The 70338-nt window shown below is 35.1% G+C and overlaps 1 pseudogene, besides 5 other annotated features; it reads left to right on the top strand.

Annotated features, from left to right (window-relative positions):
* Window positions 17944-18929: an enhancer, noted in NCBI's record as "OCT4-NANOG-H3K27ac hESC enhancer chr5:12330269-12331254 (GRCh37/hg19 assembly coordinates)". NCBI's record gives its function as "activates a minimal SCP1, AML or CMV promoter by ChIP-STARR-seq in naive H9 embryonic stem cells {active_cell/tissue: H9 hESC(naive)}" and the evidence as "EXISTENCE:reporter gene assay evidence [ECO:0000049][PMID:30033119]".
* Window positions 24481-25377: an enhancer, noted in NCBI's record as "OCT4-NANOG-H3K27ac hESC enhancer chr5:12323821-12324717 (GRCh37/hg19 assembly coordinates)". NCBI's record gives its function as "activates a minimal SCP1, AML or CMV promoter by ChIP-STARR-seq in naive and primed H9 embryonic stem cells {active_cell/tissue: H9 hESC(naive and primed)}" and the evidence as "EXISTENCE:reporter gene assay evidence [ECO:0000049][PMID:30033119]".
* Window positions 25378-26276: an enhancer, noted in NCBI's record as "OCT4-NANOG-H3K27ac hESC enhancer chr5:12322922-12323820 (GRCh37/hg19 assembly coordinates)". NCBI's record gives its function as "activates a minimal SCP1, AML or CMV promoter by ChIP-STARR-seq in primed H9 embryonic stem cells {active_cell/tissue: H9 hESC(primed)}" and the evidence as "EXISTENCE:reporter gene assay evidence [ECO:0000049][PMID:30033119]".
* Window positions 26433-27292: an enhancer, noted in NCBI's record as "OCT4-NANOG hESC enhancer chr5:12321906-12322765 (GRCh37/hg19 assembly coordinates)". NCBI's record gives its function as "activates a minimal SCP1, AML or CMV promoter by ChIP-STARR-seq in primed H9 embryonic stem cells {active_cell/tissue: H9 hESC(primed)}" and the evidence as "EXISTENCE:reporter gene assay evidence [ECO:0000049][PMID:30033119]".
* Window positions 27889-28389: an enhancer, noted in NCBI's record as "H3K27ac hESC enhancer chr5:12320809-12321309 (GRCh37/hg19 assembly coordinates)". NCBI's record gives its function as "activates a minimal SCP1, AML or CMV promoter by ChIP-STARR-seq in primed H9 embryonic stem cells {active_cell/tissue: H9 hESC(primed)}" and the evidence as "EXISTENCE:reporter gene assay evidence [ECO:0000049][PMID:30033119]".
* On the top strand, window positions 51582-51687 carry RNU6-679P (RNA, U6 small nuclear 679, pseudogene; annotated as a pseudogene).

The following is a 70338-nucleotide window of genomic DNA, read 5'->3' as shown; positions in this document are numbered from 1 at the left end:
AAAAAAGATACATTTGTTTGCAGAATTGCAGCAGCACTCTATTCATTATTAAAAATAGAAAAAAGCCACAAATAGATATATGCACTCAGAACTAAATGCAATTTCACACCAAAAGTTGTTCTTTGTGTACCTAATTATTACATTACCTTATAAAATAACACAAAAATATAATGTTGAGCATAATTACTTTTATATAGTATTTATTTCATAATTTGCATTTCGATTCTTGTAAGTATGGAAGAAGAATTTTAAAACAGTTTGGCCAAATGTTAGTATTAGAGCACTTCCACCCGTAATCCCAGCACTTTGGGAGGCTGAGGCGGGCGGATCACCTGAGGGCGGGTGTTCGAGACCAGCCTGACCAACATAGAGAAACCCTGTCTCTAACAACAACAAAAAAAATACAAAATTAGCCGGGCATGGTGGTGCATGCCGGTAACCCCAGCTACTTGGGAGGCTGAGGAAAGAGAATCACTTGAACCCAGGTGGTGGAGGTTGTGGTGAGCTGGGATTGTGCCATTGCTCTGCAGCCTGGGCAACAAGAGCGAAACTCCATCTCAAAAAAAAAAAAAAAAAAAAAACCCTTCCATAGAATACTTTGAATTCTTTTTTATTTCACATTTTTAAATATATTTGAGGTTACTTTCCAACCACTGAGTTTTTGGCCACTGTGGGTATATTGTCTGTACGTTTTATTGGAATGTAGAGTTTCTATAATAAACCAAGTATTTTATTTTAAACACAGAGTATCAAAAATGAATCAAGATACTCTTTAGTAAATTCATTAAAATTTAAGTATCAAAATGTCATCATTTTTCTTTGATTTTAAGAACAGCAGTCTCTTTCACATTTCAGAACCAATCATGACTTCCCAACACACCTCCAGAGTCTTAGCTCATTACAGTATTAACCCAAAACTCCAAGTCCAAAGTCTCATCTGAGACAAGGCAAGTCCCTTCTGCCTATGAGACTATAAAATCAGAAACAAGTTAGATACTTCCAAGATACAATGGTGGCACAGGCATTGGGTAAATGCTGCCATTCCAATGTGAGAAACTGGCCAAAACAAAGGGAAAACAGTCCTCATGCAAGTACAAAAGCCAACAGGGCAGTCATTGAATTTTAAAGTTTCAAAATAATCTCCTTTGACTCTGTGTCTCACATCCAGGACATGCTGGTGTAAGGAGAGGGCTTCCAAGGCCTTGGGCCATTCAGCCCCATGGCTTTTCAGGGTACAGACTGTGGCTGTTTTCATGAGCTGGTGTTGAGTGCCTGAGGCTTTTTCAGGCGCATGGTGCAAACTGTCAGTGGATCTACCATTCTGGGGTCTGGAGGACAGTGGCCCTCTTCTCACAGCTCTACTAGGCATTGTACAAGTGGGGACCCTGTGTAGGGGCTTCAACACCCACATTTCCTCTCTTCACTGCCCTAGTAGAGATTCTCCCCTAGAACTCCAGCACTGCAGCAGACTTCTGCCCGGACATCCAGAGGTTTCCATACATCCTCTGAAATCTAGGTGGAGGTTCCCAAAGCTGAACATTTGTCTTCTGTGCACCCATAGGCCCAATACCACTTGGAAGCTGCCAAGGCATGGGGCTTGCACCCCCTGAAGCAGTGGTCTGAGCTGTACCTTTGCCTCTTTTAGCCATGACTGGAACTGGAGCAGCTAGAACACAGGGCACCTAGTCCTGAGGCTGCACAGAGAAGCAGGGCCCAGGTCGCAGCCCGCAAAACCATTTTTCCCTCCTAGGCCTCTGGACCTGTGATAGAAGGGGCTGCCACAAAGATTTCTGATATGCCCTAGGGACATTTTCTCCATTGTCTTGACTATTAACATTTGGCTCCTTGTTGCTTATGCAAATTTCTGCAGCAGGCTTGAATTTCCCCCAGAAAATGGGTGTTTCTTTTCTACTGCATGGTCAGGCTGCAAATTTCCCAAACTTTTATGCTCTGTTTCCCTTTTAAATAAAAGTTCCATTTTCAGATAAGGTCTTTGTGATTACATATGACTGAACACTTTCAGAATCACCCAGTTCACATCTTGAATGCTTTGCTGCTTAGAAATTTCTTCTGCCAGATACCCTAAGGCATCTCTCTCAAGTTCAAATTTCCACAGATCTCTAGGGAAGGGGCAAAATGCCACCAGTCTCTTTGCTAAAGCACAGCATGAGTGACCTTTACTCAGTTCCCAATAAGTTCCTTATCTCCATCTGAGACCACCTCAGCCTGGACATCATTGTCTATATCACTATCAGCATTTTGGTCAAACCATTCAGCAAATCTCCAGGAAGTTCCAAACATTCCCACATCTTCCTGTCTTCTTCTGAGCCCTACAAATTGTTCCAACCTTTTTCTGTTATCCAGTTCCAAAGTTGCTTCTACATTTTCAGGTCATCTTTATAGCAGTACCCCACTCTGCTGGTAACAATTCTTTGTATTAGTCTATTTTCACATTGCTATAAAGAACTACTTGAGACTGGGTAATTATAAAGAAAATAGGTTTAATTGACTCACAGTTCTCCATGGCTGGGGAGGCCTCAGGAGTCTTGCATTCATGGTGAAAGGCAAAAGGGAAGCAATGCACTTCTTACCTGGTGGAAGGAGAGAGAACGTGCAGAGGAAACTGCCACTTTTGAACCACCAAATTTCATGAGAAATCCCTCACTATCACGAGGACAGCATGGGGGAAACTGCCCCCATGATCCAGTCGCCTCCCACTGGGTCCCTCCCATGGACGTGTGGGGATTACAATTTGAGATGAGATTTAAGTATGGACCTGGAGCCGAACCATATCATCATCCATGAATAAAAAACAAAATGATTTGCATAACCAGTGTTGGTAGCACAAGTAGCTATTGCATTGGAGACTTTTAACAGCTACTAAATGCCTGTGTGAAAAATGCCATAAGATAAACATTGGATTCTATTCTTTTGGACAATAACTATAACAAATGCTAAACATACATACTTCCCACAATGCTGTTTAGTTTTCAAGAACAGTGTCTTTTATTTGTCCCTTTTCAAACATGCCATTGCAAGAGAAAACTCATTATTTGAATTAGAATGGGAATGAGTTTCTATCTTCTATGCACAACTTAGAACTGAGGTTAGACAAGTAATGCTTTAATAGGTATAAAGAGATTTTTGGGCTTTCATAGTCCTGATAGCCATCGCCTTAGAGTTCTTTACCTTCATGAAAATTATGCTTCTGCTGACCCAATATGCTAGCACTTACAGTTAAAGCTGTCTTTTAAAATATCTTTTTTAGTTAATGTTATTAAAAAGATTGGCTGGATGTGGTGGCTCACGCCTGTAATGCCAGCACTTTGGGAGGCCGAGGCTGGCGGATCACAAGATCAGGAGTTCGAGACCAGCCTGGCCAACATGGTGAAACCCCGTCTCTACTAAAAATACAAAAATTAGTTGGGTGTGGTGGCAGGCGCCTGTAATCCCAGCTACTCAGGAGGCTGAGGCAGGAGAGTTACTTGAACCCTGAAGGTGGAGGTTGCAGTGAGCCAAGATTGTGCCACTGTACTCCATCCTGGGTGACAGGGCAAGACTCCATCTCGGAAAACAAAAAAGAAGTATTAACAATATCAGAGATGAAACTTCAGGGGCACAAATCTCATCTCCCCCCTCTCTCCCAGTACAAATTGCCTTTGTCTGTATTATTGTCATTACTCATAAAAATAAATCCTTTATTTTAATTTTTTAGAATCAGATTTTTATGCAGATTTAAAACGATAATGGTGCATTTAATAATTCAAATGTTTACACTTTGACTTTAAACTCTTTCAATTCTTCTGAATCAATATATTTTATTTGGTTGTTCTGACACGGAAAACAATAACCATAACTGAATACACTGAAAACAGAATACCAAAGAACAATGTGCTATGATTCTGGAAAGTAAGTAATCCAGTGTTACTTTCCAATCCAATAAATGGTTTGTTGGAAGGGGGGAATACTGTGGGCATGCATGCGCATGTGTGTGTGTGTTCAGTTAAAGATGAGGTCAGAGAGCTAAAATGAGGAGGCATAAAAAAATCGGTGTAGTGAAAAAGGTCCTGAAAACTTTGATTAATTTGCACTTGTAATTTAATAATTCAGTTCCCTTTCGCACCACATTAGTGTCTCCAATGGCAGAAACAAAATGTTCTGGTGCATAGGAAATAATTGACTTATGAATCTAATGTCTTCAGGGATTTCATAAGGAGAAAAATTCAGTTATTTTTATTGTTTTCTAAGACTTGCTGGACAAGTTGGGAGTAAAATTGTTTTAAATACTGAGGTATTGAGTTTTGTCCATAGCCCTGAATTTAGATTGTGATTTTGCAGTTCATTTTGGATAGTGATTGGTCTTACTTGACGTATTCCTTGATAAACAAGATTCTTATCTTCCATAAGAAACAGTAAAATTATGTGTCAGAATAACTTTCTATATTACTTTTAATACTCAATATAAAACTAGATTATAAAAATACACAGCATGATTTCAATTCACTGTTGTTTAGACGTGTGCTTTTTCAAATGCTGTCTACCTATTTCTCTCCAGAAATGTTGTTTTCCCTCCAGTGATTGTCCAGATTCTTCTTTCCACGTGCTTCACTACAAAATCAAACTTATTCCAATTATGTGCATACTCATTAACATCATTCTTATTCTAAATTACAGTTTTGAGACGTAAATTATGAAGTTTATTTTTCTTAAACTTAAGAACTAATTACATTGGAGACCCATCGCTTTGGAGACTTTTTAACAACTATTAAATGCCTGTGAGAAGAATGCCGTAATATAAAGTTGCCACATTTCCTTGTCACTAATTACACATTGCATCCTATTCTTTTGGACAATAAATGTAACCAAACATGACTAAAGATGTTAAGACAATGCCTACTATTGCTACTTGGATCGTAAAGCTTTCCCTCTTGATTGTACATTAAGAAAAAAATGACTCTAGAGTGTTATATAGAAAGGAACAGAGATAGACCTAATGATCAAAATTATCAAACTATATAGATAAGAAAGATATACTATTTCTGAAGTTAAATACATATTTTACTCGTCATGACAATTGGGCATTTATCTTGTGTCAATCAAAAAAGAAGGTCAATATTATTTTCTGGTTATTTTAAATGTTATTTATTTTGCTTTCAGCTGTATATACCCAGAAAGTTTCACTGCATATTTCAGTTACAGGATTTAAGGTCCTATGTCAGGCATGACCCAAAGGATCAGGACTTCCAGAGACATTAAGCAGAAGGAGTGTAGGGGATAATGCAGCTCAAGACAGGCAATCTGTGCCCAGTAACCCACAGGTCTGCAAGCTCAGTTGGCTGAGGCAGGGATTTTGCCAGGGTCGAACTCTCTATCGGGGCCAGAGGCATTTCTCTATGCTCTGTACCAGGAGTTCCCAGTGAGGTCAGAGACCTGCAGATGAGCTCTGGCCTATGTGAGAAGAAGACAGGAAACTACGATAATTTCACAGTAATTTTCTTGCCTATCCAATGACAGAAGAAAATAAAATATATGCTATATCATGCTCCTGTTGAGTCAATCTGTGGAAAACGGATGTTTGGGAAATAAGAAAGTGGCTTATTAATCCCCTGCTTTTTTTTAAATTCAGGAAACTATAATATAAATACAAATACATTATTTTATTAAGATTTGTTGGTTATGAGTATAATGTATGTGTTTCTATAGCTATATCAGGAATATATGGAATAAAAAATAATAAAATAATTTTACCATTCATTAAATAACAAATAATAAAAAATCATACATAGAAATTTTGTGTCATGATATTTTTAGGTTTGCAATTCAGAGTTATTTGTGAATATCAGTTTAGCAGGTATGTAACATTTATTTACTTTTATAGAGTAATTTAAAGAATAATTGTTTCCAATTATGGGAAATTTTTGCTTTGTTTTCTTTGCAGAGTTGTTTTATTTTTCAATATAATGCAAGGGAGGCTAGTTTGCTTGTAATATAATAAAAAAGGCAGCCATAAATATGAGAAATATTTATGAACAAAATTATTAGTCTTAGTTGTATCTTATTATGTATTATGGAATTAAGTTATTGTAAGTTCTGCCTCTTTATATATGTATGTCTACGTATTTGTAATTGGTTTTCAAGAGTAAAATCAAACACATTTACACATGAACAACATTTAATGTTTTCAGTGGGACTTTTATACTGCATCTCTTTCAACATAATGTTAATTGTTAAGACTTATCAGGAGAAATATTAATCTTATAAAATTGTAAGAATGTATTGAGGTATTTTTATAGCTGCACCTTTAGCTCTATCTTTGCAGGTTGGAAATATGCCTTGTAAAATATCTGTATTCATTAATATATTTATATTTATTGTAATATTTTAATGGCTAAAAAGAAATGCATTTCATTAGTAAAATAGTAGATGACCATTTTTCGCTCAACAGGAAGAATATGTCTTGGCTGGTAAGCTAGAATGTAGGCATAATGTAGAAATGAATAAATGAAGTGATTGTCATTCTTACATTCTTATGACTATGACAAAGAAGGGTACTGAAGTGGAGTTTATGCAAAGGTTGACGAGATTTATGGGCAATGGTACAGAGGTTGATGGTCCTAATTATTCCAGGCATGGTGGCTGTTGTCAAGCAAGTTGGCAAGGTCTATAAATGCACCATATTCAGGACTCAATGATGTTTTCTCTGCATTAATAACTAACTTCATGAAATAAGAGAAAGCACTTAAGTAAGCAGGGCTGGAAGTTGGTCACCAAATTAAATCCAACTGAAAACTTGAAATAACCTTCATGGAGTCATAACAACATGCATTGGTTAACTTTTCTTGAGAGTTAAGACTGGACTAGGCAACACCAAAAAATGAAATAATCGATCAAATTTTAATTACTGTCATCATACATAGATTATATGTATTTATTTTTTAATTACCATGTTTAAGAGTGCAATCTTGGAGGAATACCACCAGAAGTTGAAAAATGTTTTCTCGGCTAGGTGCAGTGGCTCATGCCTGTAATCCCAGCACTTTGGGAGGCCGAGGTGGGCGGATCACGAGGTCAGGAGTTCGAGACCAGCCTGACCAACATGGTGAAACCCCATCGCTACTAAAAATACAAAAATTAGCTGGGCCTGGTGGCGCACGCCTGTAATCCCAGCTACTCGGGAGGCTGAGGCAGGAGAATCGCATGAACCCGGGAGGCGGAGGTTGCAGTGAGCTGAGATCGCACCATTGCACTCCAGCCTGGGCAACAGAGTGAGACTCCATCTCAAAAACAAATACATAAATAAATAAATAAAATAAAGTTTAGAAAAATGTTTTCTCTAAGACAAAGGAAAATGTCCAGATTACTGGACTGTTTCTGTTGATGTGGTGACCCAACTGGGTAATAAAAAATAATTAAAATAGGATGCTAATACATGTGATGGGTTACCTCTGGGAAGTCTCTGCCCAATCTGTCTTTTCAGTAGACTGGATATCAGTAACAGAAAGGTATTCCAACACATTCTGACCTGCAGGACTACAAGCAGAGAGGTTTTGACTTCTCTCTCAGGTATCTGAGGGAAACTGACTATAAACAATAATCAGACTTCTGGGATTAGAAGACAGGTCTTTCACTGAGTTGTGGCCTCCTCTGTATGCCTTCAGTAATCATTGATATGATAATAAATCAGGTATGTAGAAAAGGTGATGGTAAGACATATTTTAACAAAGGAAATTTCCAAGACTCAAGATATGTTGAAATTTCCATCAAATCTAATCTTTGTTTAAGAGGCCCCTTTTTACCAAGTGACATCTAGATATCGGTGGATGGAAAGACAGGGAACAATGTTGTGTAATGGCAGAAGAAATGAGTACCTACAGAAATCAGATCGCTCAGCCTACATCTAAGTGAAAAGGCTGCAAAGATTTGGAGTAATAATGTGTTTTGGCTTTTCCTCTCATCATGAAAAAAGATAAATTCAGGAAAGAATTAGCCTATTTACATGAAGAAATGAAAGTAAATACAAATAATAATTTAGGTATTTAAAAGGTTGGAAAACCTGATTGCCTTTATAGTGCAGAGGTATAAAATAAAACAGAAGGCACTTTAAATGATAAAGATATTAATATTCACCCTCAGACATGAATATTTTCTTCTCACCTGATGCAATTATTTCTAATAGACTCGAGGGAGCTGCCATTAAATTGAGAGAAAAACCAAGAGGTCATGGAACAAAAGAAATAAAAAAGAAATTTACTTCAAATACACTGTCCCTGATTTAATAGGGTATATATGAATAAATGTAGGGGAGCGCACATAATTTAACTCTTCAGTTATTTAGGTCACCAGACTTAGAAGCTCTGTATCTGAAAAGAATAGAGACAACCTGCATCATTCAAAATCTATTCTTTTGATTGGACAAAGGAAATAAGTGCCATCACTGGGATTAGGAAGAAGGGTGAAATGCTATTTGTTACCAGACTTTGACTATCAATGTCTGATCAACCAAATCTGCTTATTCTTCCTGTGCATAGAGCTAGACTATGTTTACCAGTCTCCTTTGCAATTATAGTTTGGGAAAATGACTGAGTCTAGGCCAATAAATAAAGGTAAAGGTTATGTCAGCTACTTGCAGACTTATCACATCAAAATCTCCCATGTGTGATTCTCCGTGTTTATCATCCTTAAAATGGATACGACTTCCAAGGATACTGTCTTAGTTTGTTTTTGCTGGTCTCACAGATTACCTGAGACTGGATAACTTATAATGAAGAGAAATGTATTGTCTCCCAGTTCTGGAGCCTCAGAAGTGCAAGATAAAGGAGCTGACATCTGATGAGGGTCTTCCTGCTGAATCATCCCATGAGAGAAGACAGAGGGACAAGAGAGAGTAAGAAAGGCTGAACTCACTCTAATAATGGCAGCAATCCCACCCTTAATAGTGAAGTTCTTATGGCTTAATCACCTCTTAAACGTCCTGCCTCTTAATATTGTTACAATGGCAATTAAATTTCAACATGAGTTTTGGAAGGAAAACATATTCAAACTTTGGTAGCAGTTACCTTGATAGAAATAATACTTACAGTTGTTTAAGCCATAGGAATTAAGATAGAAGAGACCCCATTTCTGAATCAACATGTGAAAGATATCACCCAACCAACATATTTCATAGTGGATGGTTTTAAGAACAAGAAAAACACTTTTATTTCATTAAAGACCTGAGATATGGCCAGGAGAGGTGGCTCACGCCTGCAGTCCCAGCACTTTGGGAGGCCGAGGAGGGCGGATGACCTGAGGTCAGGAGTTCAAGACCAGCCTGGCCAATATGGAGAAACCCCGTCTCTACTAAAAATACAAAAATTAGCCAGGTGTGGTGGCGGGCGCCTGCAATCCCAGCTACTCGGGAGGCTGAGGCAGGAGAATCACTTGAACCTGGGAGGTGGAGGTTGCAATGAGCCAATATCGTGCCACCGCACTCCAGCCTGGGCGACAGAGGGAGACTCTGACTCCGTCTCAAAAAAAAACAAAAAACAAACAAACAAAAAGCACTGAGACGTGAAAGAATATTGACCTTCTCAGGGAGATTTCCATGAGACAGACAAACTCCCACAGGAAGATGAGACACTAATAGCTGGCTCTTACTGACCTAGATTAGAATTACAATATTGATGAGGTTACCTACTGGAGAAGGAGAAATTGAGTCAAGATATCTGTATAAATACTTGTAGTCGTCTCTACTGCTTTGGAAAACTCCTCTCATCCTCATAATAAAACTGGGAAAAAGATAAGAGATGTATGAAAAATGGGCAGCAAAAACCCCAATTAAAGTGTATTTCTTTAATTGCAGTCATTAAAAAATGCCTCCTTCTGTGTGAGCTGAGCCTGAGTTAGCTAAAGGGTATACAGGGGCCAACCAGAGAACAAAGTGGATGTTACTATTGAATAAAGGGATCCACAAAGCTGAAATAGATGAGTTCAGTAATGATTATCTTTCTACCTGATACAGAGTTTCTGGTGGGATGAATGAATTTCATTTGTTAAAGCTACATGCAGCCTCCATGACATTCGAATCTGAAAGAGTTCACTTACTTGTACATTTCCTGAGCCCTCTACCCTTCCCTACCCCAACATCAGCTTCCTTAAGGAGAGAAGGGACTAAATGCCACATGCACCTGTATGAGTATGCTGGGGAATCTTGGCAAGGAACGAGAATTGAATTTCTATCCCTACATTGAATACAGGTGGTTAGCTCACTATCCTACCCAGCCCTAAGAAGGAAGGAGGCCTTTGATTCAATCCATGGGGGTTGGCTAAGATTCACAATTAGGAAGGGAAGATAATATTACCTTGGGTTGGGCTAGGTCTCTTTGACCCAAATCAGTGTACTGCTGTGCTTGCTTTTTCACCTGAAAATAAAAGATCATCTACAAAACATTTTTAATAAACACCGTGCTTAATATTTCTGATAGTATCTAAAATGGTTGCAATAATTCCTGCCTTGATTTAAGGCAGGCCTTGTGACATTCTTTGATTAATAGAATGCATTGAAAATGATACTGTGCCAATAAAGGACCACGCCTTTAAGAAATGTGAAGCTTCCACCTCCCCTAAGAGGAGGCAACTGCAACGTAAGAAGTCCCACACCCTGAGATCATATAATATAAGGAAGCCCAATACAGCTCCCTCAAATAATTCTGCTTATTTACCTCTGGAGAGGACATTGTAGGGCCCTGCCCAGATCCTGGCCCACTCGTTACTCAATTGCTGGAAATATTGACTTCCTATTGCTGCCCGCTTCACCTCTTCTCCAGAAACCAACCTTTACATGAAAGGAGCCATCCTACCAAGAAGCCTTTTCAGGTTATTCATGGCCAGTTACCCTGCTTCAAAGAGGAAAACACTGCTGCAGTTGATGTTCCAGGGGCCTTTTCCTATTGATGCAGCCATGCCTAAACTTTTCTTGAGGGTATGTCTGTATTTAACTCCCTCTCAAGCTTCACTCTTTTGCTCACAGACTTGCCCAAAGAGCACTTCACCCATAACCATGGGTACTCACATCCCTGTGCCCATCTCTGTTTCTGGGGAATCTAACCTTAGGCAACTTGAGTGGAGGATACATGGTTGTGTTCATATACTGACGATTCACTCTGTGCTTTTTTGTACATTTGAACTAAGTAAAATGCTACTCAATATAATACTTTTAAAGGAGCACATGTCAATGGAGATAGGGCAGATACAGTGAACAAATATAAAATTTTGTGCAGTTTGTACCCAACAGATTTTAATAAAGTATAATATTTTATATGTGATTAGTTTTTAAAGAATCCAAAAATTAGAAAGAATGAAAAATAATACTATATTGCCAATACCCCAACCAGAATTAGCATGGATATATTAGACAATGCAAAAAAAGGATGCAAACGCCAATGAAGTCTTATGTTGTTTTTAAACTTATCCATGTAAATATGTAAAAACATGGAAAGTCAATTTTACAGGACAGAGATATAACTGCCTTCAGATACAATATTTTTAATAAAATAGCCTACATCATATATCCTATGGGATATATTTTAATCTTCTCTTTTCTTCTTGTTAACAGAAAATATGTTTCAAATACACTATTTTAAATTGTACCAAAGCAATATTTTTAGCCCTGCATATTCATGTATCTACATTACTATGTATCCTATGTCTCTGTCTTTTTTTACACTAACCTTAACCAACCCAGAATAAATTACTTTCCTTAAATCATACCAATGAGTTTTTATTTTTCCTTCCCCACTATACCAATTTTATAATTATAATGTTTACAACTGACATGAATAAGAAGAAAGCTCTAATCCCTAATTAAGATCAAATTGTCTTATGTCACCCAGATAATTAGAGAAACAGTTAAGATCATTCAGGTACCGAAAGGTAAAACATCTAAAAAAAATTCTACAATATTAGATCACAAGTATCATTATCTTATACAACACACAGAAAATAATCACATGCTTTTTATATATGACACTTTAGGACATTAAAGCAATTGAAAATGAAGCAAACTTTACTTTTCATTTTTCTAACCATCTTTGCAAAATTCTGAATATCTAAATTAGGTGAGAATTGTAACACAAAATTATTACTTGACTTTTTTCAAGAGGAATTATCTTGCTTTAAGTAAGTGAGAAAAAATAAATCACACTAACAATCAGGAAGATCAGGTCATGATTTTATTTGAATATCAACTGATCTTTGTGGGACCTAAACTACACTGCTAAATAATTATTAAAGCGCTAATATTTGATTCTTCTGGATCCATTTAGTTGACTCAATCTTTGTGGAAAATATTATGTTAAATAGCTGTAAATGAAAAAACCTCATTAGTTACTGGTTATTTTCAGGTTCCAGAGCACTATTTTATTTGCATTAAAATAATAAAAACAACTTTTAATTCCATACTAAATCTTATTCTCTAATAATTCTATTTTCCACCAGATAATACATCAATCATATGAATATATTCCTCCCAACAATAATGTGATTCAAAAATTTAATTTCAGAATTATTTAAACATTTGTATATTATTGAGGACAATTCATGATTGTCAATAGGGTTTTTAAGTACTAAAATATACAAAAATTACATAGCTATAATTAAGTGATTAAGAGACACCACTTTAATAGTGAGATAATGAGAAATAAATGATTTAAAAGTGATTTCTTAAAAAAAATACATTCCTAATATTTTAAGTGGGTTTATAAGCAAGCCACTTTGACTAATCCCTTTCTCTCCCTAATAGTCTTCCCCTAGCCTCTAGTAAATCTTAATTAGTTTACGTCTAATTATAACAAGAAGATCTCACATTGTTTAATTCCTTGCCCTCTTTCCTCTATCATTACCAAATTGTGATGGCAAGTTTCTGGAACCTGATATCGCTGTGCCTGACCTTTCTCTTCTGTAAGCACAATAGGAAGCAAAGTGAGCACTCAGTAAATGTTAAGGTTTTTTCTCACCTGACAAAACCCTTGATTAGCATAACTCGATTTTAGCCTGAGGACTGACTTTTCATTTCTCATTTGAATACATTGCAAAACTAAGTATTTCCTGCAAAAAAAAATTGCCTAGCTTTGTCTTTTCTTCTTTTTCTGCCTGAAGATAAAATTTCTTTCTTGAACCCCTGGCTGTGGAAGGCCTACGCATAAACAGACTTCCAGCCATCCCCTGCCTGTTGGTTAGGGATTCAGAGAATCTACCATGCCATATTCCCTTTTACTATCTCCTGCTTTCTAGTATAAAAATGTGTCACTACTATTGGGAAACGTTACATTAATCACTTTCCTAAATTATGAATACATATTTTAAAACCCTTATTTCCTAAGTATTTTCTCTTTTGCTCACTTCACATCAATTTCTTCAGTCCTTTCTGTAACTCAACAGCCATGTTTCTCTGTCAGATTGCAAAATCTGATTCACCTGATCTGATCATATATATCAGTATTTAAATTCATTTTAGGGGTAACTTCTTATTTTTAAATGCATTATTGAGATAATTTTCAACATATAAAATGTACATTTAAATGTTAAGGATCTTTTTAGTATATTCACAGATAAGGAAAAATACCGCCACAGTTAATGTTAGAATATTTTCCTCATTGCAAAAAGAAACCTTGTGCACTTCAGCTATTATCCCCTATCCCCACATATATGCACCAGCCCCTAGCAATTACTAATCTACTTTCTGTCTCTATATAGTTTCCTGTTCTAAGCATTGCACTGGAATGAAATATGTGGTCTTTTTTGACTAGCTTCTTTTATTTAGCGTAGCATTTTCAAGGTTTATCCATGTTATTGTAGATATTAATACTTCATTCCTTTGCAAGGCCAAATAATATCGCATTGCGTGTGGCAATCAAAATGAGTGACTGAGGCATCATTCCCAACTCATTGGGTTTTCTTGAGTGAGTCGGAGGATGTACCCAGGAAAAACATAAGTTACAGACACATCTATGGCTGTTTTTTTCCAAAGAGGTTCTCAGGAAGTTTAGTAATATATTTACACATTTTCCTTAAAAAAGCGAAAAGGACAAATCTGGAGGCATTCCATTACCTGACTTCAAACTATATTATATGGCTGTAGTCTCCAAAACAGGATGGTACAGGTTTAAAAAATAGGCACATAGGCCAGGCGCAGTGGCTCAGGCCTGTAATCCCAGCACTTTGGGAGTCCAAGGTAGGGGGATCACGATGTCAGGAGTTCGAGACCAGCTTGATCAACATGGTGAAACCCTGTCCCTACTAAAAATACAAAAATTAGCCTGGTGTGGTGGGGGGCGCCTGTAATTCCATCTACTCAGGAAGCTGAGGCATGAGAATTGCTTGAACACGGGAGGTGAAGGTTTCATTGAGTCAAGATTGCGCCACTGCACTCGAGCCTGGGCGACAGAGTGGGACTCCGTCTCAAGAAAAAAAAAAAAAAAAATAGGAACATAGACCAATGGAACAGAATAGAGAACCCAGAAATTAAGCCAAATACTTAACAGCAAACTGATCTTTGACAAAGCAAACAAAAACATCAAGTGGGGAAAGGACGTACTATTCAACAAATGGTGCTGGGATAATTGGTAAGCCACAGGTAAAAAAATGAAACTGGATCCTCATCTCTCACCTTATGTAAAAATCAACTCCAGATGGATCAAAGACTTAAATCTAAGACCTGAAACCATAAAATTCTAGAAGACAGCATTGAAAAAACCCTTCTAAACATTGGCTTAGGAAAAGACTTCATGACCAAGAACCCAAAATCAAATGTGACAAAAGCAAAGATAAATATATAAGACTTAATTAAACTAAGAAGGTGCTGCACAGCAAAATAAATAGTCAGCAGTGTAAACAGACAACCCACAGAATGGAAGAAAATCTTCACTAACTATGCATCTGACAAATGACTGATATCCAGAATCTTCAAGGAACTCAAACAAACCAGCAAGGAGAAAATAAATAATCCCATCAGAAAGTGGGCTAAGAGCATGAATAGACAATTCTCGAAAGACGATATACAAATGGCCAACAAACGTATGAAAAAAATGCTCATTATCACTAATTATCAAGAAAGTGCAAATCAAAACTACAATGCAATACCACCTTACACCTGCAAGAATGGCCATAATTTAAAAATACAAAAATAATAGATGTTGGCATGGCTGTGGTTGAAAAGGGAACACTTCTACACTGCTGGTAGGAACGTAAACTAGTACAGCCACTATGGAAAACAGTGTGGAGATTCCTTAAAGAGCTAAAAGTAGATGTACCATTTGATCCAGCAATCCCACTAATGGGTATCTACCCAGAGGAAAAGAAGTCATTATATGAAAAAAAAACACTTGCACATGCATGTTTATAAAAGCACAATTTGTAATTGCAAAAATATGGAACCAGCCCAAATGCCCATCAATCAATGAATGGATAAAGAAAATGTGCGCTCTCTCTCTCTCTCTCTCTATATATATATATATATATTATATATATACACACACCATGGAATAATACTCAGCCATAAAAAGGAATGAAATAATGGCATTCTTAGTGACCTGGATGGAGCTGGAGAGCATTATTCTAAGTGAAGTAACTCAGGAATGGAAAACCAAACATAGCCTATTCTTACTTATAAGTGGGAGCTAAGCTATGAGGATGCAAAGGCATAAGAATAATACGATGAACTTTCTGGACTTGGGAGGAAGGTTGGGACAGGTGTGAGGGATAAAATACTACACAGTGGGTTCAGTGTACACTGCTTGGGTAACAGGTGCACCAAAATCCCAGAAATCGCCACTAAAGAACTTACCCATGTAAACAAACACCACCTGCTCCCCAAAAGCTTATTGAGATAAAAATAAAAAATAAATAGAATTTTAAAAAAGGATAGAGCAGCAGTGAGATGAGTGATTACACACTTCTGAGACTTTAGTTAGTGCCCAGTAAATCTACATTTTACATAAGAGATGGAGAACATTTGAAGAAAAAGAGACTAGAAAAAACAGAGGCCTCTGGGAGAGTGAAGAAATGATTAATCTCATTTTATCTTTGTTTGGTTCCTGGGAAGATAAGCTAGTAATTGAGGACTAAGCTCTGATTTTATCTTATCTTGCCCAAATTCCTTTCTAAGAGGCCTGGAGTCATGCCCTACAAACCATAAATTCTCATCCGATGGGTTTTATTTAACCCTATATATTGTGACTTACTTTCCAATCTGATTCTGGCATAACATTACATGACAAAGGAGAAAAGCAAGCTATTTTATACCAAAACATGTTTCTTTGCCATATTTTGAAATGGCCCTGCAAAGCCATCCTTTTGGGGGGTAAATTTGCATTTGTAAAGAATCTCTATTAACATAACCAGTTCTATTTCTTACAAGCCCTCCCAATCCTGAAGAGATTAACTGAGAGCCTAGCACCTTTTAAAAGTCTCAACAGGAAATATTTGTCGTCTATTGTCTCTAAGGGCAGCCACTATGAGACTTCAAAAGAACCTTGGTCTCCACAATCTTTTTCTTACCCTCAACATTTCCTTTCTATTGATTCCAGGTCTTTCGACAAATGTAACTAAGCGTCCACCAGAAAATGTTTGCATTTACCTATAACCTGGAAGCCCCTGGACCAAACCAATGTATTTCTCAAACATATTTGATTGATTCCTTATGCTTCCCTAAAATATATAAAACCAAGCTGCACCCCGACCACTTTGGGCACGTGTTCTCAGGACCTCCTGAGGGCTGTGTCATGGGCCACGATCATTCATATTTGGCTCAGAATAAATATCTTCAAATATTTTTGAGTTTGACTCTTTCCGTTGACATAATAAACTATCAGTGTGGAGTCTTTTGAAAGGGCTGGTTTCTATTTAGCACTTAGGGAAGAAAGACTAATGATGCTTAGTGAGGGAGGAGGTATAATAAGGTGAACTTCCCATCTCATTATGGCAGTGAACTCAGCGTCCCCTTGGCCAAAATGGGGTCCATTCAGTCAGTTGTAGGCTTAGAACTTAATTTGTATTTCTCACAGGTATATTCATATTTTGCTTATCCATTCATCACTTGATGGACAGGGGTTATTTCCCCACTTAGCTTTTATGAAAAATGCTGTTATAAACAGTCATGTATAAGTTGTTGCAAGGACATATGTTTTCAATTATTTGGGACATTTACCTTGAAGCGTACTTGCTGTTTTATGTAGTAACTCTATGTTTAATTGTTTGAGACTGTCAGACTGTGTTACAAAATGGCTGCAATCCTTAATTGACTAAGGATTTCAATTGCTGCATTTCCTTACCAATACTTATTGTCTGGCTTTTTAAATTCTAGCCATTCAAGCGGGTGTGAAGTAATATCTCATAGTGGTTTTAATTTTTATTTCCCTGATCAATGATGATGAACATCTTTACATAGTTTTATCACTCATTCAGCTATCTTATTTGGGGAAATGTCAGTTCAGATACTTTGTGAATTTTTTCTTTGGGTTGTTTTGATATGGCTGCAATGAATGGAGGAACACCAGGGTTCTTGGTCCTTGTGCCGAATTAGATTAAAAATGACATGGAGACACGTGGAGTGGTTTTAAGGAGCGGAGAGTTTAACAGGCAAGAAAGAAGGGAGAAGAAAGATGAAACAAGCTCCCCTGTACAGAGATAGAGGGAGAAAGGGGTCCAAAGTCGAGAGAGGAGACCCCAAGTGCACAGATACCAGCCGGTTATATGAGGAGGCTGGAGGAGGCGGTGTCTAATTTGCATAGGGCTCAGGGGATTGGTTTGACCAGGCATGTTATTCACCTAGCCCATGAAAAAACTGGCCCTCCCATCCTAGCCTTTTAATATGCAAATGCAGGGTGCCGTGATGTTCTACACACATGGGGATATGTGAGGGCGACCTTGCTGCCAGGCAGATGTGGGGGCAAGGAAGAAGAGGGCGGGAATCACCCTGTTTTGTGGACCCAGTTTCTAATGGCTAGCATTTGCATATCAAAAGCTGCCAGCCAGGCTCTAAGAGTGGAGGCTTTCCTGCTAGACAGGAAACTTTTCTAAAGCTGCTTTAAAAGAAACAACTTTCCAAGGACCTCTTTTCTTCTCCATCTGCCTAAAATAATTTCTTAATAACTCCTACCACAGTTTGTCTTTTTAATATTGAATTTAAAGAGATCTTTATATATTCTGAATAAAAGTCTCATCAAATATGTAATTTTTCTTGCATTCTATGGATTGTCTTTTTACTTTCCTGATGATATCCTCAGAATGCAATGATTATTAATTTTGATGAAGTCTAATTTAAATGTATTTTTTCCTTTTACTTACTATTTTTGCTTGTGCATTTGGTGTCATATCTAAGAGTCTCTTGTCAAATCTAAGGCCACGAAGTTTTATCTCTATGTTTTCTTTTAAAAGTTTTATAGTTTTAGCACTTATGAGGCAGGATGAATAGTCCAGGAAGTGACCATGTTCTTGGGATGCAGCAACCATGGTAACCATACAGTCAACACAATAAGCCTCAGCATCGGCTCTGTAATTGAGCTCAGTCAAGCTAAGCTACCTTCTAGAGAGCATGCACATTTTGATTTTACCTGTCCTCAAACTGACACTTTGTTCATAACAATAGTAGAAAACACACCCTTGGGTGGAGATTTAAGATGCTAATGAGACGTGTGACATATGAACAAGCATGTACAGCTACCGCACATGGGAACCCAGAGGACCACCCAGAACATGCTTACTAGTAACCTCTTTCCACCTCCTCATGAATAATCAGGTAAGGCTTCCATGAAGGGAGTCTACCTACTGCCAGTCTTTGTTGTCTCATCCTTACAAGCAGCCCATCTTGAATTTTCTCTCATGGTGTACTGTCTATTCTGCACCTAACTTTCAAAATATTATTTATTTTTTTGCAATAAATTATTCTATGCTACACCTCCTTTGCTGTGTCTCTTGTTTAAATTCTTTTAAACCAAGAAGACAAGAACCAAAGTATCACATCAGCTGTCAACACTTATGTTAAGGTTTCTATTCATTTTGATTTTTTTTCCTATAAGGTATGAAGTAAGGCTCTACCTTTATTCTTTGCATGTATCTATGCAATTATCACAGCATCATTGGTGAAAAGAGTATTCTTTCCCACTTGGATGGTAATTGCACCTTTGTCAAAAATTAGTTAACCAGATACATGAGTTCATTTTTGGACTCCTAATTGTTTTTGTTTGTTCGTTTGTTTTGTTTTGTTTTGTTTTTTGAGACAGAGTCTTGCTCTGTTGCCCAGGCTGGAGTGCAGTGGCACGATCTAGGCTCACTGCGAGCTCCGCCTCCCGGGTTCACGCCATTCTCCTGCCTCAGCCTCCTGAGTAGCTGGGATTACAGTCGCGTGCCAACACGCCTGGCTAATTTTTTTGTATTTTTAGTAGAGACGGGGTTTCACCGTGTTAGCCAGGATGGTTTCGATCTCCTGAACTTGTGATCCGCCCGCCTTGGCCTCCCAATGTGCTGGGATTACAGGCCTGAGCCACTGCGCCCAGCACCTAATTGTTTTATTGCTCTATATGTCTATACTTATTCCAGTGTTATACTATCTTATTAACATTGATTTTAAGTAAGCTTTAAAATAGAGAGGTGTGAGTCCTCCAACTTTTGTTTTTCAAGATTGTTTTGACTATTCTGGGTCTCCTTCAATTCCAGGTTATCAATTTCTACAAAGAATTAAACAGAGATACTGAATTTGTAGGGCAGTTTGAGGAGTGTTGCCCTCTTAACAATGTTAATCTTCTGATCCATGAACATGAGATGTTTTTCTAATTATTTAGATCTTCTTTAATTTCTTTCAACAATGTTTTGTAGTTTTCAGAGTACAAATTCTGCACTCTTTTGTTGAGTTTATTTGTAAGTGTTCTAATATTTTTAATGCCATCATAAATGAAAGTTTTTGAAAATTTTATTTTCAGATTACTCATAGAATGTGTATGGAAATGCAATTGGTTTTTGTATCTTGATCTTATATCCTTTTACCTTACTCAATTCACTTATTTCCAAGATAAATGAGTTATCTTAAAATGACTAAAGTAGTTATTGAAATAATTTTCACTTATTCCAATAGTTGTTTAATTGAATTTCATATTACTATTTATTTACAAGTTTATGTCATACATCTAGATGCCTTTTAGTTCTTTTATTCTCTTTTTTTCTTTTCCATCTAAATGCTCAGACTGGAATTGCCAATATGATGTTGAATAGAAATGGCAAGAACAGTGCTGCAGCACTATTCAGGATGGCAAAAACTTGGAACCAACCAAACTGCCCATCAATGATAGAATGAATAAAGAAACTATGGCACATTTATGCCATGAAATACTATGCAGCCATAAAAAAGGATGAGCTCAAGTCCTTTGCAGGGACATGGATGAAGCTGGAAACCATCACTCTCAGCAAACTAACACAGGAACAGAAAACCAAACACTGCAAGTTCTCATTCATAAGAAGGAGTTGAACAATGAGAGCATATGGACACAGGGAGGGGAATATCACACACTGGGGCCTGTCTAGACCCACACTGGGGTGGGGGTCTAGGGGAGGTACAGCCTTAGGATAAATTCCTAATGTAGATGATGAGTTGATGGGTGCAGCAAACCACCATGGCACCTGTATACCTATGTAACAAAGCTGCACGTTCTGCACATGTCTCCCAGAACTTAAAGTGTAATTTTAAAAAGGAATGGCAAGAACAGACATCTATATCTTGTTCCTGATCTTAGAAGAAAATCATTAAGTTTTTTACCATTAAGTCTGATATTATTAGCTATGGGCTTTTTATAGATATCCTTTGTATTAGTCCGTTTTTACATTTCTGGTAAAGACATACCCGAGACTGGGCAATTTACAAAAGAAAGAAGTTTAATGGACTTAAGTTCCATGTGGCTGGAGAGTCCTCACAATCATGGCAGAAGGCAAGGAAGGAGCAAGTCATTTCTTACATGGATGGCAGCAGGCAAAGAGAGAGCTTGTACAGGGAAACTCCCCCTTATAAAACCATCAGATCTTGTGAGACTTATTCATTATCACAAGAACAGCACAGGAAACACCTACCCCCATAATTCAATTACCTCCAAACGGGTCCCTCCCACAACACATGGGAATTTAAGATGAGATTTGAGTGAGGACACAGCCAAACCATATCATCCTTTATCAGGTTGAAAAAGTTCTATCTCAATTTTCCTAATTGTTTATGTCATGAGAGGATGTTGTGTTTCATTAAATTCTTTTTCTGCATCTAAGTAAATAATCATGTGATTTATTTTTACTCTATTGATATTGTTACCAGAAAGAGCAGATGTCCGAGTTCTTGTCTAACTTGGAAGAACAATTTTGACCAAGAGACAGTACAAACATAGCAGAGAACTTTATTGAAATGAAATACAGTGTAGAGAGCTTATTGTAGGAAAAAAAATTTAATAAAGAGGGATGCCCCAATGGAGCAGTGGGTTGATCATGCAGGGAAAACAGCTCTGAAGGTTCTGTGCAATCCCCACCTCTGCCTCAAGTCTCCGTCTTTTTCCTTTGTCTAGTGTTCCCACTCCTGCCTTAAGTTCCACCTTACTCCCTACCCATAGGATTGCAGGATCCTCCCTTACTGTTGGTTAATGTGCATACTTGGGCTGGTGATAAGGTTTGACTCTGTGTCCCCACCAAAATCTCATCTCAAATTGTAATCTCCATAATTCCCACGTGTCAAGGGAGGGACCACATGAAAGGTGACTGGATCATGGCAGTGGTTTTCCCCATGCTGTTCTTGTGATAATGAATGAGCTCTTGCAAGATCTGATGGTTTTATAAGGCAATTTTCCCTGTTCTTGCTTGCTCTTTCTCACCTGCCACCATGTAAGATGTGCCTGCTTCCCCTTCTGCCATGATGGTAAGATTCCGGATGCCCCCCCAGCCATGCAGAACTGTGAGTCAATTAAACCTCTTTTGTTTATAAGTTACCCAGTCTCGGGTACGTCTTTATAGCAGTGTGAGAACAGACTAATACAACTGGTAATTCAATACGAGTCTTGCCTGACAGCAGCCCTAATAATTACCGCCACCCCAGGAAGGTTGTGTAGTGGTCAAATCTTTACCTCTTGTGCCTGCATATCTCTTTGGAATTTCCTTATTTGCCCTAATCTGTACTCATGATGCCAGGTTGCTCTTAGGAATGTGCATGTAGCTAGCGATATTCTGACATTGTAATGGCAGAGTGAATGATAATTGTGGCACCTTAAGAGGTGTTCTGGGATGTTTCTTTCTGCCTAAGTACTTCCTCTTCTTCCTAACCACATTTGACTTAGACCCACCCACTCCAGCATTAGAGATGCTATTAATATGCAAATTTTGGTTGGCCCCTCTAGGGAGTGGGTAGTGAACCTTCCCAGGCTTTTCCTTTCTCAGGAGCCTCCCCCATGTTCATGTCTAGCTATCTACCTACTCTAACAAATGATGTTTTACATTCGTTGAATTTCACATGTTGAATTAACCTTGCATCTCTGGAAACATCCCGTTTGGTCATCGTATATAATTATTTTTATATGTTGCTGTATTTGATTTAGTTTTATTTCGTTAAGGATTTTAGAAAACATATTCATAAGAGATATTGGTCTGTATGTTTCTTTTCTTGTGATATCTTTATTTGGTTTTGGTATCAGGATAAACTGGCCTCATAAAAATAATTGGAAACTGTTCATCCTCTTCTATCTTTTGAAAGAGTTTGTGGAGAATTTGTATTTTTTTTTTTTAATGTTTGGTGGGATCCAGTAGTAAACTTCTGGGACTGACCTGTCCTTTGTGGGTATTTTGTTAATTAATACTTCAAACTCTTTGCATGTTATGGTTCTGTTCATAATGTGTTTCCTTTTGAGTAAGTTTTAGTCATTCGTTTGTACCCTTCTAGGAGTTTGTCCATTTCATTTAAGTTATATAATTTTGGGGTATACGGTTGTTCATAGTATTCTTTCATAATCCTTTTTCTTTCTGTAAGATTGGTAGTAATGTGCCTGCTCTCATTTCTGATTCTAGTAAATTAAGTATTCTCTCTCTCTTCTTTATTTTTATTAATCTAGCTAACAATTTGACAATTTTGTTGTTTAGATAAACATTTTTGGCTATGTTGATTTTCTGTTATTTTTTATTCTCTATTTTATTAATTTATGCTCTATTTTTTATTGTCTGCTATTTTTATTTTATTAGATAAATTTATGTTTATAATCCTGGTAGATTGACAATTTTATTATTCCGAAATGTCCCTCCTTGTAGTTAGTAACTTTTTTGTTGTTCTAAAGTCTATTTTCTCTGATATCTATATAGCCACTCTAGCTTATTTTGGTTTCTAGTTTCATGATATATCATTTTCTATACTTTTACTTTTATCCTAGTTGTATCTTTGAATTTGGGTCTGTCAAATTAAGTCTTTTTCTTTTTCTTTTTCTTGACTAATCTGGCTAAAGATTTGATGATTTTGTTGTTCTCTTCAGAGAAACGTTTAGCTTTATTGATTATTTCAATTTTTATTTTCTGTTTTATTAATATATACATCTGTGTCTCCTGTATAGAACATATTTTAATCCAATCTTATCTCTACCTTTTGATTAGATTGTATCATCCATTCACATTTGTTATTATTATTATTGATATACCTGGATTTGTCTGTCATTTTGCTTTTTGTTTACCTATATATCTCACGCATTTTTTGTTCCTCTATCCCTCTTTCCCTGACTCATCTTTCATTAAATGGATATCTAAGCATTTTAATTCATTTATATTTTCACTATATTTTTGAGTTAAAAGTTTGAAGTTACTCTGTAGTTTACCATATATAACCTAATTTATCAGAATCAACATTAAATTATTACTTAACTACCTGTAATGATACAGCTTTGTTCTACCTCCTCCATGATGTTATTAGTATATATATTACATTTAAATGTTTTTTAACTTTTTATTTTTTTATTTTTGGGTGTCTATAGCAGGTGTATATATTTAGGGCTTGCATGAGATATTTTGATAAGGGCATGCAATTCATAATAATCACATCAGGGTAAATGGGGTATCTATTACCTGAAGCGTTTGTCCTTTGTATTACAATAATCCAATTATATCCTTTCAATTATTTTTAAATGTGTAATTAATTTTCAACTATAGTCTCCCTGTTGTGCTAGCAAATACTAGGGCTAATTTACTTTTTCTAACTACTTTTTTGTACTCATTAATCATTCCCAACTCCTTCCCCACTGTTCCCCACTACTTTCTCAGCCTCTGGTAACCATCCTTCTACTCTCTATATCCGTGAGTTCAATTATTTTGATTTTTAGCCCCTACAAATAATTGTGAATATATGAAGTTTTTCCTTCTGTGCCTGGCTTAAACATTTCTCTATCTTGTAGTCACAGCTATACTTTTATATATAATATTTTCTCCTTGCTTCTCTTAACTAATTTGAAGGGCAATTGCATATGCTTTAACAATTTTTAAATTGCATATGCAATTGTTTTTTAAATCGATTATGAGAAACAAGGGGAAAAATATGCATTCATACTGATATATAATCATGTAATTACTCTTACTGATGTGGATTCAAATAAATGACTGAAGTTAAATCCTCTTAGGTTGAAGAACTGTTTTAGCAGTTCTTTTAAGGTGGGTCTTCTAGCAAAAAAAGTCTCTTAGCTGATGTTTATCCTGAAAAGTTTTTATTTTACCTTTCTTTTTGAAAAATGAACTTCGATGGATGTATGATCCTTGGTTGAAAGTTTTTTTACTTTGTTTTTGTTTTTGATTTTTGAGCACTTTGAAAATACTACTCTGAACTGAATTGTTTATACTGAGATGTTGAAATGGCTCTGTTGTCTGGGGTATATACCCTGGCTCTGGGTCTTAGTTAAGAAAGAATTCAGAAGATAGACACACATGAGGAGTGGGTTTAGGAGTGGAAAGTTTAATAGAAAAAGAAGAAAAGGGAGATAAAAAGCTTCTTCATGCTGAGAAAGCGGGTTGCCCAAAAGAGGGTGTCTTGTTTGCAGTGAACACAATCGGTTTTGTACGGAGGCTTGAGGAGGAAGTGATTGATTTACCTAGGGCTCAGGGGATTGGTTTGACCAGGTGTGCCATTCACATAGCCCAGGAAAAGACTGGCCCTCCCATCCTAGTCTTTTATTATGCAAACGTGGCTTCCACCTGGCCGTGGCCTTGATACTCGTACACGTGGTTTTACCTGGAGACTGCCATGACACCCATAAAAGGGGTGACAAGGAAAAGAGGGCAGGAGAGGCCATACTGAATGTACATGGCTTCCAGGTACAGCTGCTGTCATTTACATATAAAAGCTCCTAGTTTGCATATCTATGCCTGACTTCTCAGGCTGCTTTCTGTTAGAGAATAAATAGTTTAGAGGCTGCTTTTTATTAAAGGAAAATTCCACTGAGAACTTTCCCCCTTTCTAGCTGCCTAAAAATGATTTCATAATAACTCCTGTAGTAATGTCAGCTGTAAAAATTATTTGAGCTCTATCTTATTTCAGGTTGCTGTAACAAAATACTGAGTAACATACACAACAGGAATTTATTGTTTACAGTTCTTACAATTGTAAGAATTATACTCTCAATTATACTTACAATACTGAGATACTGAATCAGCTTCGTTGTCTGGGGTATATACCCTTATGGTTGTAAGAATTGTAAAAAATTGTCTAAGATCAAGATACTGGCAGATTCAGTGCCAAATTTCCAAACTTCCAAAGACCCCATCACTCAATACCATCACCTCGGTAGTTAGGATTTCAACATATAAACTTTTGAGAATCATAAGCATTCAGTCTATTGCAAGCTCCTTTGTAAGTAATGTGTCACTTTTCCTGCTTTTAAGATTTTCTCCTTGTATTTGACTTTCAATATTTTTACTGTAATGTATCTCTTTGTGAATGTCTTTACATAGATCCTACTAGGAGTTTGTTGAGTTTCTAGGTGTATAGCTTACTGTTTTCCAATAAATTTGGAATATTTTCAGGTATTACTTCTTTGAATATTATTCTGCTTTTTTCATTCTCCTTTCTTTCTCTGGAAGTCCCATTACACTTCTGATGGTGTGTTCAACCATGGCTATATTTATCTTAGGTTCTTTTATTTTTCTTGATTCATTTTTCTCTATATTCTTCATTTAGCATAATCGCCATTGACATGCCTTTGAGTTTTATTATTCTTTCTTTGCAAGTTGAAATATCTTTTTGAATTGTTTTGGAGAATTATTCATTTCAGTTATTGTACTTTTTAACTGTAAAATTTCCTTTTAGTTCTGTTTTACAACATTTGTCTCTTTATTAATATTATCAAATTCATGAATCATTGTAATCAGAACTTTCTTTAATAATAGTTTTCTTTTTTAATTTTGTGAACATGATTATAATAGCCCCTTTAAATTCTTTTTCTGATACATATGACATCTGGTCGCCTTGACAGGCTGTTTCTGTTGCTTGCTTTTTTCTAGTGAGTAAGTCATGCTTTCCGGTGTTTTTGCATGCCTCAAAATTTCTGTTGGAAACTGGCTATCTTTGATAATATGGCAACTCTGGTTACTTCTGCTTTCACTCAATGTATGTTATCATTATTGGCTTGTTTATGTGTTTAGTGACTGGCCTAATTATTTTGGTGAAGTCCATTTTTCCCTCAAATTGTTAAGCTTTTAATGTTACTCCTCAGGGAAACTCAGCTTTGGGAACACTCGCAGTCACCTTGCATGACAGTGGCTTTTGTAAGGCTTTCTTCCACTTTCTCTGACACATCCAGCTATTAAACTTTACTAATTGCCAGCTGATTGCTCCATTGTTTTCAAAAATGTCCTGGGGCACAAATTGCTCTACAAAGTAATCTATTCAAAGTCTGACTCCTTTGAAAAAAAACATTCTGAGGTCAGTGTTTGACATTTTTTTCTGACATCTGGAGGGCTCCTCCATGGTGTTTTATTTCTCCTCTGTAATCTAACCAGCCTACAGTTTAGCCTGTATCTGGAATCTCTTCCTATTTATCTTATCCCACAAATTTCATTATTTTTGAGAGTACATTAAGGTTGAACTTCCCCAAGATTTGTTGGAAATAAAGTCAGTTCTTTGGGGAAAAGATTAAGAACTATCTGTTTTACGGTTTCCTTCTCCCCCCAGGCAAAATCTCTAAACCACAGACAATGGCAAGCTTCTCTCTGAGGGATATTCTTGGTTTAGTGAAAGGTGGGCAAGAGCCTGAGGTCTTCTTGTCTTATCTCTCCCTGTATGGAGCCATTGCTTCAAACTGGGGATATGGATGTTAGGGCCCCAGTATTCTCAGTACTATTAATGTCAGTAAAGTAATGAAAGTTTTCTAAAAAGGGCTCAGTTTTCTAAGTAATTTGTATGCTACACCAAAATAAGTTTATCATGCTCATGACCTTCTTATGAAAGAGTCTTATAATACTCATGATCCATGAAAGAAAATCAGACCAATATTTGACATTCTGTATTCTTTATTACAGAAAGATGTAGAGGTTAGAGGCATTGACCACCCCCTCCAGCCATGCAGTTGAAAATTTGCATATAAATTTTGAGTGACCAAAAACATAACTACTAATAGCCTACTGTTGGCCAAAAGCTTTAATGAAATTGATCAACACTTATTTTGTATGCTATCTCTATTATATAGTGTATTCCTATAATACAGTAAGCCAGATTTTTCAAATGTTAAGAAAATCAGAAGAGAAAATATATTTACTATTCATCAAGTGGAGGTGATCCATTATAAAGGTCTTCACCCTCATCATCTTCACACTGAGTAGGCTGAGAAGGTGGAAGAAAAGGAGAGTTTGTCTTGCTGTCTCAGGGGTGGCAGAGGCAGAAAAAAACCTGCATGTAAATGGACACACAACCTCAGCTTCCTCATCTATACAGGGGACTGAATCAGGGTCTCCTATATCTGGTTTTGCACCCTCTTGGAGGCTCAATTAAAAATATACATATTAGGTGGAATAGCTGCCAATAACAGATCAAGATGGCTGGTACACTTATAAAAGAACTTCAGAGGGAAGGCACTGAGAGCTGATGGAGGAAAGACACAGAAGCTGGGCTGAAGAGGGAGGAAGGCGGGAACCCTGCCCAGGGCTATCCACATCCCGACTCCTTCCTTGCTTCCAGTGACTCCTGGTGAACCTGTGAGTTGAACTGGCAAGGAGCAACTGGCTCCTGACACTAGCCTCTGGAATCCTGGCTGAAGGAGACCCCTCAACCACCACAGACACTCCAGTTGGCAGGGAGAGGTCCTTAGAGAAGTGGTGATGGTAGCACACTGGCTGAGGCAAAGCAAAAAGTGTTTGTTGTGGGAGTCTCTATAGCAGAGCACAACCAGGGAAGCTTATCTCCCTAGCCTCAACTTGCTCCCACAGGAGACTTTAGCCCTAGGGGAACTATCAGACCTAAACTCTGCAGGGCAGTCTTGCCCATCAGACAGGGCTGGTCTGATCTGAGCATTCCTTGGTCTGCTGGCCTCTCCTGGGTCCTTAACCTGTTTCTGCTTGCTTCCACGGTAGTCTCAGATGCCCTGGGGGACTGAATCATAACCCCTATACTGGCAGACGTGCCTGACCAGCATAGAGCTGTAGCAGGGCAGCCCCCACAGCCATACGTTAGCCCATCCACTTCCTCCTCACACTGTAGCTTCACCCAGGCCTACAGCAACCTCCCACATCTTTTTGCTAGCAGCTGGGTAGGCTTTGCCTTCCTTGCCCCACCAGCACACGTGTAATGTGTGCACTCTGTCCTGCCACTGCTGGAGAGGTTGTGGGGAAAAAGGAACATTTATATACTGTTGGTGGGAGTGTCAGTCAGTTCAACCACTGTGGAAAACAGTGTGGCAATTCCTCGAAGACCTAAAGACAAAACTACCATTCGACCTAGCAATTTCATTCCTTAGTAGATACCCAAAGAAATATAAATCATTCTATCATAAAGACACATGCATGCATATGTTCACTGCAGCACTATTCACAATAGCAAAGACATGGAATCAATCTACATGTCCATCAATGGTAGACTGGATAAATAAAATGTGGTACATACATACCATGGAATACTATGCAGCCATAAAAAGAACACGATCATGTCCTTTGTAGGAACACAGATGGAGCTGGAGGCCATCATTCTTAGCAAACTGACACAGGAACAGAAAACCAAATATTGCATCTTCTCACTTATAAGTGCGAGCTAAATGATGAGAACACATGGACACATAGAGAGGAGCAACACACAGTGGCTTTCTATTAGAGGCGTCTATTGGAGGGTGGAGGATGGAGGGTGGAAGGTGGGGGAGGATCAGGAAAAATAACTAATGGATGCTAATCTTAATACCCCTAATCCATGAGTTTACCTGTATAACAAACCTGCACATGTACCCCTGAACTTAAAATGAAAGTTAAATAAATAGACATACAGAATTGACATCCATGTTGTCAAGAGTCAATGTATATGTATATGTATGTCTGTAAATGTGTATTTTTATTCAGCATATATATTTTAGTATAGCACTTTCCAACTTACTTTGTAAACAAATGTTGCTATTAAAAATGATTAAAGTGGCCATGTGTGGTGTGTCACCCCTGTAATCCTAGCACTTTGGGAGGCCAAGGTGGGAGGATCCCTTTAGGTCAGGAGTTTGAGACCAACCTGGTCAACATAGCTAAACCCTGTCTCTACAAAACAAAATAAAATAAATAAGAAACATTTTCAAATTATCCAGTCATGGTGGCATGTTCTTGTAACCCTGCTTACTTGGGAGGCTGAAGTGCGAGGATTTTTTGCTTGAGCCCAGGAGTTTAGGGTTGTAGTGAGCCAAGATTGCACCACTGGACTCCAGCCTGGGTGACAGAGGGACCCTGTCTCAAAAAAAAAAAAAAAAAAGTGAGAAAGGCATTATTTTAATTAAGTTTGGATTTAAAAAATTTTATTGTTATTAATTGCATATTTGTTGATATTTATGGGACACAGTGTGATGTTTCAATATATGTGTATATTATATAATAATCAAATCAGGATAATTAGCATATCCATCACCTCAAACACCTGTCTCTTAGGTGAGAACATTCCAAATTCTCTCTTCTAGATCTTTTGAAATATACAATGTATTATTGTTAATTATAATCACCCTACTGTGCAATAGAACAGCGGAACATATTCCTTCTACCTAACTATAACTTTGTACCATTAACCAACCTCTCACCATAATCTCACCCTCCCACACCTTCCCCAGCCTATTTCCATAAGATCAGCTTTTTCAGATTCTACCTATGAGTGGTATTTGTCCTTCTGTGCTTGGTTTATTTCACTTAACATAATGTCCTCTAGGTTCATTCAGGTCACATAAATAACAGGATTTTATTCTTTTTTATGGCTGAATTGTATTACATTGTGTATACACACCACATTTCTTTTTATCTATTCATCCACTGATGAATACTTAAACTGATTTTACACCTTGACTATTGTGAATAGAGCTGCAATAACGTGGGAGTGGAGATATTTCTTTGACATGCCGATTTCATTTCTTTGGATATATATGCAGTAGTGGGGATTTTTTAATCCTGTGGTAATTTTATTTTTATTTCTTGTAGGAAACCTCATACTATTGTTCATAATGCAGGGAGATTTTATATTGTTCATAGTGCAGAGAGATTTTAAAAACCACATAGTCAATTATACAAAGCAGCAAAATTTAGAGCAAATAATATTTTAAATGAAAATATTAATTTCACTTCTATTAAAGTCACAGAAGTATATAGATAGTGTCTGTTTTAAAACTTATATTTAGATTAAGAGATATTGGTGTGAACTAACATTAATTTTGAAATGGATAGATGAGGTGGATAGATAGATATACATATATGCATACAGATAAATATAGAAATCAACATAGATATGCTGCATATAGATATTAGTATATATACATGTATTTTCTAACTTGGTCCACTGGGAGAAAGCCTAGATGAAATGAAACTTCGAAAGAAACCAGAGCGATGACACACAGATATTGATCTCTAACTGCCAATCTCCAGTAAAAGAACCATGTTTTTATGTGAGATGTTAACACTAAGGGAAACTGGGTCATGGATACACAGAGAATCTCTTTACTATTTTTGCCACTTTTATGTAAATCTAAAATTATCCCCAAATAAACATAATTTTTAAAATATGTAAAATATATACGATACGAAGCAATGTACTCTTATTTTTACACCAGCAAGTATATAGTGCTTATGAAAAACCAGACTAAGTAATTAAATGTATCAGTTTACCATACCCTCATGACAATTCAGTGGACTAGATATTCTTTCACAGATGAAATTTAGGCCCAGAAAGAAGATGAATTTCCCAAGATGCCCTCCCTAAGCTGAACAGCAAAACTTTTCACCCTTGCTGCTGGCTCCACAGTTCCTTCTTTCAAGTGTCACATTTTTCTTCTTACTCTTCTGAAGTGACAGGTTTGAGCAATTTAATACAGGGAGGCACATAAAAGTTGAAATGTGAGATAAAATTTGGAGGTATTCTTCCCAAACATTAGTTTTAAAGAATTAGAATTGTTAACTCAGAAGCTATTTCACTTACATAAATGTAATGGGAAATTGGAAATGTCTGTCTGTGGATGAGAGCATGTCCGGCAAGGCCTGTGTCCATTAACATCAGCTAGAAAAGCTGGATAAATTATAAAAATCTGGAATCTGTCTGAAGGGGCTCAAATTTTGGCTCTGATGTCAAATATGTCACCTTGAGAGTTCACTTAATTATTCTGTGTCTCAGTAACTTGATCTGCAGGTCATAGCACTACCTCGAATGCCTGGAGTATGTAGCACATACTGAGTGATCAGTGCCAAGACAGTGTAGGGTAAAAACCAGAGAGTGGGCTTGGTCAGGACGGAGCAGATATTTTATTTAAGGTGGTATAGAAAGGTCTTGTACACAACAGGCATAGGAACAGAGACCTGCATAATGTGAGGAAGTGAGTAATGTGACTCTCTTGAGAAAGAGTGGTTGAGGCAGACAGAAGGTGCCCCAGGCAAGAGTAACCTTGAGATTCCAGGGTTTGGAGATCAGAAAACAAGGAAGAGATTGGTGGGAGGTATGTACAGAAAGGCCCAGGTTGAATTACAAACCTAAACTACTCTATTACTCAAAAATTTCTATAAAATTACCTGAGACACTACTACCCATAGAACTTTCCTCTACCTTGAAATTTCATACTGCATATGATCTAGGTGCACTACACAAGTTAACATTTAAATTATGGGATTCTGTAGAGATCTTATGTGAATGTTGATTTTTCACTTGCAGCTGGATTGTAAATTTCTTGTGGCAGTTGTAGAGCGTGTGTGTTGTGTGCACACATACACTCATGCACTTGCACAAATATGGGTGTTTTATATTGAATCCCCTAAAGCATCTATAAAATTATCAAGATTATATAATATGATCGATGAATTCTAATGAACACGTTACTTGAGAGTGGGAACTATGGATTTAATTATAACTATTATTACACATTCTGTAAACTTCGTATGTGTTAATTGGAAGTGAAGTTAAATTTGTAATATAGCTTATAAGTTTGATTAGAATTGCACATTCATTATCTATTGTGATCTAGTTTATAGTCATAAGAGATTATCAAAGGTCATTTTAATCTCATTTGATAAACAGTTTAACATTCATTCTGAGAACCCAAATACCTTACCAAAAGTTACATAGTTTTTAAGTAGTGGGGAACAGACTTGAATTGAAGCCATCAGGCCCCAAATATAGTTTATTTTTTCTGTAACTTCGCTATAAGCCAAAACAGTGTTAAAATATTACAAAGTAAGATTAATACTATAAACATTAAAAGCAATATTATTATAGTTTCTAAAAAAGACAAGAACCACAATTCTATTAATTGGAGTCATGACCCTGATAAATAATACTCTTGGAGCCATGTTTGCCTGGCAGTAAAGAAGACCACATTTAAAAGACTGTATTTCTAAAATATTATTGCAACACCAAGTGATAGCTTTCAAAGGAACTAAATTTCTAACAGCAGCAATTGCATGCAGTGCTCTCTGGAGAATGAAATATTTATCCTAATACCTTGCCCATAAGTGACTGGAATGCCAATGAAACCATTCTGAAAGCTTTATATTAAATATTAAAATTATTGAATTATTTGCAGGGAGAAAAATCAAGCAGAATGCAAAGCTGAGGAGTGTATGAGAATTCAGAAAGAATTTTTGGCTCATCTATAAAACTAGAAGATGAATCTCTGACAGATCATGCATTATATTAATACACAGGGAGTAAATTCTCACTTCTCCAATTACTTGTCTGCATTTTTCCCACTTCCCATTTTCTGTAGCAAAATTTGAATCCAAATTTGGATTCTTTTAGCCTCTCAGAGTACTTCTTGGCCTCCTTATGTCAATAAATAGAAAGAAAATGTAAAGTATGTTAAACATTATCCAAAAAATGAAGTGGTAGGCAAATCTGCTGCCAAAATCTTATAAAGTGATTTCCAAAGACAAACAAAATGCGTCTCCCTCTTTATGTACTTATTCACCTTCATTAGCCTGATGATTGCAATACTTACAGCATAAAAGCACAAACTATGTGTGCTGCTCATAATTAGGTTCCTGACTGGTATATCAGATGCAAATTGGGAACACAGGTCTTCAGTTTTGTGGAAACATGTGCCCTGGAGTCATTCAAAAATGTTGGCATTGCCAATGCAGGCATTTGATTACTGACAGATGAGGCATAATCAAATCCGCACGTGTTACCTTTCTTTTAACCACAATGTATTTCATGCAGAACAACTCATAAATAGAACCCAAAGCAAAATTATGTGGTTAAATTCTTTAATTACTAAACTACATGTTATACAACATATATAGATGTATTAGGCATATTAAATATTACACCTAGTCTTAGTATTTATACATGAACTGTATGACATTACATTATAAAAATTTAGAGTTAGAAGGAATCCAGACAATAACCAAAACCATGAGAAATAAGACAATTTTTAAGTTAGTTAATTCAAATACAATTTTGTGATTTCAGAGCAAATAATGGTACTTTTTACTGAAAGAGCCAGCACCATAGTTTAGGAGAGCTGACCAATTTCATTACATTTGTCTCACCAGACCACTATTATCAGACCCTTTCCTTAGCTCTGATACTCTTTTTGTAAATTATATTAATATACAGGTTTCAATACCTCCCTCACATTTGGAAAACTTTAATTTTATTATCTGGTCTTACCCTTGGAAAGATTTGAAACAGATAAATATTCTTACATGCTCATAATTTTAAAATCTAACAAAAAACATGAAAAATTTAGGGACTTTTTAATGGATTTTATTAATGAAAGTAGACACTGTGAGCTTATATTCATCTGGATATTATTTTTTGTGAGAAAGATTTTAAAAAGTAGTACTCTTCTGCTAATTTCAAATGATAAGAAGTTCTAACAATCCTATTCATCATAACTCAATACATACTAAATCATTGAATAATATTTTCACTTATAAAAGTTACACAACATTATTCTAGATGAAAAATAAATGTCTAACCTCTGGGCTAATATTTAGTGATATACGTTAGTGGATCCTCTAGAATCTGTTTTCCATATTATTTAATTATTTAAAAAATTATCTGTTTTTCACCATTATTTAAGATTATGAGACTGACAGGCTGTTGGCTGCGCTAAGTGGGCTCCCTACACCATTATTTCTCATTGAAGAAACAGATTCTCAGAGGCAAGGATACACAAAAGAAAATTTCTCTGGATTCATTCAAGGATTTTCCTGTTAACCTTTTCTTTAAAAATTTCCCTCAACCCTACAGTACCATTTATATTGACTCGGTCACTATTTCAGCATATTGTATCAAAAAAAAAACAAAAAACAAAAAAAAAAAACACCTAAGCAGTAATGATCATTCATGTAAAAGTGTTTGTATGGACCTGTTTTCTTTCTAAAAGATATTTTACTTTGGTAAGAACATTTAACAAGAGATATACCGTGTTAAATTTTTAATTATATAATACATTACTGTTGACTGTAGGTACCATATTATACAGCAGGTCTTTAGAGCTTACTCATCTTGCTAACTGAAACTTCATACCCATTGATTATTAACTCCCCGTTTCTTCCTCTCCTCCACCCCCTGACAACCACTATTCCACACTGCCTTTGTGAGTTTGACTGTCATAGTACTTCATGTAAATGAACTCATGCAGTATTTGTCTTTCTGTGACTGGCTTCTTTCAATTAGTGTAATGTCCTCAGGGTTAACCCACAGCATTATTCATAATAGCCAAAAAGTGGAAACAATCCAAATGTTCATTAACTGATGAAAGAGGATAAACAAGATGTGATGCATCCACACCTTGGATACATCATAAGATATTCAGTCATAACAAGGAATGAAGTGCTGACACATGCTATGACATGGATGAACCTTAAAAATATCATGCTAAGCAAAACAAGTCAGTCATAAAAGATCATGCTTATATTATTTCACTCATATAAAATGTTCAGAACAGAAAAGTCTATGTATATAGAAAGGAGACTGGTGATGGCTTAGGGCTAGAATGGTCAGCCACAAAGGGAAAGCAACTGCTAGAGGGTACAGGATTTCTTTAGGGGCAATGAAAATGTTTGAAAATTAGATTATGCTGGATTGCTATCATTGAATTATATCCTTTAAATGGGCAGATTTTATGTCAATTATATCTTAATAAAGCTGTTTTTAAAAATACTTAGTATTTTGAAACTATTTAAAAACCTACTCTCAATGCCCACTTTTCACACCATACATGTGAAAAAAACCTGATAATCTTCCCACCTACATAAAATAAGTGATAAGAAGGAAAGTTCAAAATATATGTAACAACATCAAACCTCAAGATTTGGGGTGGATCAAATAAGACATTGCTGCAAGCTTCTAGCAAACATGCTAGAAGGGTATGTTATTGTTTGGACAAATTATACCATCAAAATTTGAAGTTAAGTTGGATACTTTTCAGGGCTAAATTTGGTACCTTTTATTGTCATATTTTTACTTGTCTATGTTGTGTTTCACTTAAGGAATGCAGAGTCTATACAGGAAGAGTAGGTGGTTGAATGAAAAAATCTTCAGACATCTATATGTGTATCTATATCCTCAAGGATACTTGATATTATCCCATTAGAAGTTAGACATTCCTTTTTCTGACAGAGTCATACCAAATGTTTCATTTGACTAAAAATTCTTTATAAATTTTACTCTTTCTTCAAAGTCTTATCTGCTGCAAAAAGTTACTTAACCATTCCCACCTTGATTTCTCTCTTTTACCGAGTCTGATACCATATATCTTCTGTGCATGGACCTAGGAGACTCCCTGCAAAATCCATTTTCATTTGAATAAAAATATTTCTCATTTTACAAATTGAATGGCTGGTAACACCTTTAGTAACTTTATACCTTCCAGTGTGCCTTCCACAGTACTGTGCACGCAAGGAATGCCATGAAAGTTTCTTGACTAATTCACAGATATACATTATAAGTCCGTATAAAAAATCTTCACTTTGCATCTAAAATTTGACTCTCCTTGGAACGTGTGACATGAATTTAGACTTCTTAACCTCACTCTTATTTCAATTACTATATGGTAACTGATTTATAATAAATAACGGCCATATGTACTCAGTGTGACTGAGATCTGAGATAAAAATATTTTTACTTAAAAGGAAACATCGTATTGCTACCTTTAATTTTTAATAAGGAAATAAATCCCTTTGGGGCAATAAAAAGCAATACCCTGATTATGTATTGCATTATCGTTCCTAGTACACAGTGCCAGGACTAGCTGGATTCATTTTCCAACAGTAAGAAAAAGTAAATGCATTCAAGCTTGAAGCAACAATGGCAATTCAAATTAGTAGAATGAAATGGGAAGATATAAGCTGGAAAACAAGGCAAAGGTGAAACTTATTACAAACTAAATAAACATTGGTTAAATGTCTATTTTCTTATTAGAAATCAAAAATATTCATTGTTTGGCAGTTCTGAAGAAGAAAGTGTGAAAATAATTGGGTTCCTGACCCAGACAGATTTTTGTTCCTGGTTAACAGATGTCTATGTTACAGATCAAGCTAACCTAACAAATTCACATGTGAGTGTTCTCATTAGAAAGGTGAAAACAATTGGTTCATCGTAATAAGAACTCATAGAAATGTTGATAAACCACATATGCCCTTTTTGGCAAATAAACCCAATTTGTATGCTACCACCAAAGCTTAAATATGCAGTTGTTATGTACATAAATTGAAGCAAATTTTATTACTTGGAAAGAAATATAAGAAAAATAAATGAAAATACTGCTTAGACATTATCGTTTGGTATGTACAATGGTAAAACTGGAAGACATGTAAGATTATATAAGCCTATCTCCAATATACTTTGAATTCTTACTGGACTGGTGGTTATGAAGTGTTTCCCTGACTATTTCCAAAGATAGAACACTCAAGGCTGTTAATATTTCTACATATAATATGAGAATATGAGTCAAAATAAATATTTATTGAATGTCTAGCTTGTAAAACATATTAAACTGGCAATTTTTGCTATCGTCTAACAAAATTTTGGTAGCTTTATAAGCTAGATTATGCTTCTTAAAATATATTTGGTGAAATACTGTTTTGTTTTAAAAAAAAATCTTTTTCACTCTCTCCAGCAAGATGCTTTTGTAAAATAAGAGAAATAATCACAACAGTATCAAATTGCTATACAATTTCTAAAATATTACTCTTAACTTCTGTATACCTGTCTAGTTTGGACCATTAATGAATATTTTAAGGACAAGGAGTAGTTCATGGTCTACACCTTGAGCAGAATAAGATAGATATCATTATGAGAAAACTAGATGTTTTAATTTATTATTACCATTGTACACATTGACACATTCTAGAGTTTTTCTTTTGCTTATTTTGTTTCATTGGGATTAGTATTTCAGTTAGATAATAGCACAAGAAATTTACTTTTAAAAGATCTTCCAATGGCTGTGTGTTCAGCTTCTTGAGAAAATCCATTTGGTTTTCCTGGCTAGAATTGATGGAGCCTTCTACAAGGTTGATAGAGAAGTGGTAAAATGTGGGAAATGTTGATGTCTTGAAAGGATCATGAAGGGAATGTCAACATGAGCTCTAGGTTTCAGGTATGGGCATTTGTGTTGGTGGTTTTACCATTTTTTTTGAATAAGAAGCATTAGAAGTCAAGTTGTTGGAACACAGACACTTAGTGGTTTTCAAATCTTCTTGTAGTTGTAATCAATCTGTCAGCTTTCCCTAAACAACCAGCTGGATCAGACTATGTTCCTTTTAAAGGAGGTACTTACAGTTGGCCATCATCCTAATAGCAAGTGCCTGATGCAGAAAGACCGTTTGACAAATATCTGTAAAATGAATTAAGTGATGACAAAATTTCTATTAAAGATGTAAATTTTTTCAACTTAAATTATCCATGGTTTCAAGATATTATAAAATACGTAAGCTATTCCATTTTAAAGTCACTGCTAATAGAGGAATACACTTTGGATGAAACTCCATGGTTGTGGTTTGCATATTATGAAGACATAATAAATAGCCGTTGGACTAATGGAATGTTTTTATTTGTGCCAGGAGGATAGTGGGCCCAGTATATTTCAAAATGAACACCTGTATATCAAATCTTTTATCTAATTGTTCATTTATTTATTTTATATAAATGTTTATAAATGAACAGAACTATAAATTTACAGTTTAATCTTGTATAATAAAGGTGAAGCTAGCATGTATGTGCTATTCTCAACTTAAGTGTAAATGTCTCTAAAGTTTCTATTTTAAGTACTGATAAGGTACAATTTTCTAAAATTAAAACCATGGCTTCTACACAAATGTAAAAGAACATGTGTCAACATTTTATTCAATTCATTAATCAGTGACAAAACCTGCCAAATGGTAGGTTAGGATCATAAGTAAATTCATATATATATATATATATATATATATAAAATGAAGTAAGCCTAAAATGAATTTACATGTAGAAACAAAGCTAGTCAATGCCCTATGCCCTACCAGCAGAAGATTTTTACTTTGGGGATGGCCTTTTCTATAGACAGTAATCTATGAGTGCACACATAATTTCAGTCTCTGAGCTCTAATCAGTTAGTGGAAAACAAGACAATATAGGTGCATTCTTCTTAATAATAAAATAGTCCTTGAATAAGCCAATGGAATTGAAAGGACTTTGATATAGTTTGGCTTTGTGTCCCCACCCAAATCTCATGTCAAATTGTAATTCCCAATGTTGGGGGAGGGAACTACTGGGAGGTGATTTGATCATGGGGGCAGATTTCCTCCTTGCTGTTCTCATGATAGTGGGTTCTCACGAGATCTGGTTGTTTAAAAGTGTGGAGTACTTCCCGCATCACTGTCTGTCCCCCACTGGCCATGTGAAGACAGTGACTGTTTTTCCTTCGCCTTCTGCCATAATTATAAATTTCCTAAGGCCTCGGTAGCCGTGCTTCCTGTACAGCCTGTGGAACTGTGAGTCAAACCTTTTTTCTTCATAGATTACCCAGTCTCACATGTGTCTTTATAGCAGTGTGAGAATGAACTAATACACACTTATAGCCACCTTTGACTTTATGTCTAAAGATTTGAATAATTTTCATAAATGGGCACATTGCTTGCTGTAGGATTTTGAGAGAAACTTACTAATGGAGTTTCATTCTGTTACTAGTTCGCTAAGATTTTAAAATCAATTCAATGGCATTTCATTCTGTTCTACTTAGCCAAATTTTCTTAAATACGCATTCATGAAATACTTTTTTATGGCCCTGCAGAGATAATCATTTTGTTTTTCTACTTTAGCCTGATGCTATTATGACTATCTAACACTAAAACAAACTTGCATGGCTATAATAAACCACAATAATCATTGTATTGGGTTAAATGTTATATTAAGTTCATTCATAATTTACTTAGATTTTTGCAGCTTTATTGAGGTATATTTGACAAAAAATGTGTAAATTAAGGTATACAACTTGATAGATTTGTATACATATATATTGTGAAATGATCATCACAGGCAATCAAGCCAACTAGCATTTCCATCATCTCACATAGTTAGAATTTTCATATAAATAAGCAAAGATATTGCTGCCTTATAGTGCTCATCTTAATTGAATTTTAATTGTGTGGTTTTTGATATTGATAATATACTAGCTATAGAAATTGAGTTAGGGAGAATTATTGCTTTTTCTAATTTCTATAAGAGATTTTAAATGATATATTATGTTTTCTTCATGTTTCGGTTAAACTTTCCTGTAAATTATCTAGGTCTCCTGTCTTAAGAGTGATGAGACTTGAGTAGCAATCAAATTTCTTATGTTTACTGGTCTAATCATGTTGTCTTAATTCTGGGTAATTTGAGTAATTTTTAATTATAATATTTTAGAAATTTTCTCATTTTTAAAATTTAAAGTGTAATGCATGTAGCGCTCATATCATTATTTTCACTTCCTGCGTGTGTCAGTCTTCCTGTCACTTCACTGTGTTATTTTTCTCTTTCATTTTAACTTGTTACATCTTCCTAAAGTTGGTCTCTTGCATTATTCTTTTCATGTTTTTAGAGGTACCACTTTCTATATTATTATATTATTTCCTCTGTTTCTTTCTTCTTTTTTTTTTTTTTTTTTTTTTTTGAGACAGGGTCTTGCTCTGCCATCCAGGCTTGAGTGCAGTGGCATGATCATGACTCACCACAGCCTCAATCTCCGAGGCTCAAATGATCCTCCCAACTCAGCCTCCTGGAGTAGCTGTGACAGGTGCACACCACCACACCTGGCTAATTTTATCTTTTTCTGGAGAGATGGGGTCTCACTATGTTTCCCAGCCTGGTCTATTATAGTAATTTCTCCTCTTCATTATACCCGTTCTTTTACATTTTTTTAGGTTATTATGATTTATTTTCCCTATTTTCAGATACTTATTTTCAAACTTTTTTCTTGTTTTCTTTTCTTTTCTTTTTTTTTCTTTTTTTTTTGCTTATATTTTAAAAAGTTCACTTAGCACTTAGGTTTAAATGTTATTTTAATGTGGATGAGAAATTTTATCATTTTTTAGAAGTTTTAGCAAAAGGTGTTCAACTTTATTAGCAGAAAAATGTCAATTAAAATCACAGTGAGATATCACTACATACTAGAATAGATAAAGTCATAAAGACTGACACTACCAAGTGTTGACAAGGATTTGATGCATTCGGAACTCATACACATTGCTTGTAGGAATGCAAAATGGTACAGTAACTAGTGATGCGTGCGACATTACATTATACAGTTAGATTCATTACTATATAATCCAGAAATTCTCCTTCCAGGTATTTACCCAAGAGAATTGAAAATATACATTCCAACAAAAAACAAGTATATAAATGTTCATAGTAGCATTATTCATATTAGCCCCACTGGCAACAACACAAGTGGCCATCACTATTAAATGAATAAACAAAGTGTGGTAAATTCATACTGTGGAATACTCAGCAATAAAAAGACAAGAAATATTAATATAGACAATATAGACAGTAACACAGATTCATCTCAAAAACATTAAGAGAAATAAGTCAATCATAAAAGACTCCATACTCTATAAGTCCACTTATATGAAATTCTATAACACGTAAAACTATGACCAACAGCAAACCAAAGGTTGCCTGGAGTGAGGGTGAAGAAAGATTATGGAATACATACAAGTATGAGGAAGCATTTTGTGGTGATGAATTGCTCTACTTCAATCACGGTGGCTAAATGATTTCACACAATTACCAAAATTCACCAATCTGGACACTTAAAATTAATATACATATTACCTTGATAAACAAAAGAGAACAAACAAATTCCAACTAGTTGTGAACAATGTACAGCCAAAATTTAGAGTATTTGTTTATAAAGAGTTCAGTGTGATAAAAAACTTACATTGGTTTACAAAATAGATATCAAAGGCTCAGACTTTTTTCAGCATCAGATTGATGACAAGCAACAAAGAGGGAAAACATATAATGCCATTCTGAAGTATTTTTTATATTCAACATCAGCATTATCATAAGATTTTGTAATTTAGTATTCTGTACCTACGAACAAGCATTTACAAATTTTGGCAATTATAATTTTTTGCGATAAACACATTTTGCTTTCTGACAGTATGAATGTAATTATGAATGATGTGTGCACCACATCCAAATGCAAGCAGATCTCCAACTTTAGAAAACCGTTTTTATCAACATTTGTATTCATAATGTCACCAGAAAATTAATCGTTTCTCTTCAGTGTTGACATTTTAAATTTATTATAGAATAATACTCAGAATTTTTTATATTTAACCTTCAGGAGGATACATTTCAACAGTTTTACTTTGATTTCATAAACTGGATGGAAAAAATTAAACATTAGACTGAACTGGTTTCCTATTTGAAGCAGCTGATTAGTGATCTACAACTGGCACCAATCAACTCTAAAGTTATTCCTCTTCATATAAATTGCTATCACTTTTTCTACAAGAAAAAAATGAAGGAAATGATCAAAAGTACAAAAATGTGGTTTGATCTAAGTAGAAAGCTATCCATTATAGAGTAATAGATGAATCCAGCTTCTGCAACCACACATTTTATTCTTCTTAATTCATATATAACTGTACATATTTGTGTGGTACAGAGTGACATTTCAATACAAGTATACAATGTACAATGATCAAATCAGGGTAATTATTGTATCCATCACCTCAAACATTTATTATTTCTTTGTTTTGGGAATAAAAATCCTCTCTTCTAGCTATTTGAAAATATACAACAAATTATTAATTATACTTACCCTACAATGCTATAGAACACTAGAAATTATTTATCTTATCTAGCTCTAATTTTATACCTGTTAAGCCAACTCTCCCTATCCCCCAGTCCCCTTTCCAGCCTCTGGTAACCACTGGTCTATGTTCTACTCCTGTGAGATTAACTATTTAGATTCCACACGTAAGTAAGAAAATGCAGTATTTGTCTTTTCTGTTCCCGGCTTATTCCACTTAACATGTCCTCCAGACTTACCTATATTACCAAAAATGACGGAATTTCATTATTTTCTTATGGCTTAAGAATTTCCATCGTGTTTGTATACTACATTTTCTTTATCCATTCATTTCTTGATGGACACAGGCTGCTTTCAAATCCTGGCTGTTGGGAGTAGTGCTGCAATAAACATGAGACTGCACATATCTGTTTGATGTACTTGTTTCATTTGCTTTGGGTATATACTGAGTAGTGAGACTGATGAACCACGTGGGAGTTATCTTTTTAACATTTTGAGGACCCTCCACATGGTTTTCATAATAGCTGACCTAATTTATGTTCTTACCAACAGTGTGTAAGAGTTCCTTTTCTCCACACCGCACTAGTATTTGTTACTTTTTAATCTTTTTGGTAATAGCCATTTTACCTGGGGTGAGATGATCTTATTGTCGTTTTTATTTGCATTTCCCTGATGATTAGTGAAGCTGAGCATTTCCTTATATACTCAATGGTCATTTCTAAATCTTCTCTTAATGCCTAGTGTTTCATTATTGGAACGCTAAGCTAGCGGGAGTTATTTATATCCTACTGCTCAAGGTCATCGCCAAGGTCTAATTTTTCACACACACACAAAATTGTAACTTCTGGCATTAATGGGTTAAGAAATGTCTATTCAGATCAATTGCCCAATTTTTAATGAAATTATTTTGTTTTTGCTGCTGAGTAGTTTGAGTTCCTTGTATGCTCTAAATATGAATCCATGTTGGATCAAAGGTTTGTAAATGTTTTCTCTCATTTTGCAGGTTGTCTTTATATTCTGTTGTTTCCTTCTCTGTGTGAAAGCTTTTTAGTTTTATATATCCCCATTTATCTATTTTTTTCTTTGTTGTCTGTGCTTTCAAGGTCTTATGCGTAAAATATTTGCTCAGACCAATGTCCTGAAGCATGTCCCCTGCTTTCTTCTCTTAGTTTCATAGCTACATATTTAAGTGTAAATAATTCAGTTTTAATTATTTACATTTAAATAACCAATGCATTTCGGGTTCACTTTTATATACAGGGAGAGAAGGTTTCTAGTTTAATTATTCTGCATATGAATATCCAATTTTCCCACCACCATTTATTGAAGAGACAGGCTTTTCCCCAGTGTTTGTTTTTTGAGCATTCGTTGATAATCAGTTGGTTCCATATATACGGATTTGTTTTTGGGCTGTCTGTTCTGTTCCATTGGTCTATTATCTGTTTTTATGCCAGTCTTATACTCTTCCAGTTAAAATAGCTTTCTGGTATATTTTGAAGTCAAGTATTGTGATCCCTCCTTCCAGCTTTGTATTTTTTGGCGGGGAGCAGAGCTTAAGATTGCTTTGGCTATTTGGAGACTTATGTGGTTCCATAAAAATTTTAGGATTCTTTTTCTATTTCTGTGACAAAAATGGCATTGGTAATTTGAAAGCGGTAGCTTTCAAATAGATAAATTTGGGTAGTATGCTTATTTTAACAAATTAATTCTTCCAATCTATGAATATAGGATGTCTTCCCAATTTATGTGTGTCCTCCCCAATTCTATTTTTTCATCACTACTTTGCGGTTTTCATGGTAGTGATCTTTTACCTCTTTGGTTAAATTTACTGTTAGATTTTTTTGTAGTTCTTGTGAATGGGATTGCTTCTTTTGATTTGTTTTTCAGATAATTTGTTATTCGTGTACAGAAATACTACGTATTTTTGTAAGCTGATTTTGTATCCTGCCAGTTCACTGAATTTGTTTATCAATTGTAAGAGTTTTCTGCTGGAATCTTTAGGATTTTCTATAAATAAATCAAGTCATTTGCAAACAGGAACAATTTAACTTCCTCCTTTCCAATCTGGATGCCCTTTATTTTTTTTCTCTTGCCTAGTTGCTCCGGCAACATAGTTCCAGTACTATGTGGAACGAGTGGTAAAAAATGGGCATCCTCTTCTTATTCCAGTTCTTAGAGTCTTTCAGCTTGTTCACATTCAGTGTGATATTAGCTGTGAGTTTTTCATATATGGCCTTTACTGTGTTGAGGAAGATTTCTTCTATACCTAATTTGTTGAGAGTGTTTATCATAGAAAGATGTTAAATTTTATCAAACACTTTTTCTGTGTCTGTTAAGATGATTGTAATGGTTTTGTCTTTCATTCTGCTGATGTAATGTAGCTCATTTTTTTGATTTTCATATTATGAACCATCTTGGCTCCCTAGGATATGTCCCTATTAATCACAGTGTATACATTTTTTATTGTGCTGTTGGATTTGGTTTGCTAGTATTTTGTGGAGGATTTTTGCATCTGTGTTCATAAGGAATTTTTGCCTGCAGTTGTCTTCTTCTCTTGTGCGCTTCTCTGGTTGTGTCATCAGAATAATGCTGGCTTCCTAGAATACACTTAGAATTTTCTCCCATTTGACTTTTTGAAATAGTTTGAAAAGAATTGATGTTAGTTCTTATTTAAAAGCTTAGTAAAATTCAGCAATGAACCCATCCATTTCTTGGCTTTTTTTGATGGGAGACCTTATATTGCCAATTTAATCTTTTACTCATTACTGCTCTGTTCAGATATTCTATTTCTTCTGAGCTCAATTTTGGTAGTTTTCATGTATCTAGGAACTTATCTATTTCTTCTTTGTTTTCTAATTTGTTTGCATATAGTTGTTCATAATAGTTACCAATGATCCTTTGTATTTCTGTGTTATCAGATGTAATGTCTCTGTTTTTTCTGTTTTTGTTTATTCGGCTCCTCTTTTTTGTAGTTATCTTACCTGATATGATTTGGATCTGTGATCCCACCAAATCTCTTGTCCAGTTGTAATTTCCAGCGTTGGAGGTGGAGCCTGCTGGAAGGTGATTGGATCATGGGGGTGGATTTGTCATGAATGGTTTAGCAATATCCCTGTTGGCACGGTCCTCAAGACAGTGAGTTCTCATGAGATCTGGCCATTTAAAAGTGTGTGCCACCTTCCCCCTCACTCTCTCTTTCTTGTTCCTGTTGCCACCATGTGTGTGCCAGCTTCCCTTTTACCCTCTGCCATCGTTGTAAGTTTCCTGCACCTCTCGAGTACCCAAGCAGACACCAGCATCAGGCCTCAGCCTACAGAACTATAAGCCAATTAAACCTCTTTTCTGTATAAATTACCCAGTCTGAGGTATGTCGTTGTGCCAATGCAAGAATGAAATATTACACTAGATAATGGTTTGCCAATTGTATTTATCTTTTCAAGGAACCAACTTTTCATTTAATTGATCTTTTGTATTTTTTCTAGTCTCCATTTGGGAGATATCTGTCTTATCTTTATTATTTATTTCCTTCTAGTGATGTTGAATTTAGTTCATTCTAGGTAATTGAGACATATTGTTATCTTATTTGAAATCTTTCTATTTTCTGTTTTATGTGTTCATTGGTATAAATTTCCCTCTTAGTACTGCTTTTTCTATATCCCGTAAGATTTTGTGTGTTGTCTTTCTATTTTAATGTGTTTCAATTTTTTAAAAATTTTCTTCTTAATTTTTTTATTGACCCATTTGTCATTCAGGAGCATGTTGTTTAGTTTCTATGTATTTACACACTTTCTTAGGTTTCCCTTGTTACTAATGTCTACTTTTATTTCATTCTGGGCAGAAAAGGTACTTGATATTATTTCGGATTTTCCAAATTATTTGAAAGTTGGGTAATGGTGTAATATATCATCTATCCTGGAGAATGTTTCATGTGCTGATGGGAAGAATGTGTTTTCTGCAGCTATTGAAGGAAATGTTTGGTCCATTTGGTCTATAGTATAGTGTAGTTTCAACTGATGTTTCCATGTTGACTTTCTTTCTAAATGAACTGACTGATGCTATGAATAAAGTGTTGAAGTCCCCAAATATTTCTGTGCTACAATCTATCACTCTTTTCAGATATAATAATATTTGCCTTTTTTGTTGTGTGTTCCAGTGCTGGGTGCATATATATTTACAAGTATTATGTACTCCTGCTAAAATCATCTCTTTAATGACCTTCTTTGTCTTTTTTAATGCTTTCTGACTTAAGGCCTATTTTATCTAATAGCTACTCCTGCTCATTTTGCCTTTCCATTGGCATGAAATATTACATTTGTCTATTGTCACACTGCTATAAAGAAATACTCTTTGTAAAGAAAAGAGGTTTAATTTGCTCACAGTTCCATATGCTGTACAGGGAGCATTGTTGGGGAGGCCTCAGGAGACTTACAATCATAGCAGTAGGCAAAGAGCAAGGAGGCACATGTTACATGGCCAGAACAGGAAGAAGAGAAGAAAGGGGGAGGTGCTACACACTTTTAAACACCCAGGTCTCATAAGAACTCATTACCATGAGAACAGTAAGGGGAAAATCTGCCCCCATGACCCAATCACGTCCCATAAGGCCCCTCCTCCAACACTGGGGATTAAAATTTGACATGCGATTTGGGCAAGGACAAATTCAAACCATATCAAATATCTTTTTTATCCCATTACTTTCAGCCTATGTATGTTTTTAAAGATGGGGTGAGTTTCTGGTAGGCAGCATAGAGTTGGGTCTTGCTTTTTTAATCCACTCTACTGGTTTATAGCTTATATTTAGGGAATTTAATCCACTTACATTCAAGACTATTATTAATAGCTGTGGACTTATTCCTGTCATTTTGTTAATTGTTTTCTGATTTTTTTGTATATTTTTTGTTATTTTTCTCCTTTCTTATTGTTCATCTTTGCAGTTCTGTGATTTTGTGTTATGATGGTAAGGTTTGATTCTCATCTCGTTCTCATTTCTATTTCTGCTCTATCAGTGCATTTTATACTTTTGTGTGCTTTTATGATGGTAGTTACTGCCCATTTGCTTCCAGATGTAAGACTTTTTAAGCATTTCTTCTGCCAGCCCAGTGGTAATAAATTCCCTCAGTTTTTGCTTTTCTGGGAAAGCCTTCATTTCTTCATTTCTGAAGAACACCTTTGCTGGGTCTAGTATTCTTGAATGGCAGAATTTTGCTTTTCTTTTAGTACTATGAATATATAATTTCATTTTCTCCTGGCCTACAAGTGTTTCCCTGTGAAATATTACGCTAATGAGGATTTCCTTGTATCTCTTGTTGCTTATCTCTTGCTACTTAAAGATTCTTTCTTTGTCTTTGACTTTTGACATTTTGACAATAATGTGTCTTAGAGGGTACTTTAGGTTGAATTTGTTTAGAAATCTTTCATCTACCTTGATCTGAATGTCCATCTTTCTCCCAAGATGTGGGAATTTTTCAGCTATTATTTTATTACATAGGTTTTCTATGCCTTTTCCCATGTCTTCTTTTTCTGGAATACCCAAAATATGAATATTTCTTATCATAATGGTGTCCCATACATCCTATAGACTTTCTTTACCATTTTTTCTTTTTAGTTTTAGTTTAGCTTTTCTTTTTAGTTTTTTCTTTTTACTTTTCTTTTTAGTTTAGTTTTGTTTTGTTTAAACTGACTTTGTCATTTCGTAAGACATGTCTTCATGTTTAGAATGTCTTTCTTCTGCTTGATCTACTTTATTGTTGATCCTTTTGATCCTTTTTTATTTCATTCATTAAATTTTCAGCTCCAAGATTTCTGTGTGATTCTTTTTTATGATATTTATCTTTTTGTTGAATTTATCATTCATAATATAAATTGTTATCCTGATTTTGTTGGATTTTCTCTCTTTATTCTCTTGTATCTTCCTGAGTTTCCTTAGTATCATTATTTTGAATTCCTTTGCAGGCATTTCATTTACTTCCTTTCCTTTGGGGTTGTTTACTACAGAGTTACTGTTTTCTTTTGGAGGTGTCATACCTTCTTGCTTTTTATATTTCTGTGGTCCTATGTTGATATCTACACACCTTGCCACACAATTGCCTTTTCAATTTTACAGAATAGCTTTCATAAGTGAAGACCTTTTTCTATAGATGTGACTATTGTTGCAGTTGGGTAGAGTGCTTAGGAGGTGCAGTAGTGTGGTCTCTGTGATTTTACTGGTTGTAATCCAGTCATCAGTGTCGTCAGGTTCCTCAGTGGCCTAGACTGTGAGCATTTGTGAAGGCATTAGTGTGTCTTTGCTGAGTTGGGGTCATCAGCAGCACTAGTCAACAAGAGGGATAGTCATTAGTTTCTAGGGGAATAGGTTACATGTAGCATTCCACAGCTCTATCAATAGCAAGGGATTGGTCACTGCCACCAGCAACCACCAGGTGGGCCTGTCATCAGACCCAGGGGAGCATATACACCACCCTCAGCAGCTTTGGTGCTACCAGTCACAGGGTTAGGGTTACCAGCAGCAGTTAACTCCTATGGGTCTCTCCTCAGTCTCTGAGGGAGCACACACAGTGCTTAGCTACTGTACCAATTGAGGGATTGTGGTTGACACCATTAGTGGTTGTTGGCTCCCCAGGTAAGTAGGCAGGCATGGTACTTCTCCTTGGGGCAAATGATGCTGCATGGGCTCAGGAAGGGTCACAATTGCTGGTTCAAGCTGGAGTCATGGTATTACATCCATTTTTGTAGGCATAATGAGAAAACAGTAGGACTCTAGGGATGTGGAGATGCAGGGGCTAATAAGCCCTAGGAGAGAATGTTCTTCAGCAGTGACTCTGCTTTCAAAATGATGTACCACAGCAGATTAGATCCTAAGGAGTGAGACAGACCCAGCATGAGTTCCCTCTCTGGAGCAATACAGCCATCTGAACTCTAGGCAGCTCCTTATCCTGAGCTTGGCCTATGAGGACTATGAGTCTCTCATGAAGCTAGTATTGGAGGCATTCAGAGTTGTAATCAGGACTGCTGGGGGTCTCTTGCTTACATTTTTCCCAAAATGGGTAGCTCATCCTAGCTCTGGGACAATCCTGGCTGGGTGCTTCACTTCCCTCTCTATGCTGTTACCCTAAGTTAGTGTACTCCAGAGAATCTTGTCACTTTCTTGCTGAATTCTTGTGTTCTGCAATTTACTCTGCTTTTAGCCACTCTACTTGAAGTGCAGTTATGTATTTCCTGTTTTTGGTCCTTTTTTGAGTAAAAGAGAAGCATTGAATAACTCTACTCAGGTATCTTGATCTTCATACATTTTAATCTGCAGTATTATTATTGTGCTTTAAATATTGCATAATCTATTTTAATTTCTTCTTTAACACATAAGATTTGTGGAAGTTTTTTCAAAATAATTTTGATTTACTCATCAGTGAAATTTTTCTTTTACTATGGTTTTGCAATCATTTTATTGGTATTTTCAAATTCATTGATCCAATGGCATATTCAATATTAAGTAAATTCATTGAAATTTTAATACTTCTATTATAGCGCATGAGTTTTGTCTGCTTAAAAATGAATTTTAAATTATTATGTAGAATGATATAATTATAAATGTGAAAAGGGATCATAAGGATCCCATACACAATAGCACTTCTTTTTCCCACTACCATAATTTCAGCCAGTTAAGAGGTAGTCACTACAGACAGGCAAGTAGAGACAAAAAGCTAGTTTATAATTGTTAAATTGACCATGAGAAATGTGACTTAGTTGTCCTTGGCAATGGCTTACTAGTATATGACTCCTGAATTAGGCAGACTTACACAGGTAGAATCACTGGCAATGCTGCTTTACTGTGAGGGCTTCACTCAACCAGTATGGCATAAAGGAGGGCAATGGAGCAGAGTGTAGAATCTCTAAATGCAGATAGATCCTTAAAAGGTGAGGAAGGCTGCTCGGTTTTCCCTCCCAATCTCTTAAACTTATATGTCTCTCTGCCTCGGAAAATGAAAATATATGAAGGAGGGATATAGTAGCCAGAGGAATCCCTTCTAGCAAATGCAATGGAGATTGCTTATTTTAACTGTGTTCAAATAACACAGTTACAATAATTCAAATAATGTAACATAATATTCAAAATATCATGTAGTCTGTTTTTCATTTACTGTTACAAAATTTTCTGAAAGAAATGAGATAGTGCACTATTATTGTGGCTTGAAATATGTTGAATTTTGCTTTATATGTTTTGCATTCTAACTGCAGATACATATGAATTCATGACTGCTATAGCTTTTTGTTGGATTTTCACATTTATTTTTGTGAAGTATCCAGAACAGGATTTCATATTACATTCAGTTCTCACATTTTTTAATCTTTTAAGATAAACTAGGTATTCAGTCTGTCTTTGCCTTTTATAAAGGATGTAATCCATTATTTTACACAATATTTGCCTTCATTTTTATACTTTTTAAAAAGGTTTAGAATTCTAGGTTAGCCAATATTTTCTTTTATCACTTTAAATGTATTTTGTCCTGGCTTTAATCATTTTTGAGAAGTCAGCAATCGATCTTATTTTTAATCTTTGAAGTTAATGAATAAGCTTTTTCTTGGATAATTTTGGAGTTTTCCATTTCTTTTAGGTTTCTATCATCTAAAATGTATGTATGATGCTTGCTTCCTTTAGCGGCACATATATTAAATTGGACTGATACAGAGACGAATAGTGTGGCCCCTATGCAAGGATAACATACAAATTTGTAAACTGTTCCATATTTTTGCTATTAGAAAACATTATGAGCAACTATAACCCAACAAACCAGATTACCTAGAAAAATGGATAAATTCCTGGACACGTATTGAATATCAGAGAAGTAGAAAACCTGGAAAGACCAATATCACATAATAGAATTGAGTTAAAAATTTAAAAATCTCCCATCAAAGAAACGCCCAAGACCTGATGTCTTCACTGCTGAATTCTACCAAACATTTAAAGAAGAACCAGTGTCAATTCTTCTCAAACTATTCCAAAAAAATGAAATGGGAGAAAATTCTTTCAAGCTCATTCTTCAAGATGTGCATTATCCTGACACCAAAACATACAGCAAAGCAAATAAAACAGCACATCAACAATATTATTTAACCATAATCAAGTGGGACTTATTCCAGCATTCCGAAGATACTTCAACATATGCAAATCAATAAATGAGATACATTTCATCAACAGAATGAAGAAGAAACCCATATTATAATTTCAATAGATGTAGGAATAGTGTTTGATAAAATTTAACATCCTTTTATTAGAAAAACTTTCAACAAATTAGATATAGAAGGAATTTACCTCAACACAACAAAGGCCATATATGGCAAACCCACAGTTAACATCATACTGAATGGGAAACAGGTGAAAACTTTTCTTCTAAATCCTGAAACAAGACAAGGATGTCCACTGCTACTATTCTACATACTACTGGAAGTCCTAGCCAGAGCAATTAGGTAAGAGAAATAAATTAGGGATATTTATATTGGAAAGGAGGAGGTAAAATTGTCTCTATTTGCAGAGAGCATGATTGAATATAAAGAAAAGCCTAATGACACCACCAAAACAATGTTAGAATTAATAAATAAAGTCAATAAACTCACAGGATACAAAATCAATATACGGAAATTATTAGCATTTCTATATGCCAACATGAACTACCTGAATAAGAAATCAAGAAAGCAACCCCATTTATAATAGTTACAAAAATACAAAATATCCTGGAATAATTTAACCAATGAGAACATCTCTACAATGAAAACTATAAAATGTTGATAAAACAAATTGAAGAAAACACAAATAAATATTAACATATTTCGTGTTTATGCATTGGAAGAATTAATATTGTTAAAATGTCCATGTGATCTAAAGTTACCTACAGATTCAATGCAAACCCTATCAAATTACCAAAGCTAATTTTTATATATTTTTATTTTTATATATACAGAAAAAAAATCTTAAAATTTGCATGGAATAACGAAAGTCCCACACATAACCAAAGCCATCCTGATCAAAAAGCACAAAGTTGGAGGCATCAAACTACCTGACTTCAAAATATACTACAAAACTATTTCAACTAAAACTTCATGGTATTGGCATAAAAACAGACACACAGACTAATGGAACAGAATAGAGAATCCAGAAATAAATCCACACATTCACAGACAACAGCATTTCAAAAAAGGCACCAAGAACACACATAGGGAAATGTTAGTCTTTTCAATAAGTGGTTCTGGGGGAAACTGGATATCCACATAAAAAAGAGTGGAACTAGACCATTCTCTCTCACCAGTGACAAAAACTAACTTAAAATTAATTAAATTCCTAAATGTAAGACTCCAAACTATAAAACTACCAGAAGAAAACCTAGAAACCTAGAGGAAAGGCTTCATGGCATTGGTCTTGGCAAAGAATTTTTTTAATAAGAACTCAAAAGCCCAGGAAACAAAATAATAAATAGACAAATGAAAATACATTAAACAGAAATGTTACTGCACAGCCAAAGAACCAAGCAACAGAGTGAAGAGACGACCTACAGAATAAAAAAAAAAAAATTGCAAACTACACAGCTGACAAGGGGATAATATTCAGAATATGTAAGGAACTCAAACAACTCAATATAAAAAATATAATCTAATTTACAAATGGGTAAATGATCTGAATAGACATTTCTCAGAAGAAGACATACAACTGGCCAAGAGGTATATGAAAAAAATGCTCAGTATCACTAATCATTAGGAAAATATAAATCAAAACATCAGTTAAATATCATCTCATCCCACGTATAAAAGCTATTGTCAAAAAGAAAAATGGTAACAAATGCTGGCGAAGATATGAATTAAAGGAAACCTACCCACTATTGATGGGAATGCAAACTTGTGTAGCCATTATGGAAAACAGTATAGATGTTTCTCAGAAAGTAAAAATATGACTACCGTAACATCCAGTAATCCCACTACTGGGTATATATCCAAAGGAACTGATATCAGTTTTTAAAAGAGATGTGTACACTCTCGTGTTGTTGCAACACTATTCAAAATACCCAAGATAGGGAATTAACCTAAGTGTCCATGAATGGATGAATGAATAAAGAAAATGTGGTATATTTACACAATGAAATACTGTTCAGCTTTAAAAAAGAATGAAATCTTGTCACTTTTTACAGGTTAGATGAGTCTGGAGGACATTATGTTAAGTGAAATAAGCCAAGCACAGAAGGACAAATACTGCATTACCTCACTCATACATGAAATCTAAAAAAGTTTATCTCATAAAACTAAACAGTAGAATAGTATTGTGGGATCTGGCCAGCAGCCCACAATGCAGTGGGGGTCTCTCTTTGTTCCCAGGCGGATCAGCAGGTCAAGAAATAATAGACACACACAAGATAGTGAAAGCTGGGTCCAGGGGGGTCACTGCCTTCTGGTCCCACAGTGCCAACGATGCACTGGATATACCAGCATTTATTATTAAGTTTAGTGAGGGCGAGGGTAGATTAGTGAGGGATTTAGGGTCATTTGATTATGAGGTGTGATGGTCACATGGGGATGAAGTAATTCTTTAACATAACATCTGTATGCAGAAGTACGGTATACAGAGGTAAGAATTTACAATATAGTGTGTGCATCAGTAATTTCTAACAGAGCTTTAAAACAGAAACACCGTCTTTCCATAACCTATGATTAGCAAGATATTAATCAGCAGAAACAGTTGCAGCAAAAGCTGGTTACAAACAATCCATAGAAACAGGACGTGAAGCTAGACAACCGGTTTGACCAGAAATTCTTAACCCTAGGCCTTAACCCTAAAGAGGCCTAGAAGAGCTGTGGCAAGATGAGGGCATCTATAGCCCTGTCTTATCCATATGGACAGGCACCCCTCATGCGTCCATTTTCTTTTCATATCTCTTACAACTTACCTAATATCTCTAATGTTTTCTTTTTATATTTCAGTGTTTTATTGTGTGATTTCTTCACATCAGTTTTCCAATTCACTGAGTGTCTATTTAACAGTGTTTATTAGTTGATTCATATAACATATTTATTTCAAATATTAAATTCTCACATCTAGGGATTACTGTATGACTACTTTTCAATTTCCTTTTAATAATAGTTTCCTATACAAATAATGTTTAGACCTATTTCAATGTTTTTCATAATTATTTCATCTTATTTTTGAGGCATGAAATATCCTAGGCTGTTGCATTCTATATGTCATAGCTGTGGATTCTTTTAGATGCTTTATACTTTCAGCAAGAGCATCCATGGTAATTGCACTTGTCTGTCTTATGGTGTAATCCCTATGAATTAGATTTGCAGTGAACTCTGACCAAGTCCACAAGCTTACCAAGCTGATTTTTGTTTTGTTTTTGTTTTTGTTCAGTAATTGTTATATTTTGTTTGGGCTAGAAAGTGGGATTCAATTTAAAAGAATCTTTAGTAACTTAGAAGTAATATTTCAACACACAGCAATCAGTTAGGAAAAGTTATTTCTTACTTCAAATATTATACTGTCATTTCCAGGATTTTCGTATAATTATTTTCAAGTTTTCTTTCTTTTATTTTATAAATAAACTCATCTTATACAAATGATGATTTAATTATTTCATAGACTGTTTATATTGCACTGTTATATCTTCTTTCTTGGATATGAAATTCCCTTGTTTGATATATGCAAGGCTAACTGTGCTTTAATTGCTAGTAAATTCTTCCATGATCTAGTAGCAATATTTCAATAAATATCAAAATATACAATTGTTGGGCAACAAACAACATATATGCATCTATTAATTTATTTTTACATGTATACAGTAAAATTACACTTTCTAGTGTACATTCTGTAGGTTTAGACAAAACTATAGTTGTATACTCACCACCACAATTAGAATACAGACGTTTCGTTATCTCCAGAATTTCTTTCCTTCCACTTTCATCCTCTGGGCACCAAATCTGTTCTCTGTACCAATTAGTTTGCTTTTCCAGAATGCTATGTTATTGGAATAACTCTACATGACATTTAAAAGATGATTTTTTGAAAACAAACAAGTACTTTTTTCTTTGACAATTAAAGAATTCCTCCTCACGTCTTCAAATTAATCAATACATTATTTTTTAATAACAAATGAAATTACAGAATTTCAAATGATAGAACCATTTAGAAAGGTGCTTGTAAAAAATTTTTTGTAGTTTTCAACATGAAATAGCGTCAAATAATAATTAAATTAAACCTCATCAAAATAGCTCTCTTGACCATCTGCTTGGGAAATCTCTTCCAGAGTTGTTTCAAGTCTGTAGAAATGAATAACACTGCCTTACTGCCCCCTAGTGTTTGAAGTTTATGGATACCCCAGCAGAGTTAAGGAAACATCGCTGTTATACTTTGCCAGGTGTTCTGGCACACTCTTATTTTACATCTGGGATGATTGGTAGTGACGAAACGCATAAAATCTCATGACAATAAATATCGAGGCATATGATACATAAGGCAAAAATCACTAGTATAATACCCAAGTCAGGTGGAAATGTGCTTTGCTAATTCCAGTCTGTTTCCCAGGTGGAGAAATCATTAGGAGAGGGGAAAAGGATAACACACACCACTAACCTCCAATATTGTCCAGAGTTTTCAAGGCATGGTTATAGAGCTGTAATTAATTCATAGCATAAGAAGGATATCTAACATTACGAGCAACATTCTAGACAAGCTGGACAAAGAGATTTTCTGTGTTAGTTCGGATCTTCTGAGAAGCACACACCAAAATAGGATTCAAGATGCAAGAAATTTACTAGAGAAATGTGCAAAGTGATTGGAATGGTGTGTGACATGTTTTAAGTTCTATATATGTGTTTGCTGTATTAAAATATTCCATCGATGAATATCTTAGTGGCTTCCAAAGTTTCTCTACCATTAGTAGGTTTGTCAGATTTAGCAAATAACATACAGGATTCTTGTTAAATTAGAACTTCAGATTAGCAAAGAAGAAATTTTAGTAAAAGTATGTCCCATGCAATATTTTTTTCTGAAATTAAAAGAAACTACAAATATGTTAATGGCGTTCTGCTAGTCATAAATGAATGCAATTATGTACAAGAACAAGATTCTTTTGAGTAAATGACAGATTTGATTCCAAGGCATAATCAGAGATTTTTTTAATCAGTCATATCACCATTCATAGTTTCACTGTGTGTGTGAGTGTGTTTGTGTTTGTGTTTCAGACGAATCAAAGTAAAAATGCTTTAAGTGATGAAATGCAGATACACTACTGGGTATAAGATACCAAATAATACTTATATCTCATAAAAACAAACCAACACATTTTGTCTCTAGTATTTAATTTGTTTCTAATTTTCATACAAATGTAAAACTGAAAATTCACAGTTAACTGCTATAATCTCAATAACTTGCAATAAAATGTGTTTAAAAGGCTGAAACATTGACAGGTGCCTATGATTTAACATGATAATTTGCCTAGATTTTCAAGCATTTCATTGTATATTAAAAACCAAAGTGCTGATCAGAACAGGCTTTGATATCATTTGAAATTGAGTTTCTAACTTTAGCTTTGAATCTTGAAAGAGCCTGGTAGGTCTCAATGCACAAAGAGAGTAATTAGACATATTGAGAGGTGAGAATCTTTGCAAAAGCCTCACTTTTGAAAACCCAGAAATATTTTAAGGAGTGCCATTGGGATTTCTTTCAAAATGTATATGATAATTCATCTGCAAAGTGTTGAAAATGAAAGGTTTACCAAAAGTTGATGTTATATCTATATCCTATAGTCTGGATCCATGATATCAAGGCACACAGTCAGCTTCTATCTACTTGTTTTCATTTGTTTATTTGGTTGCATGCAGAGTACTTATTAAATTTAATCTTGATACTACAGATCCACGCATTACCCTGGACTTGTCACCCTACAACTCAACATAGTAAATGTTTTCACATAGTTGGATAAAAATGTTAAGTGGGCATGGTTATTTTATATATATATATATATATATATATATATATATATATATATATGTATGTAATTATATATAATTATTATTATATGGTCAATAATTTTATGTATCTTTGTTAATACAATAATTATATGTATACAATTGTATGCAACTGTGCTACATATATGTGGAGTTACATATATTTCACTTTTCCATTCAACTGGAGAATTGATGATTTTTTTCTTGCTATGTAAAAATAGAAGGATATTTTGTTGACGGGCCAACGCATTCTCATACATTATGTTTATGTACTTTATCCTTGAAATCCCCAAAAGCAATGTCTGGATTTGGTTTATCATTAGAATTCCAAGGCCCATGTACTTCACATGATTTTACATAAATTAAAGAAATTGAGTAATCTCAGTGAATTTAAGATTATACATTTCTATTGAATGATTTCAACCATCCCATGATTATATTTGAATAAATGGCTTAGTATATGTTAACATATAACTAAAATATGTATATACTAAATATAAATTTTTACTTGTGGTGTTTTAAATTTTGCCCAACATTCTTATTGCTTTGATAACTATTCGACATTCAAAACTTCTTTCTACATGGTTCTACTGCCCATGCATAGCATCAATTATCTTGTCAAAATATGATAGATGGTTGCATGCTAAATCCCCAAATACCTCAGTAGTCAATGTTTTATCAGTTTTGATGAAGAAGTGTGTTTTTCTGGGAATCTTCCATGATAGACATTTTCGACTTTGGTTGCGTTTTGGAATTATTTGGGGACCTCCTAATGTTCAGCTGCAGACACCCTGGCCCAGTCAATTTCATCAGAATTAACTCTCCTTTGGTGATTTCTGGAGTTTTAAGCTGAAGGAATTGTATAAATAATAGCTTCAAAGTACTTACCCAATTAAATTATTCTTCCATTCCCATTCATCCATACATTCACAAATATGTATTGCAGGTCTATTGTTAACTAATTATTGGAATAGACATTGGATATTCAGTAATCAGTATAGCAACAAAAGTTCCTGTCTTTATCTTGTCTAGCAGTGATAATATATATTTGACAAGCAAAAAAGCTAATAATTGTAAAATGGGAGGGAAGTAAACAGAGCTCAGAGACAGAAAAGAATGGCAGGGCTATATTAGTAAGGTGTAGGATCAAATGCTACTCTAGAGATCCCTAGATAACACTGGTTTTATTAAGAACGTGTGTGTGTGTGTGAATATATGTGTGTATATATATATATAAGAATGTGTGTGTGTGTGTGTGTGTGTGTTTCACAAAACAGCAGTAAACAGCTCCATCATCCCTAAGGGATTTACTCATCCACATTTTCTAAAATGGTACGCCAGAACCTGCTAATACTAGCCTGCACCTTTTCTCTTTTATATATACTACCCGAAAGTTGCAAACACTCCTCCCACTTTGATCCCATTAGCTAAGATTTATCTCATGGCCACACCTAGATACAGAGAGTTTCTAAAACGCTATTTTTGGCTTTCTTTTCTCTGCCTTTTTTTTTTTTTTTTTCTTTTTTGAGATGAAGTCTCTCTCTGTCTTGCCCAGGCTGGAGTGCAGTGTTGCTATCTTTGCTCAATGCAACCTCCATCTCCCAGGTTCAAGCGATTCTCTTGTCTCAGCCTCCCAAGTAGCTGGGACTACAGGCATGTGCCACCACACCTGGTTAATTTTGTATTTTTAGTAGAAATGGGGTTTCACCATGTTGGCCAGGCTGATCTCAAACTCGTGACCTCAGGTGATCCACCCACCTCGGCCTCCCAGAGTGCTGGGATTACAGGCATGAGCTACCACACCCGACCCTCTGCCTTATTTAAATGGACATTAGAAGAAAGTTGAAAGGAATGCTGAACCCTCATCTACCAATCATGCACTGAGAGCTACCTCAGATATTTCTAGAAGGTCTCCCTAAGGAAGTGTTTGTAAAACCGAATGAATGAGAAAGAGCCATACACTTGAAAAGGTAGAGGCCAGAGGGCCAATGTCCTAAAGTTGGAACAAGCTTGCGTGTTAAGACCTAGGTAACTAAAGAATACTCATTACATGAATAGGCGGTGAAAAATAAAGTTGCGGAGGAAAATAGGAATGGAGTATACACATTTGTGCATGCCAAGTGATATATTTTGCATTTTATTCTAAATTCATTGGAAAGCCATATGAATAGCTTACATTTTCAAGAGATGACTCTTGTTATTTTGAGGATTTGGGAGTTGTGAGGAACAATAAAAGAATAAACACAGAAAGTTGCATAAATACTGAAAGCAAGATATGACACTAATTTGGATTAAGTTGTAGCAGCAGAGAAGGTAATAAATGAAAATATTCCAGGTATAATTTCGAGACAAGGTTATCTGATCTGCTTGGTGGTTGTAATGTGGATGCTAATAGAAAGAGAAGAAATGAGGAAGGGTCAAGTTTCTAGATCAAGCCACACGGTAGATGGTGGTGCCGTTTACTGAAATGGTGACGAATGAGGGAAAACCTGATTTGGGAGGAAATATCAAGGCTCTTATCAGAAATGTTAGTCGTGATACCTGTGATCTCCTTAAATCCAAATGTCAAATAGGGCATTAGCTATATAACTCCAGATTTTGGAATAAAAGTCTGCAGTATAAATAGAAATTAAGATCTATTAAATATTTTCTGGATAATTAAAGCCTTGGAATGTAAAGTCCTCTGAAAGTGAAGAGAGGGATGAGCCACAGACTAAGGTGAGCTCTGAGGAACACAAAACTCAATGGAGAGAGGGGCGAGGGGAATGAACTAGCAGGGACTTGGGTTCTCCTTCTTTTTTAAGGCTAAATAATATTCCACTGAGTATTTTTCACAGTCACCAAGGTATGGAGGCAATCTAAGTGTCCATCAACAGATGACATGGATTAATAATGTGGTATCCGTATAACACAGCAGGTATGTACCTGTTCTTTATGTACATAGGATGTGAGCTTCATGAGAATTAGAGTTGTGCAATTTAATCTATAGTGAAAGAAAGGCAGAACAGTGTTTGCCTGTAGGAGGGATGTGGCCGTAGATTGACTGGGAAGGGTTACATGAAAGCCTGAAAGCCTCCTGGGGTGACAGTAATATTCTATACCTTAATAGGATTTGGGGTTTAGAAAGACATTTGTCAAAAATTATCAAAAAATATATTTAAAATGTGTACATTTCATTGAGGTAAATTTTAGAAAAATAGTAAATAGGTATTTGAACTCTAGGTAATGTTATACATGCTCAAGAGTTTAGGGGTGAAACATATTTTCTAAAATTTATTTGGAAATGAATACAAAATAAGATAGATTGAGAAATGGACAGATGTATAGATAAGTAATGCAACCAAAGCAAAATGTTTATTGTAGAATCTAGATAGGGAGTATATGGTGCTCCTTGCCCAACTATTTCTGTATATTTGAAAATATTCATAATAAAATATTGGGAAAAAAAGTATTAGAGTTGTGCATTTGAATTCTCAGAGCTTCACACAATGTCTGATGCAAATTTTTAACAAAGAAGGAAGAAAATACAGTTTATATTTTGTAGGACTATTCACATATACTATCTTAGTTAATCTTCAGAGATAAAATTACTATCAAATCATTTTATATTTAAAAATGGTGGCTTACGAGTGACACATTGTATGAACTTGGAAAAGCTAGTAAGTAACACAGCTAAGTTTTAAGAATTGTTGTCTTTATTCTGAAGCCCATAATTATCTACCACATGAAAGTTAGGCAAGCATTTCTTGTGCAGAAACAGATTGATTTGAGCCTATTGGGAATACCTAGAAGACCTACCAGAATGCATCATTCAAATCCATCCAGCTAACAGGACACTGGGTAAACTCAGAATTATTAGAGGAATTTACTAATCAGAGTAGAGAAAAAGAAAATATCACTTGCATGAATATAATTATCTATTATTACCTTATGTCTAAGACATAAAAATATATTTGTAGCTCTAAGTACTTCATATTTATGATAAATTTTTCACTTATCTGCCATAATATGTGGCAATCACATTGTAAATGTGTCATTTCTTAGCAATCAAATTTGGAATTGTCCAGCAGGAATTTATTGAAGACGCATTTATTTCTACAGCGGATTTACTACTGGACATGGAATTACATTTTAATCAACAACTTGGAATGAGGAATCCTAGATTATTCCATTCATGCTTTACTTTTTATAATATTGAAGGCAATGTTTTAATTGTATAACTCATCACTTTTTTGCTTAATATTTACAGATGAAAAGTCTGATTTTATGTTTTCAAACATGAATTTTATTTTTTATTGCAGCCTTTAGATATATCACTAGGTGTATTTTTGGAAGTCTAGGGGCTTTGTTGCTGTGATCATGTTTTAACAGAAAATAAGTCTATAGCTAACTAGCATCATCTTTCCTATTACATATAAAAGTCCAGCCTTAAATAGCTCTTATTCATGCCATCTGAAACTAAAAAGTCTTCATAAGGTCTATTTTAGGTATTAAAGAAATACAGTTGTTTCTGATTGTAAAATTTCTTTACTAATTGTATATTTAATATATGATAGTCATTGATAGTAATTGCTTAAAGTTGTATCATATTCTTATATTGTCTAAATGAGGTAAGCTCACTAGTTAAAGGCAATGGCAGAATGTTCAAATGTATCTTTTTATAAACCAGCTATATTTTTCTTTCTTTCCACAACCTTATGCTAAATCAATATCCTCGATTAATACTCTCACAAATATGTGACTTTTTAAATGAACGAATCTTGATATGTCAAGAGACTGTTAATGGCATAGAAAATTTCACAAAACATTGGCCAACTGGGTTTTATAGTTGTAATATCATTTTATATTAAAAATAACCATGCCTGAAATAACAGTTCCTATTCATACAATAATAATCACCATCATTGTTTAAGTATATTATGTCTCATCTTCCTCATCCTCATAGCACTGCTATGGGTTACATAGTTGAAAAAGCTGATCTCATCTACTTTAAATGAGGAAAGTGGATTCTTATCGACATTACTTTAGGTTAAACAAGTTCGGCAACTTGCAATAGTTCACACAATCAGTGGGGGCTGCCAGGCAGGGAGTTGAACCTGTCTTCTTTCCACAATCCCCCAATGGCTTCAGCTGAGAAAAAAAAATATTGAATTTTCCACAATATTTTGTATTTCTCTTATTGGAGATGTAAAACATTTTCCTTTAAATAAATATTTTCTACCTTCATAGCAGTGTATGCATGATGATATTTAATATTTGGCAAACAGTGCATCTCCAGGCTCTGTAGCAATATTGATGTTTTGAGTAACTTTTTTTTTTAATATAGTGAGGCTAATGCAACATTTTCAGTGCCATCAAAGTAAAGGAAAATAACTTATGATTCCTGGTCCAGGAATCATATTTGTTACATTAGAGCATTTCAACACAATTTTTAGGATACATGTATCGTTAGATTTCCATGAGTGAACACAGAACCATAAAAAGCAAATTTGGGACAATTCAGGAAGATTAGGGCAGAGAAAAGGTGGTGTGGAAATCACCAGAGCAAGAGAGACCTGGCTGAAATCCATAATAAGGCATTTGCACTCTGAACTAGGTCTACTTTCGGCGGCACCCTTGATCATGTACTGGTTCTCTCCACCCTTTGGACCATGGTCCTAGCATTCTTTTGTTATTGAAGAAATTATTATAGCAAATGAGGATCTAAATTTCTTACATTGACAGGAAAATGAAAAGATTTCTCTGAAATCTTGTCTTGATTTGCTAGTGAGGCGTGGGAACATTGGGGGAGGAGAGGAACCATTTATCCTCTTTCACTTTCATCTTTTTACGGCCTCCTCTTCTCTCACTCGGGAATCCTTTCTCTCCAGAGGCATTTTATCCACTTTCACAGTTTTGATGATCATTTTAATGCAATTCTTCCAGAAATCTGTGCATCTATTTGAATTCTAATTGATGTTACATGACAATCTTAATCTCCTCTCTTTTACTATTCTGTATTGAAACACTTTCCAAAAAATACGTATTTGGCCTTTATAGCAACACAAAAATAACGATATATATTTATAATTATATATAATAGTAACATTTTAACATATCTAAACTACTCTATAAACTCCTGCTTATCTCATTCACTTCAGCTTATCTTGTACACTTCACGTAGTCATTGTTCAACAAATATTGTTGAATAGCTAAATAATTGAATAAGCAGACATCACTAACTCTTTTTTATTTTTCTGAATAAATATTTCTGGAATTCATTCAGACTGTTTTTCTTACATCAGTCTCCAAAGTCCAGGCTCCCATCATCTCTTCTGAGCCACTGCCTCTCTCACGAACCACTCCCTCTTTCACAAACCACTGCCATGTTTTCTGTATTGCTTTCAGAAGCCTTGTGGTCAGTTTACCACCTGCAGTAAGAGAAATCCCTTAAAAATCTATATCCAGTCATAACTTTATTTTCTTCCTTGCTTTATTCATCTGAGAATATTCAAACCTTTGACAAAGCTTTCAAAGAGTTGCACAACCTGGCCTCTGCATACCACTGATGTTCTAGGAAATTCTCTCCCATTCTCTTAAGAGACTTAAGCCATAATTTTATTACTTTAACCTCCTAATGGATTATACTGTCTGACCTTCTTTCATTCACATGTGGTTTTCCTTCTGCTTAGGACTTTCTTCCTCACCCAATTTTCCTCATTTTCCCCTAACTAACCTACACATGGAAGTATAAAGTTCATTTCCTTGGGAGGGTGGGAAGGAGCAAAGTATTTTAACTCCCTGACCAGATTCTAGAATTAATTCCCCTGATAAAGAGCCACACAATACAGACTCTCCACTTTTGTAACAATCCAACACTCTTACAAACATTTGCATAATTTTCCTAGTCCTTTTATTCCCCAGCACCTACCTTAATTGCATCTGGCATAGTATTGTGTTCAAAGATTTTTTTCTGAAGGAGTAAATGTATCTTAAATATAAACAAATATAATATTTAAGTGTCTCTAGGCCATTTGCCCTTAGATTGATTCCTCAGTTTTTGCCCACGCTGCTCTGTAAAACAGACGCCTGGCTGCTGAAAGGGCATGTTTCCCTGGTCTTTTGCCAGGGACTTTTGTAATTGTCCAATAGAAAAAATGGAGAGTAGGTGGAGGGAGAAACTAGCGTGTCTCTTCCCCTCCCTCTTTATCCAAACCGTGTCTCTGTCAGGAGGAGCATATGCTCCTTGGATTCGCACCCTGTTTAACAGTCCTCTGAGTTCCAAAGACCAGCCTCAGCTTTTGCCCCTCTAGTCCAGCGGTCCCAGAGGCTCACTGCTTTCTCTCTGGTGGCAACATTTGCCCTCATTTGGCTTCTCAGTTTTCCATCACATATTTTACAAATTCTTGCTTTAAATGATCTTATTTCAAATAAATAAAGTTGTTGCTATTTTTCCGATTATATTCTGCCTGGTCCATTATCAACCTAATGAAAATTGTGGAAATTTGTCACCAGTATCCCTGCCCAACAAGAAATGGTAAAAGAAGTTCTTCAGAGAGGAGTAAAATGGTACGTGTCAGAAACTTAAATCTACATAAAGCAAAGAAGAACGTATCTTGGCTATTGTAAAAGGTACTTTAACGAATATGGGGGAGCAGACGTCTCCTTAAAATCCTGATTTCAGTTACGTGGAATAAATATGCAGAAATAAGATGGTTGGATCACCTGGCAGTTCTAATTTTAATATTTTGTGGAATCTCCATCTTGTTTTTCATAGTGGCTGCACCAATTCACACTCCCTTCAACACTGTATGAGAGTTCCAGTTTCTCCACATCCTCACCAGTACTTGCTGTGTTTGTGAGTTTTATTTTTATAATACCCATCTTAACAGATATGAGGTGGTATCTTATTGTGGTTTTGATCTGCATTTCCCTAATGACTAGTGATATGGAGCGTCTTTTCATACACCTGGTGACCATTTATGTCTTCTCTGGATAAATGTCCATCAATAGATAACTGAATAAAGAAAACAAGGTATTTACATACAATAGAATACTATTCACTCTTTAAAAAAAGGAAATCCTGACATTAGCAACAACATGGATGAACCTAGAGGAAGTTATGCTAAGTCAAATAAGCAATTCCAGAAGGACAAATACAGTATGAATCTACTTATATGAGGCATTTCAAGCAGTCAAATTCATAGAAGCAGAGAATTGAACTGTAGTTGCCAGGAGTAGAGAGGAGGGAGGAAGGGGAATTTTTGTTCAGTGGTTATAAAGTTTCAATATATGCAAGATAAAGTAGTTTTATAGATCTGCTTTACAACATAGTACCTATAGTTAACAACATGGTAGTGTGTATTTTCAAAGATATTAAAAGAATAGATCTCCTGTTAAGTGTTCCCACCATCACTAACAACATGCACACACACAAAGGAACACAAGAAAATGTTTTAAAGGTGAAGGATATGTTTAGTGCCTTGATGGTAGTGATGGTATATTAGGTATATACCTTTATTCACACTCATCACATGTATGCATTAAGTATGTGAAGTTTTTGTATATCTGTTATAATTGAATAAAGCTTTAAAAACTGAAGGGAGAATATCAAAGGAGAAATAAATTAGGTAAAAAAATACTTTATTTTTCTTATTCTTAACTGACCTAGAGATAAATAAGTGAATGTTATGAGAGACCCAATGGAGAAAATTGGGATGTTTTGTTAAAAGTTATCTGTGCTACCCATGAGGTGGTATGTGTTATTTAAAGTGGACTTAGATTAGTTGTAAATGTGTATTACAAACACTAGGACAACTCTATAAAAACTTCTTAGAAGAATTATAAATAATATTGCTAAGAGGGGAGATAAAATAAAACCATCAATTGACCAATTAAAACTAGAAAATATTTTTTAAAAGGTGAAGGCATAAAAGAAAAATAATAAGCTCAATGAATACAAAACAGTTATAAAGATGGAGATATTAATTCAAAAATATAAATAATAATGTTAAATTAATGGTCTAAGTACAACAATTAAAAGATGGAGATTGTCAGGCTGTATATAAAATCAAGACCCAGCCCTATCTTGTCTACATTTTTTAAAATATAAAGAAGCAAACAGATTAAAAGTAAATTGATGAAGAAAGATCTACCATGCTAACACTTATCAAAAGCAAGTTGGGGTAGCTGTATTAATTTTATGCAAAGCGGACTTTAAAACAAGAAGAATTAACAAAGATAAAGAGGAAAATTACAGAATGTAAAGAGATCAGTTCTTTAGGAAGATATGACTATTTTTAATGTATATGCACTTAATAAAAGGATGTCAAAATAAGTGAGACAAAAATGGATAGAAATTCAAAGATAAATAGACAAATGCACTATTACACTTGGAGACTTAAACATCCCTCCAACAGTAATTGAAAGATCCAGCAGATAGAAAACCAGTAAGGATATAGTTGAACTGAACAGCACCATTAATCAGTTGACCTGTTGATGGACACTTAAGTTGTTTCTGAATCGTGGCTATTGTGAATAGTGCTGCAACAAACATAGGAGTGAAGATCTCTCTTTGATATACTGATTTTGGGCATATACCTAGAAGTGGGATTGCTGGATCATGTGTTAGTACTAATTTTAGCTTTTTGAGGACCCTCCAAACTGTTCTCCATAGTGGTTGTAGTAATTTACTTTGCTACCAACAGTGTATGAGGGTTCCATTTTCTCCATATTCTTACCAGCATTTGTTATTGCCTGTCTTTTGGAAAAAAGCCATTTTAACTGGAGTAAGATGATATCTGATTGTAGCTTTGATTTGCATTTCCCTGATGACCGATGATGTTGAGCACCTTTTCATAACATATTTGCCATTCATATGTCTTCTTCTGAGAAATATCTATTCAGATCTTTTGCCCATTTTAAAATCAGATTATTTCATTTGTTTCAATTGAGTTGCTTCAGCTTCTTATATATTCTGATTACTAATCCCTTTCAGATGGATGGTTTGAAAATATCTTCTCTCATTCTGGGAACTTAGTTGATTGTTTTCTTTGCTATACAGAAGCTTTCTAACTTGATGCAATCCCATTTGTCCATTTTGCTTTGGTTGCCTGTGTTTGCGAAGTATTAATCAAGAAGTCATTGCTCAGTCCAATTTCCTGGGGAGTTTCCCCAATATTTACTTGTAATAATTTCATAGTTTGAGGTCATAGATTTAAATTTATAATCCATTTTGATTTGATTTTTGTATATGGTAAGAGATAGGGATCTAGTTTCATTCTTCTGCATATGGATATTCAGTTTTCCCAGCACCTTTTTAGAAGAGACTGTTCTTTCCACAATGTATGTTCTTGGCACCTTTGTTGAAAAAGAGTTCACTGTAGGGGTGTGGATTTGTTTCTGGGTTCTCTATTCTGTTCCATTGGTCTTCGTGTCTGTTTTAATATCAGCTCCATGCTTTTTTGGTTACTATAGCTGTGTAGTATGATATGAAGACACATAATGTGATTCCTCCAGTTGTGTTCTTTTTGCTCAGGAAAGCTTTGACTACTCTGGGTCTTTTGCACTTCAATATACATTTTAGGATTATTTTTTCTATTTCTGTGAAGAATGTCATTTGTATTTTGATTGAGATTGCATTGAATCTGTAGATTGCTTTGGGTACTATGAACATTTTAACAGTATTGATTCTTTCAATTCACGAGCATGAAATGTCTGTTCATTTTTGAGTGTCCTCTTTATTTCTTCATCAATGTTTTATAGTTTTCACTGTAGAGACCTTTTACTTCTTCAGTTAATTCCTAAGTGCTTATTTTATTTATGGCTACTGTAAATGGGATTACTTTCATGATTCATTTTTTAGACTTTTTACTGTTGGCATATAGAAATGTTACCAATTTCACATGCTGACTTTGTATCCTGTAACATTGCTGAATTTGTTTATCGGTTCTAATAGTTTTTTGGTAGAGTATTTAGGTTCTTCCAAATGTAAGATTAAGGATAATTTGACATCTTCTTTTCCAATTTGGATGCTCTAGCTAGGACTTCTGAGAATGATTTCTTAAGAAACAAAGAACACTAACATGACAAATAAAAATACTGATAATTTAACTATGTAAAATAAGAATGCCCTACATCCAAAATACCTTTAACAGATTGAAAGGTAAGCAACAGAGCAGGAGAATAAATTTGCAGCACACATAACTGAAAAAGGACTCATATCCAGAATAATCAAATACTGCCAGAGAATAAATACAAGACAGGCAACCCAACAGAAATAAAGGCAAGAAACATAATCAGACAGTGCACCAAAGATTATTACCTAAATGCCCTGCAATAATTAAGTACAAAGTTGATCAATGCATTCTGCAGGATTATGATTACCCATGCTCCAGAATGATTAAAGGCAAAGGTTATTCACCATGCCTAGAGCAAGGTAAGCTTTGGAACAAGGAACTTCTACACTTCTCCTGGCTGTGCACATTGGTGAGTGTGTCAGTCAATCATAAAGTTCAAGTTCAACATAAACATATGATGTGCCCTAGCAATTCCACTCCTAGATATACTTTCAACAGAAAAGATATGTATGCATATGTGTACCAAGACATAGGTACAAAAATGTTCATAGCTGAATTATTCTTAATAGTCAAACATGAGAAACAATCCAAATGTTAATCAACAATGCAATGGAATACTTACTAATGGGTATTTGCAAGAACAAATGATCACTACATAAAACAAATTAAATAATCTCAAAATATTTTATAAAAGTTGCCAGTAACAAAATAATTCCAATTTTATTATTCAATTTATATCAATTCATAAACAGATAAAATTATCTTTTCAGAATTAATAATAGTTATTTTATTTTAGGGGAGTGAAATGTTAGTGATGGGGAGGAGACACAAGAGAGTTCTGAATGCTAAAATGTTCTACTTAATGACCTGGTCTTGGCTATAAGTAGGTTCAGTTTGTACCAATCCATTGAGCTGTTTGGTTAGGATTTTTCTCTTTTCTCTATGCTTGTTACACTTGAAATAAAGTTTAAAAAATAGTGAAAGTGGGCTCTGCTGTTGCTGTCAAAATACATTATCTGTACTTTACACTTTTAAGTGTCTTAAGATACTTATCCCTTCCTCTAGTTGAAAAAACATGCAATAATCTTTAAGACATTTCTGTATATATAAACAGAGAAGAAGGATAAACAGAGCAAGAGGAATGAGGCAAGAGAGAGACAGCGACAGAGAGAAAGGAAAAATACCTGGTATTTGTCATCGCAGAAAATAAGTAAATATGCTAATGCCTGGTAGAAAAACAACCTCTGGTAGAAACATAACCATATTATATTTACCTCCAGAAGAGGTAAAGAAAAGAATCCAAATATTCAGTACACCTTTAAGCAAAATATTTAAAACACTTTTTTAAAAAACTAGAC

This window comes from Homo sapiens, chromosome 5 (genome assembly GCF_000001405.40).
Source record: "Homo sapiens chromosome 5, GRCh38.p14 Primary Assembly".
In the NCBI taxonomy this organism is placed as follows: Eukaryota; Metazoa; Chordata; class Mammalia; order Primates; family Hominidae; genus Homo; species Homo sapiens.
This window is presented reverse-complemented; position numbering and strand designations above follow the sequence as displayed.